General features: G+C 37.3%; 4 protein-coding genes and 1 long non-coding RNA gene across 17 annotated transcripts in view; 3 read left to right on the top strand and 2 right to left on the bottom strand.

The window, feature by feature from the left end:
- Positions 1-16,423, top strand: part of LOC129721186 (uncharacterized) — a 74,199-nt gene extending 57,776 nt beyond the window's left edge. For all 8 annotated transcript variants that reach the window (XM_055673461.1, XM_055673467.1, XM_055673469.1 and 5 more), the window contains 4 exons: positions 1,136-1,680; positions 1,854-1,977; positions 3,719-4,230; positions 13,963-16,423. In XM_055673461.1, the coding sequence (XP_055529436.1) occupies positions 1,136-1,680; positions 1,854-1,977; positions 3,719-4,225 (1,176 nt within the window). In that variant the 3' untranslated portion in view covers positions 4,226-4,230; positions 13,963-16,423. The remainder of the gene's footprint in view (positions 1-1,135; positions 1,681-1,853; positions 1,978-3,718; positions 4,231-13,962) is intronic.
- Positions 16,424-29,967: 13,544 nt separating this feature from the next.
- LOC129721194 (uncharacterized) lies at positions 29,968-31,448 on the bottom strand. Its single transcript, XR_008727367.1, has 2 exons — positions 30,683-31,448; positions 29,968-30,550 (listed from the first exon to the last, which is right to left on the bottom strand). It is a non-coding gene; the product is annotated as an uncharacterized LOC129721194 (long non-coding RNA).
- On the top strand, positions 30,737-37,063 carry LOC129721187 (L-2-hydroxyglutarate dehydrogenase, mitochondrial). The gene is made up of 3 exons (XM_055673470.1): positions 30,737-31,112; positions 31,181-31,490; positions 36,101-37,063. Exons 1-3 carry the CDS (start codon positions 31,000-31,002, stop codon positions 37,025-37,027), a joined length of 1,350 nt encoding a protein of 449 aa, XP_055529445.1. The 5' UTR covers positions 30,737-30,999; the 3' UTR covers positions 37,028-37,063.
- A 6,881-nt stretch (positions 37,064-43,944) lies between these two features.
- LOC129721189 (uncharacterized) lies at positions 43,945-71,177 on the bottom strand. The gene is made up of 6 exons (XM_055673472.1): positions 70,746-71,177; positions 64,324-64,674; positions 64,152-64,237; positions 47,598-47,913; positions 47,242-47,531; positions 43,945-47,187 (listed from the first exon to the last, which is right to left on the bottom strand). The coding sequence occupies exons 2-6, from the start codon at positions 64,565-64,567 to the stop codon at positions 47,095-47,097; spliced, it is 1,029 nt and encodes a 342-aa protein (XP_055529447.1). The 5' UTR covers positions 64,568-64,674; positions 70,746-71,177; the 3' UTR covers positions 43,945-47,094.
- Positions 65,882-69,633, top strand: LOC129721183 (uncharacterized). Of its 6 annotated transcripts, none has more exons than XR_008727363.1 (6): positions 65,882-66,469; positions 66,526-66,900; positions 67,484-68,305; positions 68,427-68,829; positions 68,892-69,188; positions 69,493-69,633. XR_008727363.1 is itself a non-coding variant. In XM_055673457.1 (5 exons), exons 1-5 carry the CDS (start codon positions 66,164-66,166, stop codon positions 68,999-69,001), a joined length of 2,016 nt encoding a protein of 671 aa, XP_055529432.1. In that variant the 5' UTR covers positions 65,882-66,163; the 3' UTR covers positions 69,002-69,633. The 6 variants fall into 6 exon arrangements, 1 of the variants encoding a protein (XP_055529432.1); XR_008727362.1 differs by having other exon boundaries at positions 69,459-69,633; XR_008727365.1 differs by having other exon boundaries at positions 66,339-66,469; positions 66,531-66,900; positions 69,459-69,633.
- Positions 71,178-72,089: the final 912 nt, after the last annotated feature.

Here is a 72,089-nt window from a genome sequence, read left to right as displayed (position 1 = left end):
AGATCATCAGCCATAGATACATAGATGACATCTTCATTGTGACGGAGCTTCTGTGCAAAATATCAGTGAAATCAACAATGGTTTTTGCTCGACCATCGTTTCCCTAGGATTTAGGTGCTGGGGGCCTCTTTTCTTAAAAAATTGAGAGGTAAAAAAATTTTGAATTGTGAAATGACTTAAAGCTTCCCGGGTGACGAGAACAAAAGGTCTTCACTCTGTCTTCCCGTCTATCATGTTTCGCCTAAGATTAAAAATAAACAAAAAAAACTATTTGAACTATTTAGACATATTATCATAGCTTTAGTTCAAAGCATTGAGTTCAATGTTACGACGTAAATTATTACAATAAGTAAGGAATAAAATTAAATATGTGTACTGTTGCTATTTTATCATTGGTAGGCGATGATGACCAAGTAACTACTCACTCTATGTGCCGTTTGTGATCATTTTGCTCTCGCTCATTTGGTAGTTACAAAAAGAGCTGTCTAAATTTATCCATGCTTGAAATGAAATTATACAGAGGTTGGTGATATATGACTTATAGCGGAAAATAAGAGATAATATTAATGCGCTAAAATTGGAACAGTTGAGTTTCCGAGCATCACTGCAATGCACCATTACTTTCGACTCAGTTCAGCTCGGTTGACAGAATGAAAATCTGAACACAAATGTTGCACCTCAATCTCTTCATGCTTATGCTGGATAACACTTTTGCATCGCTGTGGACTGGGTTTGATAACGCCTATGGGAACAACCCACAATGAATGCCGACTGAAAATAGACCAATCCATTCTTCTATAGATAGGACAGCTTCTCATTGCGCCGGTTAGTCTTGTGTGATTTGGATGCTGGCATGTTCTCACCGCCCACTGATGGTGTTTTTTACCTCACTGTCTAAGGTAGATCCATTGGGATGTTATGAAAATGGCAAATTGTAATTAGCATTTTAATTAGTTGTAAACGAAATAATAAATGAACAGTTTAAATAATAATTCGTTTGCACTCGTCTGAGGTAAGACCCTTACCTCACAAAATATTATATCTCTGTTCTAATATCAAAGACATTCATTTTTCACCTAATTTCAAAAATTATATTATTTTATGTTTTTCAATGTTTAAAATTCCCTTTTTACAGGATTTCGATACGATAGAGTTATTCGGTTCGCCAGCAGGCAGAGCATTGACAGTGAATAATAAAACATCTGCCGAAACGCATCCATGCAGCAAACCTAACAGTAGCGCCAACAACAGCATTACTATTGCTACTAAATGTATTAGTTGTATGTGCACAACCAACCAAAATCATCCCCTTCACCAACATCGGTTATTCCATCCATTATATAACTGCAGTTTCAGCGAAACTTGTAATATCACCAATTCAAATGGTTTGGGCTGTGTGAATGCATGCAACGGCAATTTTGTCGAATATAGTGATCTAATAAGGCACCGTTCACCAGTCTCACATCCGCATCCCCAGAGACTTCTTCCTGAACATAGTGTAACAAACTACAACAAAGGCAATCGGACCAATTCAAAGATTGCCAAAATATGGAAGCTGTTCGACGAAGACCGAATACACAAAGGAACATCAAAGGAAGAAAATCAAGGCAAAACCAGAAATTGCACCAGCAACGGTAACAATGGCTTAAGTGGGAATAATGCTTTCAGCCGATGTCAAAAGTACGTTAGATTTCTCGGAAAAGTATTTTATTTACTTATTTATTTCGTCAAGCGAAAGGAGACTACTATTTGAAATTTTGATAAATTTAAAAAATTAATTTTCAATCATGATTCATGAAGCTTACTTATACTCAACTACCTACTAATGTATTAATTATTTATCATCCAAACAGCAAAAGCAGTACCAATTCAGTACCACAAGAAGAGAAAAGCACAAAAGATTTGTACAGTGAAGCTGCACAACTGCTTGGGATGAATTGCACCCTCAGTGATAGCTGTCGTTGCATCGACTGCCAGGTGAGTGAAGAGGGTGGTGACATCAGAAATTACTTCAAAATATGTTTACAACATACTCGCTCAAAAGCTTGTCATAAACATTCATTGCAAACGTACTGTTTAGGCATCCTCAGGTTTGACACTGCTTGCACATGATTAAGATATTGATTTTCACTGTGTTATAAACGTACTTTAAAACGGGATAACATTTATCAGCAGTATAAATGCAATAAATATATAAAATGTTTGTATTCTCTTATCAACATAAATTCTAGAATTTGTCTCCAGAATAAACTGTTAATTTACAAATAAATATTTAGACCAGCAATGTTATATGCAGTCCTCATCTGGACAAGTTGTTGTACACAGAGAAAAAGATGCTTCAATGGATTCAGAATAAACTTCTGAAAATGATATTGAAGCGCCCTCGCTGGTTTAGTACGAAAGAACTACACAGGCTTACTAATGTGGAAACATTAGAAAATATGTCAAACAATATAACCAATAAGTTCCGACAAAAATCGTTGCAATCCTCAATTACAACGATTAGCTCACTTTAAGATTAGGTTAAGATTTAATTCTAAATTCATTTTTTTCTTGACAAGAAGGATTACAATTTGCCTACAATTATATTCACTTAAAAGCGCAAGCAATTACTGTCTTTTAATGAAATAAAATTTAAAAAAATATTTCACCGTTTGTGGCAGAACACACAGTATAAATTCTGAATAAATATTCGTAAATTATTAATACATCACAAAACATCCCCCCTATTTAAAAAACAATAAAAAAAAAATTATCAGCATTATAATATTATTTAGTTGAGGCTCTTTTCACGAATAGTTCAAAATAAAATGTTTTGTCTCGATCGCATAGTTTTTTATTCCAAAAGTTTACGTATTGGTACAATATTCAGTATTTTGTTTTGTGGATGAATTATAATTGATATGAATATTGGACGTTCCCAGCTCAAAGCTTTGGTAAAATCGGGGTTTTCTGATCTGATATTTAGAGTGTGGTTCCTCAGGTTTCCTTTTTCTTCTCTTGAGAAGGGCTTTAAATCCTCGTGAAGTTATCTTTTCCAAAGAAACACACTTTTAAGTAAATCTTGAGCAATAGAACAATAGTTTAGTATTTTAGTATATTTGCCAGAAGAGTTTAAATAATACTGTGAATTGATTTAACATATTTCCGTTCAAGTTTCAAAAAAAAAAACGCTGTTTTCCATAAATGTGGTGAAAATTTCTACGCTGTTATGAGAAGCAGATTAGTGGAAATAACTTAAAACCAGTGGTTTTGATTTACGATTCAATATAAAAAGAACATACTCTCAAATGAGATCATACGCAGAAATTTACTCTCGAATCAGCGATTAACCAAAATAAAAATATGATTGTAAACATACGAAATGACACATAAGTTTCTTCATCTTTGAGTTTTCAATTCTAGAGAAACATTTCAAAAGGTCTTATCTACTTTTATCGATTTTTCTGATCGACTTCTTGCTTTGTAATTGGTTCAGATTCAGCAACCTTACTGAGCGTAGTTGTCATACAAACGGCTGAATTGAATTTCCCGCTATCAAATTGTGCAAAGAACATATTATGATACGTGTTTAATGAGCCGTAGCGGTTGAAAGAAAATGGTTATAAAAAAAATCTATCAAAGCAGATTGGACCTTTCGAGATATTTCTCTAGAATTGTAAAACGATTCACAATTTTTCTTTTCAGTAAAATTTCTGTTTCGTTTCTCGTTTTACAGAGCCAATATTTTGAATGCGACGACTTCGATTCCTACTCAGAATATTCAGACAAATCGTGTGACATGGAAGAAAGTTTGATCACGAATCAGTCATGCTACGCTGCTAATCCTGATAACTACCCCGTTGGTAAAAGCCCCCAAGAAAACGTCACGTCTGTTACCTGTCAGCCGGAACAGTATGTCAGTACAAACTCTAATCAAAAGTCTGTTTTGGGCGATAGCAATCACGCCAAACAACTTTCCCGACGTCCTGACTCAGCAAATGTCAACTTTACATGCAACACAACACAGGACAGCAATGGAAACGAGCCATATTATTCTCTCAACGATTCGACCAACGACCGAGAGCTTCTCGATGATAAGGATTTTTCTGTAATCCAAGAAAAAAATTGCAAATGCAGCAAAGAAAACGCCTCTGATATGGATGGACGTTTAGATCTGAATTATACAGACGGAATTCCAAGCGACTTCGAACAAATAAAAGAAAAACGTAATATAAAAACATGAAACGGGTGAGTAGTTGAAAAGGGATGGATAGTCGTATTTTTTTCGAGATAAGTTTTTTTGTTCAATTCGGGGCCTTGAACAATCCTGAATCCTTTTATTTGAATTTTATATGAAGATTTGTGCTGGAAAACCCACTTTTTTGCATCTGCCTTTGCTTTGCACTTGTTCAGAATAGCTTTAACCATTCGTTTTATGACTTCAAAATGTAAATTTTTGAATGCCCAACAACTTTGACAAAGACACCAAGATGTTAGGATGTTCTTGTATAATCTTTAGCTGTTCCAAGGTGGATTATGACCCCATTTCACAGTGGTAACTTCTAATGGAAATCTGCCTGTTGCTGGAATCAATCATTTATAAATTCCATCGACGAAATAAAATAAAATAAAATAAAATAGTAACGCTCGGGAGTTGGTCATGAATTAAATATTTTATTCTAAAGTTTTGTCACGAAAAGTATTCATGAATATAGATGAAAATACGACTCGCGTCAGCAGTTTAGAAAAATAAGAAACGTTTCTGGTTTCTCATATAAATATCATCAAGTTGAAAATACGTAAAGAAGAATACTTCTAACAAATCACTTTTGACATTTGCCAAAAGTTTGTATTAGGCTGTAAACCCCAGCTTTTCGGCGCTATTGAAATATTCCTCCATTTGAAGAAAATATTCACCGCATGAATGTGTGTATGAATCTTCTCTTAAAGAACACCAAAAATATCATTTGTGCGGACCACATCCATGTCACGATCGTCATTCCCATACATTTTGCTTGAAGTCAATCTTCTCTGACTCTCTGGCTCGATTATACGTCAAAAGGCTGTCAGTGTTTAGAAACAACCGAATAAGCTCCGTCCATGCGAGATCAGCTGTTGCTACAAGTGGTGTGTAGAAATGCAAAAAGCGAACAACATTTGTTTTGTTTTGTATAACCAAAAATTCAATATTTATACTTATATATATTCATTCTCTCATTCGTTGTTTTGCTTTCGTCTTGATTAGACGCAAATTGTTTATCTCCGTTTGATTCGCAAAATAACAATACACGAGTTATCGTACGGGTGTTTTTTTTTTCGATTAGTTCTTGTGTGCGATAACAATAGCCTGCAATATATCGGCAGAAACATCTTCTGCACACTGGTAGGGGCAGGCTACCCCGCCAGTGATCTGATACGCAGCTGATATATCAGCAGGAATAATTCTCCCGCACCGCTGTTACCCCGCTAGCAGCACGGACCATCATACGATCGAGCGAGTGGAAGTCAACTACAAGTGGCATCTACAAGGTCGAGTGTAAGATACGGCCACTGTGTCACAACACGAAGCTGGATCGTCATTGTTTGTTCTGCGGAGACACTCGATTAATCCAACTATCAGCCGTGAGGTCGTGACTTAGACGTTCGGTGAAGTATTCACTTTAGAATTTTTATCATTATTTTTAATATTATTATTATTATTATTGTTATTATTATAATTATTATTACTATTATTGTTATTATTATTATTATTGTTATAATAATTATTATTATTATTACTATTATTACTATTGTTACTAGTATTAGTATTACTGTCTTTTTTTTATTTTGTAGTTTGAAAAATTGTTTTTAAAATTTAATATCAACTACTTGATCCCCCACCCCCCACATTCGAATATTTGTCGTTTGTGTGCGGAAGAGCGTAACGCTCCCGCAAAATGGACGACATGCAGGTGCAACTATTGCTGGATGTGGAAACAAATGGGGAAGAGATTGAGATCTCCCCCATCAATTCCCCTCTACCTTCCCCGCTACCTAGCCCCGTACCAAGGGTACCGGCAACACGGGTGAAAGCTTACCCAGATGCTTCGAAAGGTCCGTTCGTAGTTTACTTTAGGCCCATAAAGAAGCCTCTTAACATTATACAAATAGGCAAGGACCTGGCAAAACAGTTTTCGGCCGTAACCGAGATTACGAAAGTGAGGCCGAACAAACTGCGAGTTGTCGTGAGTAGCTTGAAGCAAGCAAACGAAATTGCTCTGCACTATACTTTTATATTATTTTCTGATAATCATTGGCCACTATTCGGCTTATTCTACGAGCTTTTTACAAGGGAGTACCGCGTGTACATCCCTGTCAAGGACGTGGAGATCGACGGTGTGGTTACCGAAGGAAGCCTCACGGTCGATGACATTTTGCGTCACGGGATTGGCTGCTTCAAGAACCCCCTGATTCAAGATGTAAAGATACTGGATGTCAAGCAATTACATTCAGTATCCATCGAAGAAGGGAAGAAGAAATTCCTCCCTTCGGATTCCTTCCGTGTAACATTCGCCGGATCCGCACTGCCGAACTACATCTCTTTGGACAGGGTTCGTCTGCCTGTACGCCTGTTTGTACCGCGGGTCATGCATTGCCAAAACTGCAAGCATTTAGGTCATACAGCCACCTACTGCTGCAACAAGGCACGCTGCAGCAAGCGCGGAGGCAATCATGCTGAGGCCGCTTGCAGTGAGGATACTGAAAAGTGTCTTTACTGCGAGGGAACTCGGCATGACCTTTCGGCGTGTCCCGCGTACAAACAGCGCGAGGAAAAAATTAAGCGTTCCCTTAAGGAACGATCAAAGCGCTCTTTTGCAGAAATGCTTAAGAGGGCTGAGCCACCCTCGACAGGAAACATCTTTTCCTTTTTGCCAACCGTTGAGGGTACATCTGACGATCCCGTTGAAGGGTGTTCTTATGCCTTGCCAGAGGGATCTAGGAAGAGGAGAATGCTCAACTCTCCTAATCTTTATCGCAAAGGTCGTAAGATAACCCCTAGCGGAATGACCAATAAGACAACACAGAAAGGAAGCGGTGAAGAAAAACCGAAGCAAGTACCCCTCGGTTTTAATTTCAAATCAAACCAGGAGTACCCACCGCTTCCTGGGGCACCAAAAACCCCTCGTGAACCCATTTCTCGATCAGAAGACATAAAAGAAACAGGGTTCATAAAATTCTCTGATGATGTGAACTGGATATTTAAAACATTCAACATTTCAGATCCCCTTCAAAACATTCTTCTTGCCCTTCTCCCTACAGTGAAAACCTATTTGAAGCAACTCACAGCAACTTGGCCCCTCATTTCAGCTATCGTATCTTTCGATGAGTAATACGTCGAAAGAGGTTAGGAATTTTGTCACTGTGTTACAGTGGAACTGCAGAAGTATCATCCCCAAATTCGATTTATTTTCACATTTGATAAACACATACAATTGTGATGCGTTCGCGCTCTGTGAAACTTTTCTCAATTCAAATGACCAACTTAATTTCCACGATTTCAACATCATTCGTCGAGATCGAGACTCACACGATGGAGGGGTACTTTTAGGGATCAAAAAGTGCTATTTTTTTTCAGAATCGACCTCCCCTCGATCTCGAATATTGAAGTTGTTGCCATTCAAACGAATATGAATGGAAAAGACCTTTGCCTTGTTTCGTTATATATTCCCCCATCCGCGCGGATTGAACAGAAGCAACTCCTTGATATATCAGAATTGCTTCCCGCACCTTTTTTGATTTTGGGAGATTTTAACTCTCACTGTTCGCTATGGGGGTCGCTGTACGACGACAACCGATCTTCTTTAATCTGTAACTTGATCGACGACTTCAATATGACAGTTTTGAATACTGGGGAAGCGACACGCGTACCTAATCCTCCAGCACGTGAAAGCGTGCTTGACCTATCACTCTGCTCGACATCACTAGCGTTAGATTGCCAGTGGAAAGTAATCAACGATCCCCACGGTAGTGATCATCTTCCAATCGTTATATCAATTGCTAATGGTTCAACTCCCCCGAACCCAATCAATATTTCCTACGACCTTACACGTAATATTGATTGGAAGTGTTATGAGTCTATTATAGCGCAATCTATCGAGACTCACGAGGAACTTCCTCCGGAGGAAGAATACGCGTTCTTAGCTGGCTTGATAATAGACGCCGCGACTCAAGCTCAGACGAAACCGATACCCGGGGTAACGATTAGACAGCGCCCTCCCAACAAATGGTGGGACAAAGAGTGCTCTGAGCTGTACGTGCGAAGGTCCGCGGCGTATAAGGACTACCGGGAGTACGGCACTATCAACCTGCTTCGAAAGTACGAGGCACTGGGCAGGCAGATGAAGAGCTTAGTAAAGGCGAAAAAACGCGGGTACTGGCGGCGGTTCGTAAACGCGTTGTCGAGGGAAACAGCGATGAGCACTCTTTGGGATACCGCCAGGCGCATGCGGAACCGTGACGTTTCGAATGAAGGCGAGGAGTATTCAGATCGCTGGATACTCGATTTTGCCAAAAAGGTCTGTCCGGACTCTGTACCGGAACAGAAAACCTTTCGCGACGCGTTATTAGTAACTACGGAAGAGCCTCCATTTTCGATGTTGGAATTTTCATTGGCTCTCCTGTCGTGCAACAATAAGGCTCCAGGGTTAGATAGAATAAAATTCAACCTGTTGAAGAATCTACCCGACTCTGCAAAAAGACGCTTGTTGAATTTGTTCAACAAGTTTCTTGAGCATGACTGGAGGGAGGTAAAAGTCATTGCTATTCGGAAACCCGGGAAACCTGCCTCTGATCACAATTCATATAGGCCGATTGCGATGCTCTCTTGCCTCCGGAAATTAATGGAGAAAATGATCCTCTTACGGTTAGACAAATGGGCCGAAACAAACGGGTTACTTTCAGATACTCAATTTGGCTTTCGCCGGGGCAAAGGGACGAACGATTGCCTAGCGTTGCTTTCTACTGAAATTCAACTAGCCTTTGCTCGAAAAGAGCAAATGGCTTCTGCGTTCATGGATATTAAGGGGGCTTTTGACTCTGTCTCTGTAGAAGTTTTAAGCGCGAAACTTCATTCGCAGGGACTTTCACCAAATTTGAATAACTTTTTGCTCAATTTGTTGTCAGAAAAGCATATGTATTTCTCACATGGCGATTCGACAACTCCCCGAATTAGTTACATGGGTCTTCCCCAGGGTTCATGTTTAAGTCCTCTCTTATATAATTTTTACGTCAATGACATCGATGAATGTCTTGCAAATTCATGCACGCTAAGGCAACTTGCAGACGAGAGCGTTGTATCCCTTACTGGTAGCAAGGCTAGCGATCTGCAAGGACCATTGCAAGATACCTTAGACAATTTGTCTGAATGGGCTCTTAAGCTGGGTATCGAATTCTCTCCGGAGAAAACTGAGCTGGTCGTTTTTTCTAGGAAGCATAATCCAGCTCAGCTGCAGCTCCTACTAACGGGTAAAACGATCTCTCAGGTTTTAGTCGCTAAATATCTCGGGGTCTGGTTCGACTCTAAATGCACCTGGGCTTGTCATATTTGGTATCTGGCACAAAAATGCCAACAGAGGATTAATTTTCTTCGTACGATTACCGGAACCTGGTGGGGAGCCCACCCAGGAGACCTTCTAAGGCTTTGCCAAACAACGATATTGTCTGTAATTGAGTACGGGTGTTTCTGCTTCTGCTCCGCAGCAAACACACATTTGATCAAACTGGAACGAATACAGTATCGTTGTTTGCGTATTGCCTTAGGTTGCATGCAGTCGACCCATACGATGAGTCTTGAAGTGCTAGCGGGTATTCTTCCGTTGAAACATCGTTTTTGGAATCTCTCTTACCGGTTGCTAATTCGATGCACAGTTATGAACCCATTAACACAGAACCCACAGTTATGGCTCAAGTTATTAATCCTTCTTCATACAATTCCTCCAATGTCGCACTTTTAGATACTTCTTATAATGCTATATTCTTCGACACCACCATGAAACAAGACATTTCTGGTATCCCGGATCAATTGCGACACCAAGAGATCCCTAAAATTTTTTCCAATAAGTTTAAACACGTTAGTTATGATAAAAGGTTTTACACTGACGGATCTAATCTAGATGAGTCCACTGGCTTCGGTGTTTTCCACGAAAATTTTACCGCCTCCTACAAACTCGATGCTCCTGCTTCCGTGTACGTCGCAGAGCTTGCTGCCATCCAGTACTCTCTTGGGATCATCGAAACCCTGCCCATAGCCACTACTTCATCTTCACAGACAGTCTCAGTGCCATTGAGGCTCTGCGATCGATGAAGACTGTGAAGCACACCCCGTATTTCCTGGGGAAAATACGGCGGTTTTTAAGTGCTTTAACAGATAAAAATTACCGGGTTACCTTAGCGTGGGTCCCTTCTCATTGTTCCATTCCGGGCAATGAAAAGGCTGACGCTTTAGCTAAGGTGGGTGCTATTGATGGCGATATTTATGTAAGACCAATTGCTTATGATGTATTTTGCGTCAGAGAACACTCAACAGTTGGCAATCATCATGGAACTCAGATGAACTGGGACGGTGGCTACATTCCATTTTTCCTAAGGTATCGACGAAAGCATGGTTCAAGAGATTGGATGTAGGTCGGGACTTCATTCGCGTGATGTCCAGACTTATGTCCAATCACTATACGTTAAACACGCATCTCTTTCGTATAGGGCTTGTAGACAGTAATCACTGCGTTTGTGGCGATGGCGGCTACCATGACATCGAGCATGTTGTTTGGTCGTGTACCGAATACTGTGGTGTTAGGTCTGAGTTTATAGATTCCCTTCGGGCCCGAGGAAAACAACCGAACGTACCCGTTAGAGACATTCTGGGAAGCGGTGATCTCCAGTACATGACACAGCTATACGGGTTTATAAAAAATGCTGGCATTAAAATTTGATTTCTTTTATCTATTCGCTAGAATACAATTTCTGTCACAAACTGAAAGAGAATGATACACCCGGCTGGAGACACTAAAACGAAGACTCGGCATCTCTATGTTTACGCAGACACCTCAAACCAAAACTGCTCAAATAGAACATCACTGGTTAGCCACGTACAAATGAATACATTCTGTAATATGAAATAGTTAAAAACAAAATTGTAACACCCCTCCTCTCACCTTGAATCCCCACTAGCTCGTAGTCGGCCGCGAGAATAAAAAAAAGGCCTCCCTCTTTTCCCTGCTAATTTAGAATTTAAAAAAAAATTTACTTGGCTCAGTTAAACATAAATTGTATCGTGCCTTGTCAAATAAACTATTTAAAAACAAAAATATATTCATAGAAATTTTTCGCTCGAAAAATCCGTGCAACAGCCTAGGCGGCACAATAAACGGAGCTTAAAATCATATTTTCTATATCCTATCACAATAGATCAAATGTCTCTGGTTGCAGTGATGAGTCCAAACAGAGGAAAAAAGGTCTCATTTTGAACAGTAGCGCCATCATCATCGGCTCATAAATTCATAAATGCTACGTAAGATATTAGTAAGAAAGACCCTAGGATACATCTACTTGATGTCGCAGTTCGATTAAATTACGTATTGAATCTTCAATACCTGAAAAAAACTGAAGCTCTTGTAGTTTAGCGATATTTCCATCTATATTTTATTTTTTAAACTTTGTGATTTTGGGTAAACTAACACAAAAATATTCGATTGGTACTGCTATCGGAACATGACCTTCTGTTTGTTTATTCCGCGGGTAACTGTTAGTGTATAAGACAATTGCAGAGCTAGCGCTACGATCAACGTTGACAACCCTCCAGTTTTTCCAGGACATCTTCAGTTTTTGGGCGTGCCAACGAAATAGCTAAACGTTGAATATCTCCAGTTAAAAAAATGTTCCAGTTTTATCCAGCTTTCTATTTATCACCTTATTCATTGAATTCATTCCCCTTAAATGTTTTGTCTTTTAATTATTTCGTGCATGCATGCTTTTCAGTTTTCTGGTTTAAATCAAATTATAAAAAGGTAAAAAAGTACCTATAAAAAGTGATCAAAATATGACCACGTGGTTTAAGAACGGCCCCAGTAGACTATAATCTCCATCAGTAAAAAATCAAAATAGCAATGCATTGTCTCTTTTACCCTTTTGTTTACATGGAATAATACGGGGCAATTTATGTATATAACTGTTATTTACGCAACATTTTTGAACCGAAAATCAAACAAATTTCTGCAGAAGCTTCATATTTTTATATCCATTTTTTTCCAGTTTTTTATTTTGAATTCTTCCAGTTTTTCTAGAAAAAAGGTTGACATCGCTGGCTACGGTCTTACTGACACTAACAGTCCCCTCGAGCTGGAATTCTTATTTTTATTTCTTTTTGGTTTGGCGTAATTGTTATTCATAGCATATAAAACCCCAGATAGCCCCCCGAAAGGAGCTTTATCATATACATTTTCATTACACCTACAACGGAAGTATTCTTGCATTTGAAGAATTGCTTTTTTTCTCTGATTTCCTTATGTATTATCATAGACTAAAGAAACATAGATATGCAAGTTGCATATAAACTCAAGGCAACACTATGAACTTGCCATCTATAGGCCGTTGGGTGAACTAAAGCATATCCACAAAGAAAAATATCATGATACTTTTTATCATTTCAGTGGTGAGCTTGACCAGATTCGCACACCCAGAAAAATATCATGTTACTTTCAATCAAATTTATACGGCGGTTTTTAATCGACTATCCTATATGGTCTAGATGATTTGCAATTTCAATTTATTACAACAATGCTAAAAAGCAAATCTCGCGTAATTTAACAAATTACCGTGACTCACAAAATGTAAATTACCGTTCAAATTATAGTAGTCCCATGTTTTACACAAATTTTATGCACGCTGGGACAACTATGCTTTGAACGACAGTGAACATCTCATAGATACTCTCATCAAACTGGCGAAGGTGACGAAAAGAAAAAAAAAACTTCACATTCACTTAAACTATTTTAACATTGTTTATGTTGTACTTGACGTTCGCGAATTTTGACGACTTGTTGTTAGTGAATTTTGAGGAAATTAAGAGAGGTATAAAACAACGATTTTCAGTCTGACACAAAATCTTGATCATAACTTTACTTTTGCTAAAAACTCATTCAATTTCAAACAGAATTAAGGCCTGAACACAATAGATACGTTGCGGCTGCGTTTGCGGTAATTTGACAGTTAGCCCATATATTTTCTGTCAAATTAACGTCAACGCAACGCAAACGTATCTATTGTGTTTGGGCCTTTAGAATATTCAACGCAGTAATGTAGAACCTTAGTTGAAAATAGCGTTTAGCAGTATTCACCAAAATAAATATTGTTTCGTTTTTAAATAGAACTTAACAAGATAAGTGAAAATTTCCAAACTTGATTTTCTCAGTTCTTTGCAAATGTTGAAATTGGAGAAATTGATAATGTATGGGATCACAAACAATAATGTGCAAAGGAAGCTACAAACCGAATAGGAGAACATTCTACAGCATTCTTTGACGGTTGAGGCAAAATTATTGACCCAACCAGTGCCGCAAAGGGATTGGAGCTGTATGGTGGTTTTCAATCGACTATAAAAATTAGTACAAACAACAAATGCATGAGTTACGCTGATGACTAGAGCAATAAACCTGACTTCATACATTTTGCCAGCAACACCTTTATAACGGTAAGTGCTGCCATCTGATGACCTCAATGCGCCTAAAACTGTGATTATTAGCAAAATTGATTTATCGTGCTCAATTCTCCAGGTGGAAACGAAAACAAGATGGCAATACCGTATAAGGATTATTAAATTGAATTATTGATATTGATGACAGGACCATACAATTTAGTCTGTGATACAATGATATTAAAAAAAAACATATCTATTATTGGCCATAGACAGTACAATATAAATCACTTTCGTTTACATTTTCATTCCAGCCAATCGTCTGACTCTATCTACAGCGGCACTGATAATTATGGTGTTGTGATAACAAGTTATAACAGTATCGAAAAAAATATTAGCATGTTAGGTACCTTTCACACTAAATCCGACGCGTTGAATAAAGACTGCTAGTATTCCTTTCGCCGTTTACATTTATCTTATTCTAACCACATGGTTGAACAAATCTATAGGATCAAAACGCGAACCAAAAACGCCATACGCAATATTGTTTCCGAGTGTGAATTGTAAAAAAATATTTGTCACCAAGCGTACGTGACGAGCGTGAAAGTCACGCTCTACAATTCGATCCATTAGTTTTAAGTACATAGCAATCGTATAGTATATTTGCTCTATTATAGCGACGAATCTGTGAACCACGTTCTGCCAATAATTTTCTTCCACGCTTTGTTCCACCGAACCTGCAAAAGAAGATGATATCTGACGTTGGATAACGATAGATGCACAAATCTATTGCTAAACAAACACTGTATTGCCTCATCGATAGGTGACATTACTAATAAGAAAACATGTTTTCAGCAGCCTTTCTACCAACTAAGCAAGGCTACAAAGTTACTCAGATTAAAATGATTTTTTTCCAAACTTGAAAGATCAATATTTTGATGTAAAAATGACGCATGACCTCATTGAAAATGCATGTTTTTGTTTATGATTTATTGAAGAGTGGTCATTACGGTGTTATCTCATCGATAAACAACAAATACCAGATTTTTTTTAAAGAGAAGCCAACGATCATATGCGGAGAAGGATACCCTAAAGTGTCAAAAAATCGAACCACGAGATGCGATGATTTACAGTTGTTCCGACTTTTTGCCACTTTGTGATATTTTTTGCTGATTACGTTCAGCAACTTCTTTCAATTCTTGGTCACGGATAAAAGAATACTCAAAACCTAGTTTAAAATATTTAAACGGCGTTTTGTTTTAATTTTCCTTAGCGCTTGACACTAATATATTTGCACGTAAATAGGTCTATAGAAAAAGGCAATTTTATGAACATAATATTTATAGCCTATTTCTGCTCGAATTCGAACCAATCCCTGCGTTACGCAATTTTGCATAGTAACCTCGCTGAACACCCTCCACTTCCGTTGAGCACGTTACGTAATATACGGATGCTTTCTTAACTACAAAAGTTGAATTTTCGTTATTATGTATCATAGTATTGAACGCCGTACACAAATTACGATATGCTAAAAATCAAAATTTCAGACCACCTCCCCTCTATGTAACAATAATTAATATTCGATTTGACTCCCCATCCCTGAAATTACGTAACGCTCAACAAACTGCCCTTCTCCAAATTTTCAATTTTGAGCAAGCACCACAGTTACGTGACTGTCTCAACTAAGTAACCCCCTCCCCCTGTTTAACAATAAGTAACGCACACTCAAGTCCCCTGTTACGTTAATTGTGTACGCGCCTTGCTGGGAATTTTTTTTCCTAAAGGTTGCTCTCTGGAATACTAATGCTTATATTGATTTAATGTACACAGTGTGAATGTCGTTAAAAAAGAGGTAATCAAGCTACTGTTAAAAAAAAATACATTACTGGTTTTCACATCGAGCTCGTATACAATTACCCAGCCGTAAACTGTGTATCTTCCATTACTTGTCAATGGAGGTGTGTATTTTTACGACTGAGTCTTTAGTTATTATTTCTTTTCTTCATAACCATTCCATGTTGGGCAGATTGAGGTAGTTTTTTTACGGTTTGTGGATTAAGGATTAACTAGCACAAATAGTAAAGATATATTTGTTTGTTGACCAACTCGATAGCTAAAAAAATTGAGGTAGAATTGTGATTCAATCAAACCCACATTTTTGTTTGTGGATTTTCGCACACGAATGTAATGTATACCACCAACAAAATACACAGCTGTGGTAATTATTTATTTTTTTTTCACGTAGATATTTATTAAAAGAACTTAAGCATGAATAATACTGCTAGATAGTAACATTTAGATTGTTAAATTTGTTTCATTTAGAATGTTAAATAACAAATTATTAGTCTCAAGATTATTTAACAATTATATGCTTAAAGGAAGATACAAGTTTATGATTTCAATAAAATTCTAAAGAATTGTCAACGACAGCTGTTCTCTAGTATTCCTGGTTACAAGTTCAAACAAGACTAAACATGATTATATAACTCTACATTGTTTGAATGGTGAAACCCTGTTAACTTTTGAAAAGAATTATGGATCAAATAATTGATAGGTACCCAAAATGTAACTATTAAAACGAAAACACTGTGTGCCCTCATCTTACCAGAACAATATATATAAAAAAAAACAATTCAAAGCAGTTCCACTAATATTGTGAATTTGAAAACAGAGCATTAACCTTGAAAACTAGTGTCAGGTGCAAACGAATAAAAATGTATATAGAAAACGTTATTATTATCGCTGGAATAAAAATATAAGATTGATCTCTCCAACAGAAAACGATCAAATAATCCGAAATCCATTCGTTTTGTTTTGTTCTTGCACCATAAGTATAGATATTTTCAGCTAACATTGGTATCCGTCCTTGAATAATAGGGGTCTTCACATCGAGCTCGTATACGAATACCCAGCCGTAAACTGTGTTTCTTCCATTACTCGTCAATGGAGGTGAGTATTTTCACGGCTGGGTATTTGTTTACGAGCTCGACATGAATACCCATAATATGTAAACAGTTAGCGGTACTCTCACAGTGAACTGGTTCGTAAGGCGTCGTACACAAATCACGTAACGCTAAAATCTCGATTTCAGACCCCCTGTCCCCAATGTAACAATGAGTAAAATTATTAAAATTACCTAACGTTGAATAACCTGACCCCCCCTCGAATTTTCAATTTTGACCAAACATCACAGTTACGTAACTGTCTCAACTAACACACTTTCCCCCTCCCCCCTTCTTGCGTAACGTTTTTTGTGTACGACGCCTATAGGTTGAATTTTCATCGATATGTTGAAGAGTATGAGATTTAGATTAATAAGTAAATAAATATTTTTTAATAGTCTCTGTACAGTTCTTGGAACAGATATTCCATTGAGCGATCAGATTTCTTGAACTAAATGAACAGACTTTAAAGTGGCAACCCTGTGAAATAGCATGAAGTATGAAATGTTCCAGGTATCCAGCCGAACGAATTAGAGATGTCCAGCTCGTGCATCTTCCTCCACCGCGCACATCCACCGCGTGTGAAGCCTACCACGGAGTCGATGGCCTCTTCTTCTCTACTGAAGATAGTTTTGGTGGCTCTCTCGTCAGGCATTCTGGCAACATTCCACGCCCACTGAAGCCTGCCCCGCTGTATTACCTTCACTATATCAGCATGTTTGTTAAATACTACAAGGTATATTGCATAATAAAAATGCATTTGGAAATACATTTGAGGCCTACCGTGACTGCGGGTGATTACACGTAGCACATTTTTCCACGCAATCATCTCAAAAAACTGGTTTTTCAACAGTAAATTTACTAAAACATACCTAATTTCTGTACTATCATAGCAGGCTATGCTATGCACATAGTAAAGCACAAAAAATTAGTTGCGTTTTGGTGAAATTTACTATTGAAAAATAGTTTTCTGGGACGAGTGCGCGGAAAAATGTGCTGCGCGGAATTACCCGCAGTCGCGGTATTTCTTGTATTTTTGTTCAACATTGCATTTTTTACGTAAGATATTAAACCTCTTAATGACAATACTACGTACCTGTTAAGTTATTTTCCTATATGCTAAGGTCTTAATATATTAGCAGCGAACGTAAAATTACTTGATTGAAAATAGTTTGAAGGATTTTTATAAAACTTTTCAAGGCTGGTCAAAATGCCTCATGCCAAGATAAACAAAACGCTAGCAGTGCAACCAATATCACTCCAAGGTCAAGATATGATGATTATAATTCTTGGTGCTTTAGAGTCACCATGAGCGGGAAAGGTTTTTTTTTTTTTTAATAGGGGGGGGGGTGGTTTGTAATGATTTATTTATGTACTAAAATATCTATTCAGAATTAATATTGTATGTTCTGTCACAAATGGTGTCATTTCAACACTATTATATATATATATATATATATATATATATATATATATATATATATATATATATATATATATATATATATATATATATATATATATATATATATATATATATATATATATATATATATATATATATATATATATATATATATATATATATATATATATATATATATATATATATATATATATATATTTGGCAGAGCTGTATGCCACCACGGGTCGGTATTTGGCGATTACCGTAGGCCACGGAACACGGAAGTGCTAACTGCAAGAACGCAGTCCCGGACCATCAGCGAGAGCTAGCCTAGGTTGTGGTGAGACTCAGGCATTGGGCCGCCGAATTCTCACAAAAGCCACATTATCCGGAAGCAGCTCTGACGGAGCGAATAGTGCCGCTCCCACCACCCAAATGCACTAATTCGCCCATTGGGATTGATGCCAGTAAGTTCCCAATTACAGTAACTGGTCGCAACGCCATATGATAAGAGTCGGATTTCGTTTTCCTACCACGATTCTGGGCTGGCACCTGCGCCGAGCTCCCTTAGTAAGGTCGTGTGACAACGGCTTGAAACGGCGAGACAACAACCGGTGCAGGGGTCTCCGTCCCGTAAAACCTGGCAAGCCCTCCAGTACGTTCCAAATTCATTGCCCGGTGGGAACCGGGCAGGAGTGGGATCAGATGTCCTTTCCTGACTTGCGCCGGTCGGGGGTGTCATAGTTGCTCATAAGGCGCTATGGCAGCCGCCCCTAGCCATGGCCTCACTGCTTCGGCATAGACTACCATGGGACCAGATAGGCGACCACTCCAGTATGGATAAGGATAGCGGCTGGAAGGGGGACCCACTTAACAAAAATGAACAGTAATAATGAAGATCAACAATTGGGCGCAGATGGGTTGAAAAAAACCCGTTTGCACGAGGAGGCATCCAGAGGTCTCCGCCGAGAAAGGCGGAGATGGATGCAGTAAAGGACGCCTGCGAAGACGGCAACCCAAGTAACAAAATTGGTTTTATCAAAGTTTTATAGCGCTGTTTTGGCTGTATAAAGCGCTATAAACCTTTGATAAAACCAATATTGTTACTAGGGAAAGGCAGTACGCCTACCGGATCGACGCAAGACATCGCAGTGGCTGGTCCACTGTTGATAAAGGCGGTCGGAAGACAGCGAGACACGCTACCGAAGGTAGTAGCGCTGTCGGAGCAGCTCGATGCCATAATCGAGTTTGCGAAAAGTCGCACCAACACGACGAAGTACCTGAAGCAGGCTCTCTACATGCTTCGGTCCTCCGTCGATGCTGCGAAGAAGGAGCACGCCGAGCTCAAGGCAAGAGCGGTGGCGGCAGAGAAGAATGCAACGGAGGTGACCGGAAGGGCGACGAAGTCGGTCCAAACGGACACCTGCATGTTTGCAGCGGTTTGCGCCTCCGGGTCAGCCGCAAAAAGAGCAAGGCAGTCTCCGGGGGAAGCCCCCGAGAACAGCAAGAAACGGTTGGTTGTGCTAAGCCCGCGAGATAGCACACCAACGGCCTCCAAGTCCGCCGAAAAGTCTGCCGAAGTGGCAGCTACGGGAAACCCTTGGGTTACCGTGGGAGGAAGGAAGCGCCAAAAAGACAGCAAGCGCAACGACGAGAAGGCGACAAATCGTCCAAAAATGGGAAAGAAGGCGCGAAGCAGGGGCGACGCCCTCATACTCAAGACGGAGGGGTCCAAGTACTCCGAAGTCTTGAAGAAAATGAGAGGCGAAACCCAGCTCAAGGATCTGGGAGCGGATGTGCGGACCATCCGTCGTTCTCGCACCGGCGAGATGATCCTTGAGCTCCGTAAGGATGCTAAAAACAAGGGCGCTGCCTGCAAGACGGTAGCCGAGCAGGTCCTCGGGAAAGATGTGCAAATTCGGGCACTCACCTCAGAGGTGACTCTCCAGCTCAAAAACCTGGATGAAATCACCGAGAGGTGCGATATTGCACAGGCCCTCAAGGAGAAGTGCGGAGTGGAAGTAGCCACTGAGGTAGTTCGCCTCCGAAAGGGTCCAGCGGGGACCCAGGTGGCCACTTTCCGGCTTGCATCGGCCGATGCAACTCTGGCCCTGAAGACAGCCAAACTTAAGGTTGGCTGGTCAGTATGTCCCCTGAGCATACTCCAGCAGCCGGACGTTTGCTTCAGGTGTTTCGAGGGAGGACACAAGTCCTGGACCTGCAAGGGGCCCGATAGGAGCTAGTTATGTAGGCGTTGTGGTGGTGCTGGCCATAAAGCTAAAGACTGCGGGGAGCCTCCCAAGTGCTTGGTATGTACTGGAAAACGGGACGCCAAGCACTTTATGGGAGGCCCACGGTGCCCAGCCGGTAAGGCGGCCACGAAACCACGGGCGTGAGGGTGACACAATTGAACCTGAACCATTGCTATGCGGCACAGCAGCTGCTATACCAAGCAGCGTCTGAGTCGCGGTCGGACATCGCAATCGTATCAAACCCCTACTGCATTCCTCCCGGAAACGGTAATTGGGTTGCAGATAAGTCCAGTACGGCGGACATATGCACGACCAGCAAGTTCCCGGTTCAGGAGGTTGTGTCAACCTCAAATGAAGGATACGCGGTTGCCAAGGTGGACGGAGTGTTCTACTGCAGTTGTTATGCTCCGCCGCGTTGGTCTATCGAAAGGTTCACCCAGATGGTCGATCTGTTATCTATGGAGCTGACGGGACTAACACCCTTAGTAGTGGCGGGCGACTTCAACGCTTGGGCTGTTGAGTGGGGAAGCCGCCGCACGAACCGGAGGGGTCAGATCTTGTTGGAAGCTTTGGCAAAGCTCAACCTAGATCTGGCCAACGTTGGAACCAAGTGTACATTCAGCAGAAATGGTGCGGAGTCGATCATCGACGTGACGTTCTCCAGCCCAGGACTGATCGTGAACTGGAGGGTAGACGATGGCTACACCTATAGTGACCACCAGTCGGTCTGCTATAGCGTAGTCCAGAACGTGAGGCGGCAGGCGACGGGAAGAGCCAATACTCCGACCGTCCGCGGGTGGAAGACATCGCATTTCGATGCCGAGGTATTTGCAGAAGCAATGAGAAGAGAGCGCGAGGGGGGCAGTTGGCTCCGCCCGAGTGCTGACCAATTAGTTGCCACATTATCGCGGGCGTGCGACGCCACCATGCCTAGGACCCACCAACCTAGGAATGGTAAGTCACCGGTATACTGGTGGACCGACGCGATAGCGGACCTCCGTAGCGCGTGCCTCCGTGCAAGACGGATGTTGCAACGTGCACGTACCGATGCACAGAGGGTAGAGCGCCGTGTAGTATTCGGATCTGCAAGATCGGCGCTTAAAAGTGCGATAAAGGCGAGCAAAAGGGCCTGCTTCGATAGGCTATGCGCGAGTGCCAATACGAATCCGTGGGGCAACGCCTACAGAGTCGTAATGGCGAAGACCAAAGGCGTGTTGGCGCCTGCAGAGCGATCACCAGCGATGCTGGAGCGTATCATCGAGGGACTCTTTCCACGACACGAGCCAAATCCTTGGCCTCCGGTTGCTGAGTCTCACGTCCGACGTTCCAGTATCTCAGACACAGACCAGGGATGGTCGGCCAACCTGCCGGGCATCCAATCCGTGAGAGACGGCAGTCGTGCAGAGGTTGTGGAGGAGGTAAGGGTTACGAATGAGGAACTCATCGTGATCGCCAACTTCCTAAAGGTGAGCAAGGCACCGGGACCGGATGAAATCCCGAACTTGGCCATCAGGACGGCCATGAAAGTGGCCCCCGATCTATTTCGAGCAGTCATGCAGAAGTGCCTGGATGACTGCCTCTTTCCGGACAGGTGGAAGCGACAGAGATTGGTGCTGTTGCCGAAGGCTGGGAAACCGCCAGGGGACCCATCGGCATACAGACCTATCTGTCTGCTGGACACTACGGGCAAGGTGCTTGAGAGGATTATCCTCAACAGACTGGTGAAGTACACAGAGGGTGTAAACGGTCTGGCAAGTAACCAGTTCGGCTTCCGGAAAGGTAGATCCACGCTGGATGCTATTCTCTCTGTCACCAAGACGGCAGAGGTAGCACTCCAGCGTAAGAGTTGGGGCATTCGCTATTGCGCAATCGTCACGCTTGACGTGAAGAATGCATTCAATAGCGCCAGTTGGGACTCCATAGCGCTCGCGCTTAGGAGCATCCACGTACCGGTGTCGTTGTACAAGATTTTGGAAAATTATTTCCAGAATCGGGTACTAGTTTACAACACGGAGGAGGGTCAGAAGTGCGTCCCAATCACCGCAGGGGTACCGCAAGGTTCCATCCTGGGCCCGGTGTTGTGGAATGTCATGTATGACGGGGTGTTGAAACTAAAGTTCCCTGTAGGGGTTGTGATCGTCGGTTTCGCAGACGACATCACGCTAGAGGTCTACGGCGAGTCGATCGAAGAGGTCGAGTTGACGGCCGCGCACTGCATACGCAAGGTCGAAGACTGGATGCACTCTAGGAAACTGGAGTTAGCGCACCATAAAACGGAGGTTACGGTTGTGAACAACCGTAAATCAGAGCAACAGGCGGTGGTCAGAGTCGGTGACTGCACCATTACCTCAAGGCGTTCCTTGAAGCTCTTGGGGGTTATGGTTGACGATAAGCTCACATTTAAGAGTCACGTCGACTATGCCTGTAAGAGGGCTTTAACGGCCGCTCCAGGACTATCTCGAATGATGTCCAATAGCTCAGCGGTATATGGCAGCAAGCGTAAACTTCTTGCCAGCGTGGTTTCGTCCATACTTAGGTATGGTGGGCCAGCGTGGTCCAAAGCGTTAGGTACCAGCAGTCATCGTCGAAAACTGGAAAGTACCTACAGGCTCATGTGCCTGAGGGTTGTGAGCGCGTACCGTACAGTGTCATACGACGCAATCTGCGTTCTGTCCGGCATGATGCCTATCAGCATAGCCATTAAGGAGGACGTAGAATGCTTCGATCAACGTGACACAAGGGGTATACGAGGCACCAGAAGGTCATTCTCGATGAACAGATGGCAGCAGGAATGGTCCAATTCCGCAAAGGGTAGATGGACGCATCGACTTATTCCGGACGTATCCGGATGGGTCGGGAGGCGCCATGGAGAAGTTAACTTCCACTTGACACAGATTCTGTCAGGTCATGGTTGCTTCAGGCAGTATCTACACAGATTCGGGCATGCGGGGTCCCCCATGTGTCCCGAGTGCGCGGATGCGGAAGAAACTGCTGAGCATGTCTTCTTCGTGTGCCCTCGTTTTGTGCATGCGCGGAGCGACATGATGGTAGTGAGCGGGCCAGACACCACTCCGGACAACCTAGTTCGGAGGATGTGTAAAGACCCAAACATTTGGAGGGCGGTTTGTACAGCCGCCTCTCAAATAGTTTTAGAATTGCAAAACAGGCGACAGGTTGACCACCGACACGCCAGTGTTAGCTAACGGCCAGTCTCCAGGTTAGTTAGCTAAGTTAGCAAAGAGATCTATAGAACCAAGAGGGTGCACAGAGCACAAAAGCCGCTCTCCGAAGCAATACCTAGAGGTGGTCCCGGGGAGTATTATGGGCTGGAGACTGGAGGGGTTTTAGTGGGTCCGGTCACTGATTCAAACCAACCCCACACTCCCTGAGGTTGGTCACCTCAGGGGTTTGGATGCAAATTTCCCCTCCACCTGAAACAAAAAAAAATATATATATATATATATATATATATATATATATATATATATATATATATATATATATATATATATATATATATATATATATATATATATATATATATATATATATATATATATATATATATATATATATATATATATATATATATATATATATATATATTTGTACGCTTTTTTCTATATTATTTAATGTTATTAGCTTTCGCAGTTAAGTTATTGTAATTGTAGGAAAATTATTAAACCTACTTGTCAAGAGAAAAAAAAGGAATAAAACGAAACTTAAAATAAACTTAAAACTATCTTACTGACTATAGAGTGAGCTGATCGTTGCAATTGAGGATTGCAAAGATTTTTGTCGGAATTTGTTGATAATTTGGCTTGACATATTTTCTAATGTTTCTACATTAGTGAGCCTATGTAGCTCATTCGTGCTAAACCAGGGAGGACGCTTTAAAATCATTTTCAAAAGTTTATTCTGAATCCTTTGAAGTGTCTTCTTCCTGGTTGCACAACAGCTTGTCCAGATGGGAACTGCATATAACATTGCTGGCCTAAAAATTTGTTTGTAAATTAACAGTTTATTCTTGAGACAAAGTCTAGAATTCCTGTTGATAAGAGGATATAAACATTTGATATACTTATTGCACTTTTAATGGATATTTTCAATGTGCTCCTTGAAAGTAAGATTCTTATCATAAATTAGCCCTAAGTATTTAACTTGATCAGACCAATTTAAGACCACACCGTTCATTTAATAACGTGGTTATTGGTGGGTTTGAGAAATGAAACTCTTGGCTTATGAGGAAAAATAATTAACTGTGTTTTAGAAGCATTAGGGGAAATCTTCCATTTTTGTAAGTATGAAGAAAATATATCTAAACTTTTTTGTAGCCGATTGCATATTACACGAAGGCTTTTTTCTTTTGCGGAAATGCTTGTATCGTCACAAAACAGAGATTTTTTACAACCTGGTGGTAAATCAGGAAGATCAGAAGTAAAAATGTTATATAAGATTGGGCCCAAGAGACTCCCCTGAGGCACACCTGCTCTAACAGGCAATCTATTAGATTTACCATTTAGATAGTTAACCTGAAGAGTGCGGTCAGTTAAATAACTTTGTATCATTTTTGTGAGGTAAAGCGGAAAACTGAAATTTGCCATTTTAGCTATTAAACCTTTATGCCAAACACTGTCGAATGCCTTTTCTACGTCTAGAAGAGCAGCTCCAGTCGAATAGCCTTCAGATTTATTAGTTCGAATCATATTTGTTACTCTAAGTAACTGATGAGTAGTGGAATGCCCATGGCGAAAACCAAACTGTTCATTTGCAAAAATTGAGTTCTCATTAATATGTGTTATCATTCTATTAAGAATTATTCTTTTAAAAAGTTTGCTAATAGAGGAAAGTAAACTAATTGGTCGATAACTTGATGCCTCAGCTGGATTCTTTTCGGGTTTTAAAATTGGAGTGACTTTGGCATTTTTCCATTTCGTAGGAAAATGTGCTAGTGCAAAGCATCTGTTAAAAATTTCTACCAAGAAATTTAAAGAGTTTTCGGAAAGTCTTTTGATGAGGATATAGAAAATCCCATCATCTCCTGGTGCTTTCATGTTTTTGATTTTTTTGAGAATAGTTCGCACCTCATTCAAGTTTGTTCCCAATACCTCTTCGGAAAGAAATTCTTGGGTGTTGATCTGATCATACTTTTGGTTTACTTCATTTTCAATAGGACTTACTACGTTCAAATTGGAGTTATGAACACTCTCAAACTGCTGAGCAAGTTTTTGAGATTTTTGTTCATTCGTTAGAAAAATGCAATCACCATCTTTAAGGACTGGAATGGGCTTCGAAGGTTGCTCAAGAACCTTCCAGAAAGGTTTTGAATAAGGTTTTAGTTGTTCAACTTCTCTCATGAAATTCTCATTTCGCAAGAGAGTGAATCTATGTATAATTTCCTTTTTGTAATTCTTGAAAAATAATTTTCAAAGCAGGATCACGAGATCTTTGGTATTGACGTCTCCGTATGTTCTTCAAACGTATAAGAAGTTGAAGTTCACTGTCAATAATTGGTGCATTAAATTTTACTCGAGCCTTAGGAACTGATAAATTCCGGGCATTGAGAATTAAGCTACTAAAATTATCTAATGCTCTGTCAATGTCAGCACTATTTTGTAAAATAATATCATTATTCAAATTTTCTTCGATCGTAGAACGATATCTATCCCAATTAGTCTTGTGATAATTTAACACAGATCTAGTGGGATTTAAAATAGTTTCATGAGAAATAGAAAATGTTATGGGAAGATGATCAGAATCAAAGTCAGCATGAGTTAATAAATCACTGCATGAATGACTTTGATTTGTTAGTACCAAATCAATTGTAGATGGATTCCTAATAGAAGAATAACATGTAGGACCATTTGGAAATAAAACTGAATAAAATCCAGCCGAGCAATGATTAAACAATATTTTTCCATTGGAATGGCTTTGAGCATTATTCCAAGATCGATGTTTCGCATTAAAATCACCGATGATTAAAAATTTAGATTTATTTCTTGTGAGTTTTTGCAAATCTCCCTTGAAATAATTTTTTCGCTCACCAGTGCATTGAAAAGGCAAATACACTGCGGCTATAAATAAAATGCCAATACTTGTTTCAATTTCAATTCCCAAACTCTCGATAACTTTGGTTTCAAGATGGGGTAAAACACGATGTTTTATTCGACGGTGGATAACTATTGCAACTCCACCACCGGCAACATCAATTCTATCAAACTTATGAACTATATAATTTGGGTTCTTTTTTAGTTTAATATTTGGTTTTAAAAGCGTTTCAGTCACAACTGCAATATGCACATCGTGGGCTGTTAAAAAATTGAAAAGTTCATCCTCTTTCGCTTTTAAAGAGCGAGCATTCCAATTTAGAAAATTTACAGCATTATTTAAAATCATTGGTGAATTTCAATTTCATAACAATATTAGTTGTAAATTTTATACCTTCTTGAACAGCCTCGTACATCGAGTTACAGTTCAACAAAACGGACATTAGCTGCAGCATGGATTGTTGTAGGTATTCAATCTTTTCTGGAGTTGGACTACCTAAATCAATACTGGCTGACTTTTCAGCACCAAACACGAATGGTTTGTTACTGTTTGAATTCGAAATACTACCTGTAAGGACACTGGCATATGAACAGCCTGGTGTTGCCTGAACAGGATTTTTTGCCTGAAATTTGTTAGCTGAATTTAAATGATTACCTACAGACACACCTGCTAATGAAAGTGCTGGTGATGCCTGAACAGTATTGAATGTCTTTTGTATACCCACATTGACACAGGTTGCTTAGAATTCCTACGTTGTCTGGAAGCAATAATTTTTGACCTTACAGGACAATAAAAGAAATTAGATTTCCCCCACAATTTACACATTTAAAACTATTAGTGGTCTCTTTCACGGGGCAGATATCTTTCGTGTGACTAGTGTCACCACAAATCATACATTTTACTGCCATATGGCAGTTTCGAGTTCCATGACCATAGGCTTGACAATTTCGACATTGCGTAAGATTATGAATTCCTCCATGTCTCGAAATTTTCCCACTTTATTCGCACGTTGAATAAAACACGTGCTTTTCCCAAACATTTTAAATTATGTACTTTGGTACGATCAAAATGAACTAAGTAATTTTCCTGGTGTATTCCAGTTTGAAAAATTTTGGCATTTGCCTTTCGTTTCATCAAAATTACTTGGTTGGGGGCAAAACCAAGTGATTCTGACAAACATTCTTTAATTTCCTCAATAGTTTGGTCATTTGAAAGACCTTTCAAAACAGCCTTAAACGGTCTCTCGTTTTTGGCATCAAAAGAATAAAATTTATACATCTTTTCAGTCAAACACTGTAAAAGATGTTTATGGCCATCAAAAGATTCGGCCAAAACACGAATTTCGCCTTGGCGGCCAATTTGAAAATTAACTTTCACATCCGACAGAAATGATGAAAGTTCTGATCGAAATGCTTTTAAATTTGCTACAAATACCACAATAGGTGGAACTTTAATCTTCTTCATAACGGCTTTATGCTCAGTATGAGAAGTTTGAACTTCTTGATCCCCAACGGAAGAAAGAATATCATACCTGTTAGTCGAAATTTCAGTGTCACTTGGAGGAGATGCCTCACGTTTCCTTGAAGCCGCATCAATGCGGGCTTTTTAATTTTTTCCAGGCATAACTGGAAAACTTCACTACACTTTCACTTCACTATAGAATTTAATTAGGAATATCTCAAACCAAATTTACTCACTAATCACTCGTTAACGTTAAAAACAAATCTATTATTTTGCGTTTCAACAGGTAGTCTTTTAAAAAGGTTGCCTGTTGAAAGCGAAAAACAAAATTTCAAAATCTCTCGGTAGTCTAAGACTTAGCCTCGAGCTGTTGGTAAAATGCAACCGTACTGTAGGACAGTTCAAGTCGATCTGATTATCACTCCAATTTCCGCTATTGTATATCGTTCCAACGCTTTCTATTTCTTTTAGATTCTATGACCAGTTTACGTTGAAACTATGCGAAAGCACTTTAAATATTCAAGCAAATAAAACAACTCGTTTTAAAAGGTTGAGTTTTTCTAAGTATTCTATCGTCAATTTATGACCAATAACCGCGATATTTTTTTTTTGACTAAAAAAACTAAAACAGTAGTTTTAAATTAACGCAACAATTTGCGTAAAAAACGCGTTTATTCGGAAATTCGCGTAAAAGAAACTTTGTTAATTCGACAATCTAGGTAAAAACATCTGACTGTCTGCATTAGGGATGTTACGGATATCCGCATCCGCAAATGCGGAACTTCCGCATGAAAATTAACATCCTCATTCGTATCCGCATCCGCATCATACCATGCGGGTATTGAAACTAAATATCGTTTCATAAAATTTTACAAAAAAATTTTCCTTGGTGTATTTACTGCTCGCCAAAATAACTTTTGCACTGGGGAGGGATATGGTCATGTGAAATAAGCAAAATAAAACACATCTCTACGGATATCCGCATCCGCATCCGCGAATGCGGAACATCCGCATAAAAGTTGACATCCGCATCGACATCTGCATCCGTAATCACATATCCGCATCCGCATCCATATCCGCAGATGTCTGAAAAATCACATCCGTAACATCCCCGGTCTGCATAGAATTGACATACCATTTCGTATGAATCCAGTACAGCATTTATTCAAGATCTAGTACAATAAAATGTAGGAGTCGAAGATGCAAATTCTCTTGAATCGAATAAAATAACGCTCTGAATGGACAAAGTAAACAATCTCATGTGAGAGAACTCTGTGCATAGAGAAAGTAATGGGATCTGCATAGTTTCATAATCGTCATCACCAATTAATTAAACGAGTCAAATGAAAAAGTCACATCCCTGTCACTAACTTCATCCCCATACATTTTGGCTTGAAGCCGTTTTTCTCTGGCTCGATTTTACGTCAAAAGGCTGTCAGTGCTTGCGAAACAGCCGATAAGGCACCGTCCATGCGAAATCAACTATTGCTGCAAGTGGTGGAAAGAAATGCAGAAAGCGAAAAACGATTGTTTTGTTTTGAACGTTTTATGGATTTTGTGCAGGACATAAATGGTCAACGGAGCTTATGACCATATTTCCAACAGTAGCGTCATCATCATCGGCGGCGGCATCAGGAAACTGTTACCATGACATCGGTCTGGAAAAAGTCAGACAATAATCTGCCGGTACCCGCATAACTGTCCCATTTTTAATTTTTCTCCGGAAAATATGATAACAATTAAGTCGATTCCCGATGATTACTCAAAAGTGACCGAAACCAGTATGGGACAGTTATGCGGGTACCGGCAGTATAGAAGTATGTCATTTAATTAACTAGACTAATGTTGTTTTTCTGTAGTACACGTTGCCAATGATACTGCCGGTTTCTGATTGAATTTATAAGTGATGGGACAAAATATGCGGGTATTTCTGAAATGTACTCGCATATTTTGTCCCATTTTGTCTTTATTTTTCAAGTTATATAACGTGAAACCAATACCAGCTATGGTTTTTTGTTTTCAACGATAAACTTATGGTGCCATGAAACTGTTATGGTCATTGGTTCTGCATGTAATTGCTTAATATAGCTGGAAATCCGAAAATTCACGGATAATAAAAAATCGCCGTTTTCTCAACATGTTGTTTTTCATTATGGGACAGTTATCCGGGTACCGGCAGTAATGTACTTTGAGAAGAGATTCATCGATTCCTAACACATGAAACCCAGCTGCCAAATTCACTATTTATTTTACCGTAATGTCTTTTGAAAACTCTATCGCTACCTGTCTATTGCGTCTATCGCCACCAAATTTTATATTCTCATACCTAACTTTAAAAGCTTCACATTTTCTCAAATGTAAGAAGATGTACAAGACTTCATATGTATTTTGTGCTATCTAAGTTTAGGCGCATCAATCAATGGACTCAAGGTTCTCGAGCTTTTCTAAAGTCGTCAATTCCCAGTGATGCAGGTATAGAGACTGTACACAGTGTTCAGTCTATCTATGCGGGTGATGGTTTGGGGTTAATGGTGCGAGTTACGATACAGCTCAAAACTAATCCCGATGACCAATCAACCAGATTGAGCATTGATGCAGATTTTAGTTATACAGATAATCATTTTGACCTTTACGCTGTTGTTATGGTGGCATTTCCTTTTCTCACTTAATTTAAAATGATTTGCTTTTATTTTATTTGTGTTGAGTAGACTACATTTTTTTATTGTAAACTGGGTACCTATCTGTATTTGTCATCCGGCCAAGAAGGTGTGAGCGAACGATAGGAGAACTGAAACTAAGTAGTAAAAGAAGATTTGAGGAGATGGGATTATCATCGATTTCTAGTTTTCGTTTACAATTGAAACATTTAAACGAATATACTGAAATATTAATACAACTATGTCCAACATCATATGATGATACACACCTTCTTGCACTGTTTCTTCAGTTTGATGAATTTCAGATGGAACGATGTATGTATAAGCTGATGCTCTTTCGAAATATGAAGGTCACGCAATAAAAGTGCTAATGAAAAAAAGCGTAAAAACCAAAGATAGAACTGCTGGTGGGTTATCGATCGCAACCGCTTGTTGCCGTAGTTAATATTAGTACGGATCCAACAATTCAGCAGCCAGCTGATACATGACAGCGCGTCTGTAGTTCAGTACTGCAGCTGTGGTAAAATAGAAACAACAATCCAGGCGTTCAGTCTGTCACAGTCAGGGAACCTAATCATACATTAGTATGTTGCCTAAAATACTAAATCGTTCCATATATCAGCTATATTCGCCGGCAAACAGTAAAATATTTAGTGCAGTGGCTCCTGCTTTTAAATTCTATTCACAAAATGCTAAACGGTAACCTCTTACCAGCAGAATAGGATTATCATCATATGTGTAATCACAAACCTCAATTTTTATCTTAGGAAATATGATATTGTGGTTCTTGGAGGTGGAATTGTTGGAACGGCTTCCGCAAGAGAAATTTTATTGCGACATCCTCGATTGAAAGTTGCTGTAGTGGAGAAGGAACCAAAACTAGCATTTCATCAAAGTGGTCATAATAGCGGAGTCGTTCATGCTGGAATATATTACAAGCCTGGCTCTTTGAAAGCGAAACTCTGTGTGCAAGGTCTTGATTTAAGCTATAAATATTTCGACGAAAAAAATATACCGTACAAGAAAGTGGGTAAATTGATTGTCGCAACGAATGACATTGAGGTGACGCGTCTGAATGTAAGTATTAGTGATGGGAAACTTATCGATACTTATCGATAATATCGATAAACGCCGGTCATCGATATTATCGTTAATTTTTTGACGTTAACGATAATTATCGATATTATAAGGGTGAGCACAAGTCAGTGCGGCTGGTTACTGGAGGAGACCCAAAAGAAGGAGACCTCTCCTACCATACCCCAGGAGTTCCTTTGCCGCTAGGTATTTGTTGGGTGCTGCTATTCGACAAGATTTAGCATTGTTGCGGGTGGTGTAAAGGTTCGTCCCGGGTGTCACTGAGTTTTTGAGAAATAATGGTAACTAAAAAGGTATTTATAGTTTTTAGTTTCCTAAGAACAGATGAATCAGACAACTTAGTACTGGAGAACTTTAAAAAAATATCCAAACTTTTTGCACCATCTCATAAAAAACAATGTGCGAAATTGTAATGTAATAAAATGCATTTTCTATGGCTTGCCAACTCTTATAATATCATGGACATGCATAGCGGCAGTCTATTGGTGATTCTCTGGTAATTGTTTAGTTTAACTTAGAACTGTTTAAGTTTAAAGTATCTGTTACCCAACAAACAATTTTTAGTTCCACTAAAAAACCAAATCAACGAAATTGTTGCGCCAAAAAAGTATCCTGATTTATACAGGGGGTAGACAAAATAATTGAGATAAATAAAATTCTCTCGAATTCTAAATGGCCAGAACTTTACGAAAAATGGATCAATTTCGAAACCGGTTTCATTTCACTGGAAAACAGTTTTATATTAGTATTACTTGGGAACTTGGTGTGACCAACCTGCACCGAAAATGTTTCGGACTCAAGAGTGTGTGTCAAGGTGTAAATTTTTGCAACGCATAGAACGTTTTAGGCAACTAAATTGTCTATCTAAAATACTTCATTTGAAAAAATCTGAGATCACCGATCTTTTTTAAAATCATTTTTTGTTTTTAAAATTATATTTTTTTCAGAGTAGGATCTTTAACTCATTTTTTATATTTTTGAAGGAAAGTTCAGATAATTTTTACTAAGATATATTGTTTCATAAGAAAAAAGTTCAAATACAGTTAGGTTTTCTTACGCGGGGGATACATGCCTCGTGAAAAAACCATGTTAATTCAGAAATCCGCTTGAAAAACCGCTTTAATTCAAAAATTCGCGTAAAATACCACGTTAATTTGAAAATCTGCATAAAAAACCTTTTAGAGTAAATCCGCGTGAAAATAAGCTGACCTTTTTAAATGTTAATCCAGATAAATTTTCATACGCAAGTTTGCAAAGTTGCTTGGTTTAATAAGACCTACACACCCACAATGTTCGATTGAATTCTGCTAGAGTGCTGCAAGCTCAAAGAAAATTAGTACCCAACAGGGAAAAAACCGCCAAAATCAACACCCATACTTAATAAATTCATACCTCTATGATTCCTTGGCGAATTTTCAATCTTTGGCTACAAATGAATCCAAAATAAATTCTGATTTATTGACAACATATAAACTTAAGTGAAACAGAATGTCAGAAAAAGTTCTACGCGTTGCAAAAATGTACACTTTGGCACACACTCTGGAAATCCGAAACATTTCCAGTGACCCTTGGTCACGTCCAGTTCTCAAGTAATACTAGGAAACTAGGACAGTTTTCCAGTAAAATGAAACCTGTTTTGTTAGAATTGATTCATTTTTCGTGAAGTTTTGGCCATTAAAAATTGACAGAATTTTGCCTGCTTCAATTATTTCCCTTATTCCACAACCTTCAAAACGAACTTCGGCTTGAAACTACTCCGTAGAAAGGGTATGCCGGTTCTGGCATCTACAACATCTTGACACTATTGGCCAACGATCAGAGCATCGAAAGAAAGCCCGGTTCCGGACGGCAAACGACCCTGAGCGACAAGCAGCTTCAAAGGATGCTGAAGAGGAAGACCGAGAGGAAAAGTCGCTGCGTGCACTTGGCCGAGAGGTTGGTGCATGCTCTATAACAGTGTGGGCTCTTCGTGTTTTACCTCCCCCACGAAGGAAGTGAGCACCGAGGTAAAGTTTATTTCATAGACCAAGTTCCCCAAGAAGGTGCGGCTTTGGCTGACAATCAGTGAGAAAGGTATTTCAAAGTTGCTCTTCTTTCGCTCCGGGCTGGCCGTGAACGGGGAAATTTATAGTACGAAGTGCCTGACAGAAGTTGCGTCGTTCATCAAGAAATACCATAAGCGCGAAGACACGGTGTTCTGGCCAGATTCGACGTCGACCAACTACTCGAAGCGATCGTTGGAGGAGATGGAGCGGCTGAATATCGATGTGGTACTGAAGTCGGCGAATCCGCCCAATGTCCCCCATCTCCCTTGTAGGAGCCTATGACCACTGCTACCATTAACTAGATATATTGTCCCCCATCTGCTTCCCATCGAGAATTTCTGGACAAACTTGAAGCGCAAGATCTATTCCAACAATTTTGTCGCGAAAACGGAGGAGGAATTAATAAAAAAAAAAACGAAGAAAGAGCTTAAAAACACGGCTACACGCATGTTTTCGTCCGCCATGGCGAATGTTCCGGTTAACTGCCGGAAGGCTGCACGCAAGGACGTAATATTTTTTTGTGAGGAAGCTAACATGATAACCTTCCACGGGAAATTTATCCAACTCAATTATCTGTCTTAGTTTTTTTTTCATCACCATCTGAAATAGTTTTTTTTCATCACCATCTGAAAAAAAAAATTACCGCAAACGTTAGCTGTCAATATATCGATACTTATCGATAATATCGATAAAAGCCCCGGAATTATCGATTGTTATCGATGTCGGTTTTGGGCGATATTTCCCATCACTAGTAAGTATATTAGTATCTTTTATATTATGCGGCATTCATAAATTACGTTATGCTGCTAGGGAAAGTGTTACATAAGGGGAAAGTAAGATCGACATTACAAAACGAAAAAAAAAATCTTACCTTTCTCTCTGGGAAGGCCAAAATTTTACTTCAAAGACGAAGTTATGAATAAAAAAAAAGCAGAGCAGAGGTACGTACCAATCGACTAATTTTTAAAAACCTAACTGTCTCTTGATCAATTTCAATAAACTTGATCTTATATGAGATTTGAAAACTGCAGGCTAATGTGAATGTGTTACCACGGAACGAACTGTAAAAATGCGTTGAAGAACTCAAAAGAACACGATTGCTTGACGTGAACAGGAGGATCCGTAAAATGTTTTTGTGATCTTTTAAATATCGTGTTTTAAACAAGATGAATGATATTTTGATTAAAGAAATTAACGTAATAATAAAAGTTACAGAATGTTCCGAATTTTATCAATCTAGAAAGGGGGCAGGTTTACAACGTTACGTAATGTTTGTATTACGTTTTGGTTCATAGGGAGAAGTTGGGGTTGAAAAATTGAATTTTTACCAATACGTAGTCGATGGATGTCACCTTAGATCACTTCTAGAGCAAATTTTTTGAAAAGTGAGTATTATCTCACGTATAACTGCATCATAGCTAAAACACAGTTGACTGTATAGAAAAACAGTCCAAGAACGAGTTGTATGGAACTAAAAATGCTTTGCAAAATTTTGCTGGTGGCAACATTTATTCGAGTGAGATCTTGAATGACTGAAGCCTCCTAAGCTCTATGCGAAACCTGATATATATTGAGCATCTAACCAAATACGCATACACGCGGTGATGCAACATCCATTAATTCACATTAGTATACATATATTGAGCCGGTGCTGAAGAACCACTAATAATTTAAGACTAGGGTGTATTTCTGCGAGTAGTTTAAATTAAAGTTTGACCCTTTGAATTTAATTCAATCTCGAAAACAGTTTTTTAGTCTATTTTTTTTACATTTCTGGATTATTATCGTTATTACCAGTATCGTGGGAAATAATCTTTGAATAACGTTCCTTCTCGTAGCTGTCGAGCCACAATATTTTCGTATCGTATAAATGTCAAGTGCGTACCGAGTTATTCAAATATCTAATCACACCACTTTGCTTAGTCCAAATGCGTACAAAATTAAAGGGGTCAAGTACCATCAAATGTATTTTCCGAAGCCGAGCAAGTCTGGGCACACAGTCACACGTGATTTCGTCTTCAGAATCAGATAAAATAATTAGATAAATTAGATTTAAATTTAAATTTAACAGTATATTTTTCGAAAATAACGATTTATTATGCGTCCGGTCCCTTCGATCAGCTCCCCTTCCAAGTTTAGTTAGTTTGTTTATGAATTTCGAACACACTGCACGGGCTTGAGATGTTAACGATTTAGATCCGAATTTCAGCACTGTTTATAAACGGATTCAAATACTGATGTCTCGTCATCGATAAAAAAATATCATTCTAAGTTAATAACCTGAAAAATATCTGTTGGTTTTCTCGAAAGGTTTAACATAAAAAATCATACATTGGGGTCGCTTTTTACGCGGGTTGTTTTTATGCGTTTTTTCAAACGGGATATTTTCACAATAACGCGGATTATTTTTACTCGATTCGGAAGATTATTTGTACGCGGTATCATATAAGTTTAGTATAAGTATATTTAATCTAATCTTTTAAATGCGGTACAACCAACCGCGTGAAAAGCGACCTCAGTGTATCTTATTTATTTTTCAATTTACAGGACTTATATGAACGATCCCTTGCAAACAATGTTCCCGATGTACAACTTGTTGATGCAAAACGCATAAAAGAGATAGAACCGTACTGCAAAGGAATCAAAGCAATATGGTCCCCTCATACAGGAATCGTAGACTGGGCCTTAGTGACTCAGTATTATGCTAAAGATTTCAAAGATGCTGGCGGAGAAGTTTATCTTAATTTTGAAGTAACGCAATTTGAAGAAACGAAGGACCCCAACTATCCGACGTTACTGAGAAGTAAAAATAACGATACGGTCCAGTCTAAATATGTTTTGACGTGTGGCGGTTTGCAATCAGACAAAATAGCCGAACTTACAGGATGTGCGCCGTTACCGAGAGTGGTACCTTTCCGTGGCGAATACTTGTTGTTGAATCAGGATAAATGCCACATGGTCAAAGGAAACATTTATCCAGTGCCCGATCCAAGATTTCCTTTCCTTGGAGTTCACTTCACACCTAGAATGGACGGCAAAGTTTGGCTCGGACCCAACGCCGTTCTAGCATTTAAACGGGAAGGATACAGTTGGTCTGATTTTAATTTGCTAGAGTTTTTGGATGCATTGAAGTTCCCTGGTTTAATCAAGATGGGATGGAAGTTCATGGGAGCTGGTATTCAAGAGATTGCCAAGTCTGCATTTATCCCCCTTCAGGTAAAAGAATTACAAAAATTTATCCCGGATATTCAAGAGTACGATGTTCAACGAGGGCCTGCAGGTGTTCGAGCGCAGGCGCTTGACAATGATGGTAACCTAGTTGACGATTTTGTTTTTGATCATGGTAAAGGTGAGAGTGCGCTATCCAAAAACATTCTACATTGTAGAAATGCACCTTCACCTGGAGCAACCAGTTCCTTAGCAATCGCCAAAATGATTGCAGACAAAATTGAACAGGAGTTCAACATTAAGTGAATATTTTACATCAAATAAAAAACGTTACAATTGTTATTTGTTCTATGATTATATGTTTTACGCCGAAAATTAAACATCAATATCCAAAAATATTTAGTGCTTTCGATGCATAGATAAATTGATCTGGTTGTGTTCAACTATTTCATGAATAACCAAACAATAACTAGAGTTGATCAAGCTTGCGCATGAGGTGTTACATTGAATGCACACTCTTCTAGGCCGCGCTACAATGAGATAAGAGCGAATGCAAATCGACAGCTTAAATTACTTTTCAAGATAGCATCGAAGCTTCGTGATTTACTGTACCTACAATGGCTGTAGAAGGACCGCGTCACCCTAATAGAATAATTCATTATTGTGCTTAAGAAACAACATTTATTTAACCAATGGTGTCGAGTGAGACTTTTGCACCCGGTACGAAAGTGTTTAATTGCAGCCCATTCTCTCTCCTTTCGAGATTTTCTTTATGTTGAAATTATATAAAATTTCCTATATCTCTATTCTCTTATACCTACAAGTGAATACAGGCAAAGCACCCAACATGATGAATCGAATACAAGAAAAATGAAAATTTTCGAATGCCAGTTATTGGTCGTCGAAACACAAGACTCGATAAGATAATCTGTCAACGATTAGTGAACAAATTCTCTCCCTGTTTATTATCAGATAGTCAGCCTATACACCTGAGACACGCCGAGACACTCACCGTTAGGGCAACTGTCAACATCAAAACGGGCGAGCTGTATAATTTTGCATTGCCGTTATCCGTTTTGATGTTGACAGTTGCCTTAACGGTGAGTGTCTTGTCATTTCTCTAATATACAGGTTCCCTATTATCAGACTGTGCGAGAGCTAAGAGAAGAGTGGCCAAGATGGTACCCCAGTTTGCTCCAGGTTTTTTGCTCCAAACGTGATTGGCTGATTTTGACAGCGCGCGTGTGTGAGAATATTCAAAAGGGGTTTAGCTTGCCGTGTTGCTAAACAGCTGGTGTTTGACCCAATCATTGAGTAAGTGAAAGTGAAATATTGTGGACCTAATTTTGTTTTGGTTACGGCAAACAAAAGCACGGTAATTCCGGTCTGGGCATTGAATTTTATCGATTTCCAAAGCATGCAGAAGCTTATCGACAGTGGCTAAAAATATGCGTGGAATCTGAAAAAGATATTCCAAATTTGAAAATCTCACGCAATAGTCGAATATGCAGTGTGGGTATTTCTTTTCATTATTATGTTGATTTAGTAAGTTGTTCGTTGTAACGTCAAATCAAGCTTTTCCTCACAAACAATCAACTTACCCTTGATTTTGCAACAAAAATTGAGTGTTTTGCCAAGTATTTTTCATTGTGTTCTTTTATTTTGTTTCTATTAGAGTCCAAAAAAGTGAGAAAAACAAGAAAAAAAAGTTTGATGGTAGAAGTATGATGATACAAATGTAGACGAAATTTGGTTTTTTCATATGTTGTTTGTAACATAATTTTCATTGTTGTTTTTTTGTTAAATAAAAATATCAAATAAAAAATTTTTTCCTGTTACACTGGATTTGGAGGGGGGAGGCGTGGTCAATCATCATAGAAACATTTCTTGTACTCTAGAACCATCACTTTTCAATTTCAGTTCCATTCGTTTAATTAGTATTTGAGTTATGCAAATTTGTATTTTATTTGTATGGCAATCCCCCTTTGAGAGAAAGAGACGTGTCGTTTGCCCTCAAAACCCCTTACATGACCAATTTGGTTCTATTCGCTTTATTAGTTCTCGAATTATGCAGAAATTTATGTTTCATTTGTATGGGGACCTTCCCTTCCAAAAAGAGGAGGTGAGATAATTCATAAAAATGGTCCCCGGCCCAAAAAACCTCTAAGAATATGAATGTACGAGACATTTTTCCACATTTGCAAATGGCTTGTCACACCATAGCCCTGTATTTTTTTTCTTTCGGTCGAAAAGGTGATACTTTGACAACTTTGAGGTACGACTTTCCAAAGTGCAATTGAGCAGAAATTTTGCATAGAGAATTTTCTCGAGAGAACGAAACTTTTAAGCCCTTCAACTAAACAGCATTCGAAGGTCAAATCTTTCCCATACATTCCATTGGCACCCAGATAATATTAGAGAAAAACTAAGATCAAAAGCTCTGCTGCCGCGAGATAACATTGTGACGTAAATTCAAGTGACCAATTATTCAGTACGGCCCAAGAATGAATTTCATGTCACTATTGTATTGAAATGGGTGCCTACGTCATTTTGTTTTTTTTTTTTTTATTTTAAGCAACGTATGAATTAGTAACAACGAAAAGGAAGATACCAAAAGATAGGTCTTCAAATAATGAACAACTTTGTCATCTCACGGCAGTCTGGGGGAAGACACTGGTATCAGCAGATGATCAAAAACCTAAAAAAAATCACACTGAAACTTTTTCATACGCATCTTTTCATGGCTGGTTTTTTATTAGATCTCTATGCAGTTCTAGTCTTCCACGACCAAAAAATTTGGGTAACAGAACTAAAAGTATGAAAATTCTCTGAGCTTTCCAATTATGAACAAAATAACATATGCTTTTTTTTGTGTGTAAATAACCAATTGAACCAGGTTGGCAAATGGTTGGACATGTGTAACTTGAGACCCTAATGTGCTCATTTACCTCTGTCCAGCAACTACTATCCCAATCTTCATGAGGTGCCGACCGGTATACGAGTAACCGTAGCGGAGATCGGGTAACCAACCCTCGATGGATACTTTGGTCGAGTGTCGACTGGGAAGGGGGTCATACGCGGCTGTGTCCCCATATTAGGGGCGGCGTACAACATCGTCTGACACCTAAGTTACACCTAAGATGGCAGCCCCTTCAGCAGGATGTAGGAGGTATCGCGACCCTGGTAAGGTAGCATACCGTAACTTTTCTTCAACCACGAACAACGAAATTAGAAATACGGAACGGATCAATCGGCAAAGACCTAAATTACGAACAAGGAAAAAGATTAAGGTGAACGATTGGAAATTGGGTACTTGGAACGTCCGATCTCTCAATGAACCGGCGCACAGTGGGGCCATTTTGAAAAAAGACGGTCAAATGTCTTTTTGCACTTTCCCTTACATTTAAGAGGTTGGTGTCTTCGGAAGAGTTCTTCATAAATCCTTGAATTTTTATCTAAACTGTCTAATACATCTTAAGTTGACTAGAAGTCGTTATAATATCATTTAAGTGGAAAACTAGTTTTTGGGCAGTATTTAGGAGAACAAAGTAGTTAAAAGCGATATTTTAAAACTATGAAAAGACGAAGTTCCCGAAGAGTCCCGATTCTGAAAAATATGTGTACTTGTACCTCAAAACATGCCCAAACCAATGACGCTGAGTAATACTTAACAAACATTCACAATTTTAAATTATTTGATTCCGAAAATTGACATAATTTTACCTTCAAATCGCTCTATCTCGGAGCTGGTTCAACATATTTATTTTCTTTTTTTTTTAGAAATTTGTATTTTATTATTATCTTAAACTTTCTAGAACATCTCAAGTTCATCAGAAGTAGTTGAGATATAATTCAAGTGAAAAAACTAGTTTTAAGGTAGTCTTTCAAGAAAGACAGTTATATCTCTTCAAATATAAGAACTAGGAATTTTGTGTCTTCGGCAGAGTTTCATGAAATTGATAGTTCTACAACTTTACCGAAAACAGAAATTGAATATTTCGTAAAATAAAGAAGTTAGTTTTTCTAAGTGTAATACAAGCTTAATAAGCAATTAAATGAAAACGTCAGATAATTCTTATCAGTATTCTGAACAACTCTTCCGAAGTTATTAAACCCCTAAAATGAAAGGGAAAGTGAGAAAAGACTTTTGATCGTCTTTTTTCAAAACGGCCCCACTGTGTTGCGCGGGCTGGCTTGCTAGCTCGAGAACAACAGCGGCAGGGAGTCGAAATCGCAGTGATTCACGAGGTTTGGTGGCTCAATTCCGGAGAAAGGGAATTCCATGCAACAGCACACTTCCTTCAAGTACCACATCTACTGCAGTGGCGACAAAGCAGCGGAACGGAGCATCGGTTTCGTAGTTCTATGAAATCAGAAAACAAGAGTCATTCGGTGGAGGCCCGTAGATGAGCGAGGATTAATGGCAAACGCACAGGTTGGGAGGGAGGAATTCTTCCGTTTGGTCATTGGAAGGCATAGCCTCCACTCGTCAACCAATGAAAATGGCCCGAGGCTAACAAATTTGCCGCGGCCAGAAGAATAGCCATATGTAGCTAATAATTTCCACGTTTAAATATTCGGAAACACACGTGGAGGCATCCAAATGGAGAAGCCTGCTCTCAGATCGATCACGTACTGTTGGACGGTCGGCACTTTTCGGATGTTACTAAAGTTATGTCTTTTCGGGGACCAAACATTGACTCTGACCATTATCTCGTTGTTCGTAAGGTCCACGCACGGTTGTTGAACGTGCTGAAATCTTGCACAGAGAGGACGACGCGTTTCAACATTCAGCGGCTGAAAGCTGATGGCGTGACAGCAGAACACGTCAGAGAACTGGATCAACGGATCACAGAACAGCAGGAAGAAGGAGTGAAAGGGATGAATGGGCTGTGAAGCAGTATCCACGGTACCATCGAAAGGACTGCGAAAGAGGTGGTAGGTACGACGCGTGGAAACAGCGTAACGGCTGGTTCGATGCCGTGCCAGGAGCCGCATGCTCACTGCAGCTACGCGTCAGAACGAGGAGCAGTTGCTCGCCAGCACAGAGGACAGTTATGCTCAAAACGACTTGCGGAGCTTCTATAGAACAGTCAACAGAGCCAGAAGCAGGAATTTCCCTGTGCCGGTCATGTGTAATGACAAGGACGGCAACCTGCTTACTGATAAACCGACAATTGTTGCTAGGTGGAAGAAGCATTTTCAGGCGCTATTGAACGGGGAGAAGCCGGACGAGCAGAGCAGGATCAGGATGACGATTATGAGTGATGAACAAGCTGTGGAGTCACCAACACAGGAGGAGGCGAAAAAGGCGATTAGTGAGCTGATAAACGTCAAGGCCGCTGGGCTGGCAGATCATACTGAAACACGGTTTCCCGACGAAACTAATTAAGCTGAAACATATGACGCTGGAGGGATCGAAATCTTGCATGCGGATAGCTTGTGAGACATCAACCGCGTTCGTAACGTTGGATGGACTGAAGCTGGGGGACGCGCTCTCTAACTTACTATTCAACATCGCTTTTGAAGGTGCAGTAAGATGAGCAAACGTGCAAAGAAACGGTACGATCATCACGAAATCTCATATGCTTCTTGGCTTCGCGAATTTTGCGTCACGAGGTGACTGGAGAACGGCCGCCCCAGATAGAAGAAGCTGGACATCTCTAATTCGTTCGGCCCTAGACCGGTAACGGTCCGTCAGCCAATAAACTAAAGTAAGTACAGATGAGAGTTCGCTATGGCCCCGAGCCTTCACAAAGTTCACCTTTCATGACTCAAGACTAAACACAACATTGAAAACACAAAAAAAATCGTGATAATTAAAAAAACGGAACAGGCTAGGCAACATTACAGTCTTTCGATTTGTAGCAAGAAATTATTGGAAGCTTTTATAATGACGCTGTGTTACTTAGGTTCTTTTGAAAAATAAAATGATAGTTATCACTAAACGTAGAAATTCGAGATTTTTTGCCACAAAAGGATAAAAATCCGACAAGTGGTTAATGATTAAATCTCGAATCACCTCAACGGAAACAAATGGCAAATCTGCGATGTATACTTAAGAATACATTGCAGATTAACTTTTTGTTGCCGTTGTGCAGTCGTTCAAGCTCTTGCAAGCTCTGCTCAATTGCTTGACATTGCATGACATTACTTGAAATAAGGCGACATAGCCTATAAATTTAAACAACACTACTATAAAGAGTAAAGTTTATTTCAACGAATTTCATTCCCAGCTCATGTTGCTCACACCTGCAAGACAGAGAAAATCGATTTTACAAAATTGCGCCTGGGAGTTCCTATGTACAGATATTCACAGCGATCAATGAAAATTTTGCAATCACGCGTTTTGCAATCACGCCCTGAGGACAAGACAGAGAAAATCGATTTTACAAAATTGCGCCTGGGAGTTCCTATGTACACATATTCACAGCGATTAACGAAAATTTTGCAATCACGCGTTTTGCAATCACGCCCTGAGGTACAAATACTCTCTTCAAACAAATCTGGATGGCCATTCAGAAGTAAATTTCTTTTCTCAATTACATACATACCGGATATAAAGTTACACCAAATATAGAGATAAACCAAACCAAAATGTTTTGGTTTCGCGCCAGCCTCAACTACCGTTGAAATAAGACAAAACCAATATCATAGAATTTACGTTTAAAATGCTCAGAAACCCTTGCAAATGATTTTACATGATATTCGGATTTAAATATTTCAACTTCGCAGTAGGAAACAATCACTCTTGTTCACGCTCACGGAATAAATCGACACTGATATTTGAGAACCATGTCCGACACTCAAAAATTTCAGGATGCGCATTTTCAATACGAACTATTCAGCGGTTCATATATAATGAAGATTAATATAACTCCTCCTTGCTTTAACTACGCCACTGAGATATGAAAAATCAAAAAAAAAAACAATGAGCGTTTTGAGATAATTCTATTATTTTTTTTGTTGAAAATTTTTTTACAGTGTATATTTTTTGTCGGAGAGACAAAATTATTATCTACAACATTGCCGAAGACGTTACCCCGATCAAGCAAACCGTTCTGGCTCTAAAAATACTTGTACCCTTTTCAAGTAAACCCTTTTAACAATTTGGTCGAGCTAAATCAAAAATGATAATTGAAAAAATATATATAAGTTGGAACGTTTTTTAATGGAAATACTCATTTCTATTTAGGATTTTTTAGGAGATATTAAGTACCCAGTTTGAAAAACTCGTTTATTTTATATCAACACAATGATCCTCAAAATTATCCCACTTTTTCCTACTCCATTAATTAAATCGGCTCCGTTATGCTTCGCAATTTATCCTAAATAAATATTAGAGAATAGAAAAATATCTGAAGGTGATGGATTTGAAATCAAGGTAATTTTTTTTAAATAGTTTTCTGCCTTGTTCACACTAAAATGGATATCATGTGATACCGCGTATTTTGATATCAGATTCCAAATATCTAGTTTTCGCGGAAAAAAATAATAGATGCAAACTTTATAAATTAAGGGGGGGGGGGGTGGATAAAAGATAGTTTAGAAAATATTTTACATTTAAAATTCCACAGAAATCATAGAAATATATTACTTAAAATTATACTTTCACTTCACCTGGCTTCCATCGACAAAGGTGTCGAAGTCAATGCTGTTTATTATAAAACGGAAGTTTTCGAGAGGTTTCGAAAATTCTTCGGAGATGACCACTATTCGTTCCAGTAAGACGGTGCACCAGCGCATACTGCGAATTGGTTCAAGGCTGGTGCAGGAATAATTTGACAGATTTTCTGGATAATAATGAATGGAGCTTCACATCCTCAGATCTGAGCCCAATGGACTTTTTATCTGTTCCTACATGGTTTCGAAGCTTGTTGATTTGAGATCTTCAATTAGGAACTAGGGTTTGCATTTTTCGCGGGAATTGATTTCCTGGGAAACGGGAATGAAAAAAATTTTCTCAGCAAAAATGAGATTTCAAATATAGTTTATTAATAAAAGGTAACAAAAAATCGTATAAAATTTCATCATCAATTTGCATGATAAACGAATTATAAAAAACATATTCCAGTTTACATAAGAAATTACTTGAAGAGCATCAAGGTGCCAATTTAACAGCGAAACAAAAAAAAACCATGTTAGTTTTAGTATTAGATTTAGCTTCAGCTCGTAGTCGGCAGCGAGGGTAAAGAATTTGCCTTTAGCTTATAAGATATTTTAGACCATGAGGCATTAGATTTAATTGGCTCCGTAAAACATTAATTTGTATTGTGCCGTGTCAAATAAATGTTGTGTGAACAAAAAAAAAATACATTAGAAATTCACAATCGATTTTGGTTGCTAATATTTGCAGAAAAGGAAGTTTCATGGTTTCTATGTCGTCGAACAATCGCTTCAGATCCGCTGACAATTTTCCGTTAGGCCATAACAATGTAATTTCCTTCTGTAAAACTTAACTTAAGTCCGCTGAATCACCGTTGCCTTTTGACAAATTTCTGTGAATGAACGAGACTAACCGGAAGGAAATGATAGAATACTAATAATCGAAACTCGTTCAGTAGTGAACTAATTAGCAAAGAATGACATTAGGCAAAGCAAATATTTGCCTAATTTCTCGTTTACTGAATAAGAAAGCAGATATTTTGGAAAAGTAATTGAAGCGAATAATTTGATATAACACGGCAAGCAAAGGTTGACCGTCACTTCAAGTAAATATTTGCTTCGTGTAATGCCTACTTTAGTGCTGCTATACATTTTGACGACGTCAGTTTCGAGTTTTGATAGTGTATTTAGTTTTATTGGATTATAGTACAGTAAATCTTGCGAAATTTTTCGAGGAACTCGGTAATCCCGGGATCCCGGCAATCAATGTTTCTGTTCCCAGGATCTAGAAATCCCGGGAAAAGACATTTCCCGGGAAATTGTGCCCGGGATTGCAAATCCTACTTGGAATAATTTCAAGTGGTTATTCAAAAATTCTGGGATAAATACCCATGGAATCAGAGCGTGCCGCCTGTGAAATCTTAGAAAAGAGTTTAAAGTTGGTAAAGTTAACTAATGGAAGAGTTTTTCCAAAGCATCTGCTGTAAATGTCCACTATGAAAAGTAATTTCAATAAAAAATACTCAGAAATTAAATTTTTATTTTCTAAAATAAAACGCTGCCCCTGGTATAAGTGTTGACCCCCTAAAGCTAACGCCTATGGCGATATCACATGATATCCGCTGTACTGTGAACAGGTTAATACATCCAACCAATGACAATCTAGCAAGGAGCATTACACCGACCGGTGGTTAAACTAGCTTTTTTTAACTGAGCTAAATGTGAAAAAAATATAAATGTATGTTTCCGTTCCCGTGAAATTGATAGTTTTTGCGAGTGAAGATGCTTCAAGGCATTTAAAATCATCAAAACAGATCTCGTCAACAAAATGGTACTGCTTGTACCAAATGTTATATTCACGTGTGCAAATATTTGATTGTGCATTTGGTTATGTATAGATTTGTGTCGTATAGATTCAGATACACATATTGCACATTTACTTCATGTATACAGTTATTTTTTTGCAAATACAGTTGTAAATATATGCTTTTTGTTCAGTACAAATTCTGATTACTTCTTCTGTTGGCTTTACTGTTTCCAATATTGTAACTACTAAAATGTTTCGATGGGTAATTGGAATACGCAATTGTCAAAGAAAACTTCTTGTACGGGATTTTCTAAAACTAATCTGCAGATAAAGCTTATGGATATTTTGTGTTTGAACAAAGTTGTTTACCTATGGGATGGAAAAAATCAATGACCTTTTTATGGCAACAGGTATTCTAGGTATATTCGTAGCATGTTTGGTTAATTTATTAAAACATAATTTTAATAACGTTTTACACTAATGTAATTATATTACCGGTTATCTTCTGAAGGCCATATATATGCGAACTTTAGTTCCGTATCCTGGCGCGGAATTTTCCAACAGAGTTACGGCTCTTTTATTTGCATTTATAGTACATCAATCTAGTTTCTATTTGTTGCTTGCAATAGTACATCAAATAAAGTGAATATTCATAGCTATTCGTAATTCAACAGTATGTTAACCAACAGTTGCTCATAATGTGACTTTACTGTAGCTATAAAAGTCATCACTGAAATCTTTATTTTTTTGTTACCCTACTGCAAGTCTGGTGTACTATCGATAAGATAAAAAGATATTCAAAAAGGCTTCAATTTTGATCAAAGGTTCAAATACTTCCTATTCTTTGACCATTACATTTGTGCAATTCATCTGTCTCTAATACTTGTTATATAGTAGTTTTTGACTAGTAGCAAGTAGGGCCTCAGGAATTGAGTTATGTTTAGTACCGATTTTTAATTGTTTAAAGTATAGTGCAAGCCGTACCGTGCATCACCTCACTGATGAACATTGGTGTACCAGCTCCCAAACCTCCGTCAGTTTTTTCGTTTTCGTTCTAGCAAAGGAGAACAATGAGATGTTTAAATAAATTACAACGATAACAACTAACCTGATCATATTCACAGTCAAAATATCGGCTTTGACAATCCAAGCATCGACATTGGTCTGACATTTTGCAAGTGATACCGCATTCCTTAGCTACTGCTTTATACAGTTGCTTACTAGATTTATACAGTATTTCCGGACCCCTGATTTCATGTTGCACCATCATCGATGCGGTGGACGACCCTTCAAATGCGTGTGAGTTATATGAGTGACACTCATCCGCGAATGAGTTATTATCTAGATTTTCTGTTGAAAGGCAGGTTTCTTCAATGTGCATGTCTTCCATTTCTTCGGCTTCAATTAGAATAGAAATAATGAAATATTCTACATTCGATATTCACTTACTATTTTTTGACTCACCAAGCTGCTCCATCTGTTGCTGATTAACCATGGTATATAGAGGATCACACGAACCGGTGCAACCTAGTAAATTCTCTTGTGATGGTGATGTAGTTGAACTGCAGGAGTAGAGCGATGAATCGACACTTTCCTGTTTCCTTGTTGCACTTGGCGTTTCTTGTTGTTGGGATTGTTGTTCAGGAAGATTTTGCTGCTGTTCTAACCCAGAAGCATTTACGTTTAATTGTTGGTTACTCCCAAACATCTCGTAATTTGATAGCGAGAGATTCACACTCGATGTTTTGTTGTTCTCCTTATCCAAAGCTGCGAGACGATTCTAGATTCAAACAGTTTCGATTAGTGTTTCAGCTAACTTGTATCTTACTGCACCATACCTTATAATACACAAGAAACATGCCAAAAGGTCGTATGTACAAATGTAAACAAAACGAGTGAGGGATGATGTTTGCTTGAGAATCATAGGGGAAATAGGTATCTCTTACCCGTTCTGTTTACGTTTGCTCGACACTTATATCCACTACCCGCCATGAGATTGGAATAGCTACTGAGCATTGTAACACTCTGTTTAAATATTTCAACACCCCGAAAAGTTTAGCAAAACAGGCATATTTATGTAACTCTATCTCAGAATTCCGACAACCTGGACTGATGTGGTTTTTAGCAAAATTTCAAGGGCAAACAGTATTGTGCATGTAGTTTTTAGTATTTTTAACTGATTTTATCTCGTAAATCCGACCACTCAGAAAGCGGCCGTTTTCGACAAAGATGTTTATCAGATTAAGGGCTTCTGGTTGGCCAAAAGTTTAGTACGAAATTTTGCCATAACGCTAATTAAAGCTGGTTCCTGGAACACAACCAAAAATAACTAGATATCATTCAAGAAGGGTATTTCCGGATCCGATTGATATCCAGAGTCCGGAAATCAATTCAAAACGTCATTTTGAAATTGAGGTTGGAGACTTCTAATTTAATCAGGATTATACACAGAGGGCAAAATCTAAGACGAGCAATAACAAGACAAACAACTCCCTGAATGTTACTGTCAACAAGGTCGAAGCGCCCTCAATGCGTCCGAAAAATATCAACTATGTCTGTGTGCGTGTTATCGGTTTGACAAGACATTCCCGTAGTTGTTATTGTCAAGCATGTGTTTGACAGTTCATGCACATTGCACAAAATCATTCACCACTGACAATATCGTTTCTCCGGAGAGAATTCGATACCCAGCTTAAGAGCCCATTCAGACAAATTGTCTAAGGTATCTTGCAATGGTCCTTGCAGATCGCTAGCCTTGCCACCAGTAATGGATACAACGCTATCGTCTGCAAGATGCCTTAGCGTGCATGAATTTGCAAGACATTCATCGATGTCATTGACGTAAAAATTATATAAGAGAGGACTTAAACATGAGCCCTGGGGGAGGCCCATGTAACTAATTCGGGAAGTTGTCGAATCGCCATGTGAGAAATACATATGCTTTTCTGACAACAAATTGAGCAAAAAGTTATTCAAATTTGGTGAAAGTCCCTGCGAATGAAGTTTCGCGCTTAAAACTTCTACAGAGACAGAGTCAAAAGCCCCCTTAATATCCATGAACGCAGAAGCCATTTGCTCTTTTCGAGCAAAGGCTAGTTGAATTTCAGTAGAAAGCAACACTAGGCAATCGTTCGTCCCTTTGCCCCGGCGAAAGCCAAATTGAGTATCTGAAAGTAACCCGTTTGTTTCGACCCATTTGTCTAACCGTAAGAGGATCATTTTCTCCATTAATTTCCGGAGGCAAGAGAGCATCGCAATCGGCCTATATGAATTGTGATCAGAGGCAGGTTTCCCGGGTTTCCGAATAGCAATGACTTTTACCTCCCTCCAGTCATGCGGAACAATATTTAGCTCAAGAAACTTGTTGAACAAATTCAACAAGCGTCTTTTTGCAGAGTCGGGTAGGTTCTTCAACAGGTTGAATTTTATTCTATCTAACCCTGGAGCCTTATTGTTGCACGACAGGAGAGCCATTGAAAATTCCAACATCGAAAATGGAGGCTCTTCCGTAGTTACTAATAACGCGTCGCGAAAGGTTTTCTGTTCCGGTACAGAGTCTGGACAGACCTTTTTGGCAAAATCGAGTATCCAGCAATCTGAATACTCCTCGCTTTCATTCGAAACGTCACGGTTCCGCATGCGCCTGGCGGTATCCCAAAGAGTGCTCATCGCTGTTTCCCTGGACAACGCGTTTACGAACCGCCGCCAGTACCCGCGTTTTTTCGCCTTTACTAAGCTCTTCATCTGCCTGCCCAGTGCCTCGTACTTTCGAAGCAGGTTGACAGTGCCGTACTCCCGGTAGTCCTTATACGCCGCGAACCTTCGCGCGTACAGCTCAGAGCACTCTTTGTCCCACCATTTGTTGGGAGGGCGCTGTCTAATCGTTACCCCGGGTATCGGTTTCGTCTGAGCTTGAGTCGCGGCGTCGATTATCAAGCCAGCTAAGAACGCGTATTCTTCCTCCGGAGGAAGTTCCTCGTGAGTCTCGATAGATTGCGCTCTAATAGACTCATAACACTTCCAATCAATATTACGTGTAAGGTCGTAGGAAATATTGATTGGGTTCGGGGGAGTTGAACCATTAGCAATTGATATAACGATTGGAATATGATCACTACCGTGGGGATCGTTGATTACTTTCCACCGGCAATCTAACGCTAGTGATGTCGAGCAAAGGGATAGGTCAAGCACGCTTTCACGTGCTGGAGGATTAGGTACACGTGTCGCTTCCCCAGTATTCAAAACTGTCATATTGAAGTCGTCGATCAAGTTACAGATTAAAGAAGATCGGTTGTCGTCGTACAGCGACCCCCATAGCGAACAGTGAGAATTAAAATCTCCCAATATCAAAAAAGGCGCAGGAAGCAACTCTGCTATATCAGTGAGATGCTTCTGTTCAATCCGCGCGGATGGAGGCATATATAACGAAACAAGGCATAGGTCTTTTCCATTCATATTCGTTTGAATGGCAACGACTTCAATATTCGAGATCGAGGGGAGATCGATTCGGAAGAAGGAATAGCACTTTTTAGTCCCTAAAAGTACCCCTCCACCGTGTGAGTCTCGATCTCGATGAATAATGTTAAAATCGTGGAAATTGAGTTGATCGTTTGAATTGAGAAAGGTTTCACAGAGCGCAAATGCGTCACAATTGTATGTATTTATTAAATGAGAAAATAGATCGAATTTGGGGATGATACTTCTGCAATTCCACTGTAATACAGTGATAAAATTCCTAACCTCTTTCGCCGTATTAGTCATCGAAAGATATGATAGCTGAAATGAGGGGCCAAGTTGCTGCTAGTTGCATCAAAAAGGTTTCACTGTAGGAAGAAGGGCAAGAAGAATATTTTGTAGGGGATCTGGTATGTTGAATGTTTTAAATATCCAGTCCACAATATCAGAAAATTTTATGAACCCTGTTTCTTTTTTATCTTCTGATCGAGAAATGGGTGCACGACGGGTTTTTGGTGCCCCAGGAAGCGGTGGGTACTCCTGGTTTGATTTAAAATTAAAACCGGGAGGTACTTGCTTCGGTTTTTCTTCACCGCTTCCTTTTTGTGTTGGCTTATTGGTCATTCCGCTAGGGGTTATCTTGCGACCTTTGCGAGAAAGATTAGGAGAGTTGATCATTCTCCTCTTCCTAGATCCTTCTGGCATGGCATAAGAACACCCTTCGACGGGATCGTCAGATGTACCCTCATCGGTTGGCAAAAAGGAAAAGATGTTTCCTGTCGAGGGTGGCTCAGCACTCTTCAGCATTTCTGCGAAAGAGCGCTTTGATCGTTCCTTGAGGGAACGCTTTATTTTTTCCTCGCGCTGTTTGTACGCGGGATACGCTGAAAGGTCATGCCGAGTTCCCTGTCAGTAAAGACACTTTTCAGTATCCTCACTGCAAGCGGTCTCAGCATGATTGCCTCCGCACTTGCTGCAGCGTGCCTTGTTGCAGCAGTAGGTGGCTGTATGACCTAACTGCTTGCAGTTTTGGCAATGCATGACCCGCGGTACGAACAGGCATACAGGCAGACGAACCCTGTCCAAAGAGATGTAGTTCGGCAGTGCGGATCCGGTGAATGTTACACGGAAGGAATCCGAAGGGAAGAATTTCTTCTTCCCTTCTTCGATGGATACTGAATGCAATTGCTTGACATCCAGTATCTTTACATCTTGAATCAGGGGGTTCTTGAAGCAGCCAACCCCGTGACGCAAAATGTCATCGACCGTGAGGCTTCCTTCGGTAACCACACCGTCGATCTCCACGTCCTTGGCAGGGATGTACACGCGGTACTCTCTCGTGAAGAGCTCGTAGCTAGCAATTGCGTTTGCTTGCTTCAAGCTACTCACAACAACTCGCAGTTTGTTCGGTCTAACCTTTGTAATTTCGATTACGTCCGAAAACTGTTTTGCCAGGTCCTTGCCGATTTAAATTATATTTAGAGGCTTCTTTATGGGCTACGGTAAACTACGAACGGACCTTTCGAAGCATCTGGGTAAGCTTTCACCCGTGTTGCCGGTACCCTTGGTACGGGGCTAGGTAGCGGGGAAGGTAGAGGGGAATTGATGGGGGAGATCTCAATCTCTTCCCCAGTTGTTTCCACATCCAGGAATAGTTGCACCTGCATGTCGTCCATTTTGCGGGAGCGTTACGCTCTACCGCACACAAACGATAAATATTCGAATGTGGGGGGGGGGGGGGGGGGTCAAGTAGTTGCTATTAAATTTTAAAAACAATTTTTCAAACTACAATGGATCAAAATAAAAAAAAGGCAGTAATACTAATACTAATAACAATAGTAATAATAATAATAATAATAATAATAATAATAATAATAATAATAATAATAATAATAATAATAATAATAATAATAAAAATAATAATAATAATAATAATAATAATAATAATAATAATAATAATAATAATAATAATAATAATAAAAATAATAAAAATAATAATAATAATAATAATAATAATAATAATAATAATAATAATAATAATAATAATAATAATAATAATAATAATAATAATAATAATAATAATAATAATAATAATAATAATAATAATAATAATAATAATAATAATAATAATAATAATAATAATAATAATAATAATAATAATAATAATAATAATAATAATAATAATAATAATAATAATAATAATAATAATAATAATAATAATAATAATAATAATAATAATAATAATAATAATAATAATAATAATAATAATAATAATAATAATAATAATAATAATAATAATAATAATAATAATAATAATAATAATAATAATAATAATAATAATAATAATAATAATAATAATAATAATAATAATAATAATAATAATAATAATAATAATAATAATAATAATAATAATAATAATAATAATAATAATAATAATAATAATAATAATAATAATAATAATAATAATAATAATAATAATAATAATAATAATAATAATAATAATAATAATAATAATAATAATAATAATAATAATAATAATAATAATAATAATAATAATAATAATAATAATAATAATAATAATAATAATAATAATAATAATAATAATAATAATAATAATAATAATAATAATAATAATAATAATAATAATAATAATAATAATAATAATAATAATAATAATAATAATAATAATAATAATAATAATAATAATAATAATAATAATAATAATAATAATAATAATAATAATAATAATAATAATAATAATAATAACAACAATAATAATAATAATGATAATAATAATAATAATAATAATAATAATAATAATAATAATAATATTAATAATAATAATAATAATAATAATAATAATAATAATAATAATAATAATAATAATAATAATAATAATAATAATAATAATAATAATAATAATAATAATAATAATAATAATAATAATAATAATAATAATGCTAATAATAATAATAATAATAATAATAATAATAATAATAATAATAATAATAATAATAATAATAATAATAATAATAATAATAATAATAATAATAATAATAATAATAATAATAATAATAATAATTATAATAATAATAATAATAATAATAATAATAATAATAATAATAATAATAATAATAATAATAATAATAATAATAATAATAATAATAATTAATGGGTTCAATGATGGCAATTTCGGTCACGGGTTTCTTTAAAACACGTTTTATTATGTCAAAGCCAACGTTTCAAGGATATATTTCCTCGTCCTCAGGGCAACTACGATTAACAGTTTACAATTTACATAAATTAGTCACACGAATTAAGTTATTACATAACAACTTACAAACAAAACAAACAAGTTCTCGTCAAAATATGGTGCATTGGTGTAAAATTGCTTTAGGTTAACTGCACTACACTATGGATATAAATTATACAGAATATTAATTGGTTTGTGACTTTTCAAAATTTAAAAAAAAAAAAAATAAAAAAACGCAAACGGATGAGCTACACTTACACAGTATCTTCCAACACACATCACACACGATTAAAGCCGTCGGGAAATGTTGCGTCAAAACGGGGAGGAATAATGTTGCAAGACAGAGATAGAGAGTGCTAGAGACTGTAGTAGTCTGCATCAACATGTGAGAGATCGCAGCGTGCCGGAGTAAGCGATGCTTAAGTTGTTCGTGTCCGTTCTATAATTTATTGCGGATCTGTCACATGCGATGTAACACATTTCTAACACCTGTAATGCTTGAATCCTGTCATCCGAAGTTAAAATTCTAGTGTTGGCTATATTGAAACTGTGATTCTCTTCTATCGCATGCTTCATCAACGCCGTCTTTTTAAACTCATCTTCCCTTCCCTCCCTCTCAGTGCTAGAATCTCTATACTGTTCGTAGCGTTTCATGAGAGAGCGGTGCGCGGCAAGACGGTTCTTCAGTTGCTGTGTAGTCATACCAATGTATGAGCTATCGCAGTCTGCACACGGGATACGGTATATAACGTTTCTTTTTGAAAGATGCGAAGAAGAGTCTTTGAGTTTCGTGAAAAGTAGTCTGTTGGTTTTGACGCATTTGAAACTCAGACTGATATTTTCATGGTTCTTTTTAATGCTGCGTGCAAGTGCGGGTGTGAGGCCGTCAACATGGTGCAAAGATCGATATACTTTTGGTTCCGAGTTTACTTCCTCAACAACGTTATTCGTGCTTTGGTTGATAAATCTGTTGATTAACCGATTTATCAGTGAGCTCGGATAGTTGTTGGTAAGCAAGTGCTCGCGTACTATCTGCTTATTTTCCGTGAGCGATTTGTTCGTCGATAATCGAAACACTCTCCCAATAAAACCGGTTGCCGTATTCAATTTCTGTGCCAGCGGGTGCATCGAGAGAAAATTAAGAATTCTCCCGGAAGCGACAGGTTTCTTATACCACTCGGTCACGATTTTTTGTTCGTTGGTTCTAATAAGAACCATATCTAAATACGGTAAACGGTTGTTATTTTCTACCTCATATGTGAATTGAATATGTGAGTCGAACCCATTGAGAGCGTTCCTCACATATTCAATCTTGTCAGCTGGGAGAGCGGTGAACAAATCGTCGACGTATTTTTTAATACATGGAATGTGTACATCGATCTTCGCAAGCACATTCGCAAGCACATCATCAAGTAATGTAGTCATTACAAGATCAGCTAAAGCAGGTGACAAAGGATTCCCCATGGCTGTCCCCTCCTTTTGCCGGTAATAGGCCCCACGGAAGGTGAAATAACTGGACGAGATGTTAAACTCAATGAGCTTGATAAAAACATTTTGATCTTTGATCGTCGTATTTTTCTCGATCAAGTTCCAATTATTTCTCACCGCTTGTACCACCAAGTCTCTCGGTATGCAAGTGAACAGGCTTACCACATCAAACGATACCAATACATAGTTGGGGGGAAGTGTGACGTTGTTAATAAACGTACAGAACTCATATGAGTTGCGTACGTTATATTTCTCGTGGTCTATCGAATGATGCAGAATGCTAGCAAAGTATTTTGAGAGATCATATGTTGGGCAGTTTATGCATGACAGTATGACCCTCAGTGGAATGCCGTCTCTATGAATCTTAGGTAGTCCATAAATTTTAGGGCAAGTCGCGTTGTATGTAGTTAGCCGATTCTTGGTGGGTTGATCAATCATTTTTTGGTCGAATAGTGATTTCACCAGCGTGTTATTTTTCGTTTGAATTTTGCTTGTCCAATCCGCGTCGATCCTTTCGTATGTGTCGATGTCGTCAATAAGGGCTCTCATTTTTGACTCATAATCTTCTCTCTTCATTATAACTGTTTTATTACCCTTATCGGCGGTTACAACACATAAGTCTGGATTTTCTCGGATGAACTTTTTGCTGACGTGAAATGCTTCGATCAAAAAACGATTGATAGTGTCTGGTGGTGATGTATGACCACCGTTCGTTAGCCTGTTCATATGATTTTGAATTATGTTGATGTACTGATTGCGACAAACCATTTGCAAACTCTCATCTCTTTCGGACTGTAGAATTGATTCCAAGTCCGCGATAATCTTGAAATATGGAATTTCTTGATTATTTTCCAACGGCAAGGCGAACTTGGGACCATAGCCCAAAAGAACCATCGTTTCTTGGGGAATAACAACATCTGTGATGTTTTTAACCCAAGAATCGTTCACTTTGAGTTTGTTTGCTTTTTCAATTTCAACTCTTTTGTAGAGACGTTGAAATTTGCGGCTCGTCGTAATCTGCAACGATCGACATTTTCTTTGAAAGAATGTTTCCTGGCGCTCGAAGAAATGTGTGTATGTGTTAGAGGGGGATACTTGCGTGGTTTTGCTCGTGAGGGTAGCTTTCGTTTTCTCTAGCGTTTTGATTTTGTGAAAACTATCGCTGATTTCGACGTTCAGGATCGTGCGTTTGAAACGGTCCATCGCCTTCTCCAGCTTCCCTCTGTATGGACTGGCATCCTCCAATAATCCGTTTATGCAGCGGAAGGTGTTTTGTATGTGTGTGGGGTGTAAGCCAAACTTTTTACATCGTCGGAGAAAATCTTTCCTTATGCATTGGGCGCTCAGCTTGTTAACCGTCTGGGCGTAGCTTTTGTACAGTTTTCGGTGTGATGGTGGTAAACTGTTGTAGAACGAAGTGGTAAGGTTTACGTTCGACGCCATTGCTGTTTTATGTTAAGCGGTGTTTGACCAATAAATAGTTAATGGGTTCAATGATGGCAATTTCGGTCACGGGTTTCTTTAAAACACGTTTTATTATGTCAAAGCCAACGTTTCAAGGATATATTTCCTCGTCCTCAGGGCAACTACGATTAACAGTTTACAATTTACATAAATTAGTCACACGAATTAAGTTATTATATAACAACTTACAAACAAAACAAACAAGTTCTCGTCAAAATATGGTGCATTGGTGTAAAATTGCTTTAGGTTAACTGCGTCAAAACCAACAGACTACTTTTCACGAAACTCAAAGACTCTTCTTCGCATCTTTCAAAAAGAAACGTTATATACCGTATCCCGTGTGCAGACTGCGATAGCTCATACATTGGTAAATTTATGGACTACCTAAGATTCATAAAGACGGCATTCCACTGAGGGTCAGACTGTCATGCATAAACTGCCCAACATATGATCTCTCAAAATACCTTGCTAGCATTCTGCATCATTCGATAGACCACGAGAAATATAACGTACGCAACTCATATGAGTTCTGTACGTTTATTAACAACGTCACACTTCCCCCCAACTATGTATTGGTATCGTTTGATGTGGTAAGCCTGTTCACTTGCATACCGAGAGACTTGGTGGTACAAGCGGTGAGAAATAATTGGAACTTGATCGAGAAAAATACGACGATCAAAGATCAAAATGTTTTTATCAAGCTCATTGAGTTTAACATCTCGTCCAGTTATTTCACCTTCCGTGGGGCCTATTACCGGCAAAAGGAGGGGACAGCCATGGGGAATCCTTTGTCACCTGCTTTAGCTGATCTTGTAATGACTACATTACTTGATGATGTGCTTGCGAAGATCGATGTACACATTCCATGAATTAAAAAATACGTCGACGATTTGTTCACCGCTCTCCCAGCTGACAAGATTGAATATGTGAGGAACGCTCTCAATGGGTTCGACTCACATATTCAATTCACATATGAGGTAGAAAATAACAACCGTTTACCGTATTTAGATATGGTTCTTATTAGAACCAACGAACAAAAAATCGTGACCGAGTGGTATAAGAAACCTGTCGCTTCCGGGAGAATTCTTAATTTTCTCTCGATGCACCCGCTGGCACAGAAATTGAATACGGCAACCGGTTTTATTGGGAGAGTGTTTCGATTATCGACGAACAAATCGCTCACGGAAAATAAGCAGATAGTACGCGAGCACTTGCTTACCAACAACTATCCGAGCTCACTGATAAATCGGTTAATCAACAGATTTATCAACCAAAGCACGAATAACGTTGTTGAGGAAGTAAACTCGGAACCAAAAGTATATCGATCTTTGCACCATGTTGACGGCCTCACACCCGCACTTGCACGCAGCATTAAAAAGAACCATGAAAATATCAGTCTGAGTTTCAAATGCGTCAAAACCAACAGACTACTTTTCACGAAACTCAAAGACTCTTCTTCGCATCTTTCAAAAAGAAACGTTATATACCGTATCCCGTGTGCAGACTGCGATAGCTCATACATTGGTATGACTACACAGCAACTGAAGAACCGTCTTGCCGCGCACCGCTCTCTCATGAAACGCTACGAACAGTATAGAGATTCTAGCACTGAGAGGGAGGGAAGGGAAGATGAGTTTAAAAAGACGGCGTTGATGAAGCATGCGATAGAAGAGAATCACAGTTTCAATATAGCCAACACTAGAATTTTAACTTCGGATGACAGGATTCAAGCATTACAGGTGTTAGAAATGTGTTACATCGCATGTGACAGATCCGCAATAAATTATAGAACGGACACGAACAACTTAAGCATCGCTTACTCCGGCACGCTGCGATCTCTCACATGTTGATGCAGACTACTACAGTCTCTAGCACTCTCTATCTCTGTCTTGCAACATTATTTCTCCCCGTTTTGACGCAACATTTCCCGACGGCTTTAATCGTGTGTGATGTGTGTTGGAAGATACTGTGTAAGTGTAGCTCATCCGTTTGCGTTTTTTTTTTTATTTTTTTTTTTTTAAATTTTGAAAAGTCACAAACCAATTAATATTCTGTATAATTTATATCCATAGTGTAGTGCAGTTAACCTAAAGCAATTTTACACCAATGCACCATATTTTGACGAGAACTTGTTTGTTTTGTTTGTAAGTTGTTATGTAATAACTTAATTCGTGTGACTAATTTATGTAAATTGTAAACTGTTAATCGTAGTTGCCCTGAGGACGAGGAAATATATCCTTGAAACGTTGGCTTTGACATAATAAAACGTGTTTTAAAGAAACCCGTGACCGAAATTGCCATCATTGAACCCATTAACTATTTATTGGTCAAACACCGCTTAACATAAATAATAATAATAATAATAATAATAATAATAATAATAATAATAATAATAATAATAATAATAATAATAATAATAATAATAATAATAATAATAATAATAATAATAATAATAATAATAATAATAATAATAATAATAATAATAATAATAATAATAATAATAATAATAATAATAATAATAATAATAATAATAATAATAATAATAATAATAATAATAATAATAATAATAATAATAATAATAATAATAATAATAATAATAATAATAATAATAATAATAATAATAATAATAATAATAATAATAATAATAATAATAATAATAATAATAATAATAATAATAATAATAATAATAATAATAATAATAATAATAATAATAATAATAATAATAATAATAATAATAATAATAATAATAATAATAATAATAATAATAATAATAATAATAATAATAATAATAATAATAATAATAATAATAATAATAATAATAATAATAATAATAATAATAATAATAATAATAATAATAATAATAATAATAATAATAATAATAATAATAATAATAATAATAATAATAATAATAATAATAATAATAATAATAATAATAATAATAATAATAATAATAATAATAATAATAATAATAATAATAATAATAATAATAATAATAATAATAATAATAATAATAATAATAATAATAATAATAATAATAATAATAATAATAATAATAATAATAATAATAATAATAATAATAATAATAATAATAATAATAATAATAATAATAATAATAATAATAATAATAATAATAATAATAATAATAATAATAATAATAATAATAATAATAATAATAATAATAATAATAATAATAATAATAATAATAATAATAATAATAATAATAATAATAATAATAATAATAATAATAATAATAATAATAATAATAATAATAATAATAATAATAATAATAATAATAATAATAATAATAATAATAATAATAATAATAATAATAATAATAATAATAATAATAATAATAATAATAATAATAATAATAATAATAATAATAATAATAATAATAATAATAATAATAATAATAATAATAATAATAATAATAATAATAATAATAATAATAATAATAATAATAATAATAATAATAATAATAATAATAATAATAATAATAATAATAATAATAATAATAATAATAATAATAATAATAATAATAATAATAATAATAATAATAATAATAATAATAATAATAATAATAATAATAATAATAATAATAATAATAATAATAATAATAATAATAATAATAATAATAATAATAATAATAATAATAATAATAATAATAATAATAATAATAATAATAATAATAATAATAATAATAATAATAATAATAATAATAATAATAATAATAATAATAATAATAATAATAATAATAATAATAATAATAATAATAATAATAATAATAATAATAATAATAATAATAATAATAATAATAAAAATAATAATAATAATAATAATAATAATAATAATAATAATAATAATAATAATAATAATAATAATAATAATAATAATAATAATAATAATAATAATAATAATAATAATAATAATAATAATAATAATAATAATAATAATAATAATAATAATAATAATAATAATAATAATAATAATAATAATAATAATAATAATAATAATAATAATAATAATAATAATAATAATAATAATAATAATAATAATAATAATAATAATAATAATAATAATAATAATAATAATAATAATAATAATAATAATAATAATAATAATAATAATAATAATAATAATAATAATAATAATAATAATAATAATAATAATAATAATAATAATAATAATAATAATAATAATAATAATAATAATAATAATAATAATAATAATAATAATAATAATAAAAATAATAATAATAATAATAATAATAATAAAAATAATAATAATAATAATAATAATAATAATAATAATAATAATAATAATAATTATAATAATAATAATAATAATAATAATAATAATAATAATAATAATAATAATAATAATAATAATAATAATAATAATAATAATAATAATAATAATAATAATAATAATAATAATAATAATAATAATAATAATAATAATAATAATAATAATAATAATAATAATAATAATAATAATAATAATAATAATAATAATAATAATAATAATAATAATAATAATAATAATAATAATAATAGTAATAATAATCATAATAATAATAATAATAATAATAATAATAATAATAATAACAATAATAATTATAATAATAATAATAATAATAATAATAATAATAATAATAATAATAATAATAATAATAGTAATAATAGTAATAATAATTATAATAATAACAATAATAATAATACTATTAATAATAATGATAAAAATTCTTAAGTGAATACTTCACCGAACGTCTAAGTCACGACCTCACGGCTGATAGTAGGATTAATCGAGCGTCTCCGCAGAACAAACAATGACGATCCAGCTTCGTGTTGTGACACAGTGGCCGTATCCTACACGCGACCTTGTAGATGCCACTTGTAGTTGACTTCCACTCGCTCGATCGTATGGTGGTCCGTGCTGCTAGCGGGGTAACAGCGGTGCGGGAGAATTATTCTTGCTGATATATCAGCTGCGTATCGGATCACTGGCGGGGTAGCCTGCACCTACCAGTGTGCAGAAGATGTTTCTGCCGATAAACTACCGGCTATTGTTATCGCGCAGCACAAGAACTAATCGACAAAAAAACACCCGTACGATAACTCGTGTATTGTTATTTTGCAAACTCAAACGGAGATGAACAATTTGCGTCTAATCGAGACGTAAGCAAAACAACGAGTGATGAGGCATGTTTTTTGATTCATTCGTCGTTTTATTCATCAATTCCCCCTCAGTTTTCGCGACAAAATTGTTGGAGTAGATCTTACGCTTCAGGCTTGGCCAGAAATCCTCGATGGGACGCAACTTGTGGACATTGGGCGGGTTCTCCAACTTAGGTTCAGCCGCTCCATCTCCTCCAACGATTGCTTTGAGTAGTGGGCCGACGCCAGATCCGGCCAAAACACCGCGTCTTCGGCAGGCACTTTGTACTATAAATTACCTCATCCACGGCCAGTCCTGAGCGAAAGAAGAGCAGCTTTGACATCCCTTTCTCGCTGATTGTCAGCCACAGCAGCACCTTCTTGAGGATTTTGGTGTGTGAAATAAAATTCATCTTTATGATTACTTCCTTCGTGGGAGAAGTAAAATACCAAATTCCTTGCCAATCGTTACCATCCTGGGTGATATAGGTCTCGTCGTCTATCACCACCGCCACGTCGTGATTTGCCTGGGAAATCGATTTTTCATTTTTCTTATTCAGGCGCTACCACTGCGTCATTGCCTGCAGCTTCGAGACTAGTGAATGGAACTGCTGCTTTCTGACATGTATGTCCATATTCGCCAGGCACCATTTCACTGGTTGGCTGGTTGCACTGACTTCTCGGCAAAGCGCACGCAGCGATATAGCCACTCTAGCATGGGTTTGTTCTCAGGCTCTTCACCACATACCCTTCCTTTAAGCTGAACTCTACAGTACCCCTGTTGACTCTCCATCTAACAAAAATAAGTCCTTATTATAATAAAACTGGTGTGAGTAACGTATGAAAATTCTCTCCAGGGAATCGTAACTAGGCGATATTGTTAGGATGGACAGAGGCTCGGTATAGTGGAGCAGTGGGCTTGAAACGGAAAGGTAAGACTTACACACAAGCACGGATGTGAATGATAAGCGTATCGCTCACTTCAGTAGTGGTACTGCCAATAATATGAAGTGCAGAATACAGAAAACACCTGGGCAATATTACAATAGATTTATTCAGTGGTCGCAGTGATGAGTCCACACAGAAAAAACTGTCAAAAAACTATGACATGGAAACTATAAACTATTCCATCCGCAACTTTTTGGGAAATACCGCGGGGAAGTTAAGGAATACAAATACACAATAATGTATACAAACTACAAATATTCGCGGTACGGCAGGTCCCAAAGAATATAACGTGCCCACACACCATCTGTTCATTGACTTCAAATCGGAGTACGACACAATCTATCGAGATCAGCTATGGCAATTTATGCACTATTACGATTTCCCGGATAAACTGAAACGGTTGGTCAAGTTGACGTTGGATCGAGGGTATAATTTGAGGTTCGGGGACACTCTCGAGTCCTTTTAAATCTCGGTGATAGTCTATCGTGCTTCGGAAGGTGTAATACGAAGGGCGTGTATCGACACGAGTGGCAAGATATTCAAGAGGTCCGATAAGCTGACATCGACATCGTAGCACGATCTTTTGAGAAGATGACGGAGACTTACATACATCAGACTGAAGGCTGCAGCCATGGGCCGAATTGAATGGAGACGACTTCTTCGTATAGCAAGGGACACCTCGGCCTGGAGCTGACTGATAAGGTAAAGTAAGTATACAAACTACAAATTTGCTTGTACACTAGCACTACGTAGCAATGGGATTCTGGATTAAATTGTCCACCATCCAGGAGCCCTTGACTTTCTGAACAATTTTGCTGAAAACTGCAACTTTCTAGGTCGTCGGAAACACGAAATACATATTCTAAGAAGGTGATGGTAATCTTTTTAAGGGGTGATGCAATATTCAAACTAGGTGTTGCAATAGTCAGTGAAGCGATTTAAGACTTATGGCGGGTAGTGTATTATATATACACAGACAAACAGATGTGCCTCTTCGAAAAAAAAAACTGTAAAATTTGCGTCCTTGTTTGAAACGTTACACTTAGGCGCCACCATGTGAGCTTACCACCTACGAACTAATTTCCGTAAAAAAGGTTTTGTCTTTGCTTATAGCGACACCAGCGGTATTACTGGCGGTTTTGTCTATGCTAATAAGTGTGCACGCTTGCTTATAGCGACGCATAATCGATGAAATCGTTACCGAGTGGCACGTCTGTTTGCCTGTAGGATATATAGCAAGGAAGTGATACTTACTTCTTCTAAAACATGTTCGTAAGACGGTGGTGGGCTGAGTGGTATCGTGTTATTTTCCGTATGTGTCAATGATGGATTCACGTACCCTAAAAATAAAAAAATCTCCAGTATACAATATGTTTATGGTTGTGACTTATTGCCAAGATACTTCATGATGCTTCGTCTAAGTTACCTATATGCTCGCGAGGTGAGTCCTGATCCCGAATTAGTGCCCGTTGGTCGTTGCACATCGAAACTAAACTATCATTCTGCTCTGAATCTAGGGTAGTGCTGCTACCAAAATTTGTGGTGCCCAAGGTATTACTATTCAGATAGTTTGGGACAATCTGATTCGCCTGATTATCTATAGTAACATCCTGCTCCTGGGATGTGCTACGAGACGAACCCATGCGGAATTTGAGTTTGAAAGGAGCCATTATATTTCGGGCAGATAAAAATTTGGTACGTTAACCAAATAATAGAATAATGGGGGTTTCGATTTAACAGTATTGTTAAGCCTAGTTTAGATTAAGTCTTTTAAGGACTGCAATTAGAAAAATAGGTGAAAAGAGAAACAATGTAAAGAAATCAGTTAGAAGAAATTGAATAATAGCAAGAAATTAGATTATACAATATTGAACTTAGGAAAAAGAATAAATAGACTGGAAAGTGACATAGTAGAAATTACGTACTCTTTTTTAACTCAAATATAACTCATGCAAAGCTCAGCTAAAAAATTCGTTCGTTTTATATTTTCTATTAGCAGTTTCAATATAAAGGAACCCATGAATCCTTCCATTGGACCATGACTCTAAGGTCAATCGTATCGGTAGAGTACACTCAAAAGTCCAAGCATCAATTCATTTTCATCAAATCGGCAGTGGAATGTGATACGAATACTGATTCTGGAACAGTACCATCGTCCTAGTAGTTTATCTGGTCAAAACACCATGCCGGAGACAAGCAGATTACGGGTTCAAGTCCCGTCTGGATGCGGTATACTTTCCAAGTATGTACCGTATTAGCTTATTTTTTGTTTCCCCAGCTGGACACTTAATAGTGATTTATAATTCATAATTGTGATTTTCCAGTTCACACAAATCTGTGTCACGAAGCAGATTTGACATTTTATCAAAATCTGTCACTAATGGCTAGCAATGGCAGTCAAACGGCATTGTAGTCTGTTAATTTGGAGTACGGTTGCGTGCGGTCTTCGTATCAATTTGCTATTTTGTGTACAGAAAAGTCAATTTGCAATGCCTTCACAGCGCGAAATCACCTTGGCTCCTGATATGTACGGTTGTGTAAGACCTTCGTACCAATTATGTTTTGAAGGCTGATTAAATTCTGCACATCACGGAAAAATCTTTGACCATACAAGCATAAAACTAAACTATAAACATGAAAGAGAGAATTTCAATGTAAACCTAACTCTATCCGACAAACAATATTGTTGGAAAACAGTTTAATCAGCACATATTTATTTTATTTTGAAACAAATGCTGAAAATTTTGCGTTTTATTTTACCCCGCACAATTTAAATATCATTAGGTATCGCAGGCATTGACCCTTCCAACTGGTCTTGAGGTACGATGCTGACCTAACAAGCCAGTCGTCGTAGGTTCGAGTCCGGGCTCGGGGGAGACTGTTAGTGTCAGTCCGTAGGATCGTAGCCCTAGCCCCGCAATTGTTCTGTACACTTAACAGTTGGCAGCGAAGTCTGTGGTAAAAAAACAGAAGGTCGAGTTTCGAATCGGAATGTAGCACGAAGGCTTTGTTTTTGCTTTGTTTATGGAGATTCGCAGGCCAAATTATTTTTCATTTCTTCAATTACGTGTATCAAACTACATATAAACATACGTTCAGAACATTTCATCAACAACTCAATTAAATTATTTTCAAGCCTATTAATTATGTAACGGGATCACGAAAGCACTGCCAGTAGAAACATATAAAAAACGGCAGAGCTCTTCAATCACTAAATTGCATGTTCTATTGTACAGCCGTGCAGCAGCAGAACCCAGTAAACCGGAATGCGATTGAAAAAGCTGACTTTAATTTTTATTTTCTCTTCGGTGGTATTAACAATTTGTTGGAATGAAAACGATCTCAGTGAAATTTCTATTGCATTCTTCAATGCAAGCAGAGTTAGATCTATTGCTGTAATTAATTGTTTTCACGCGAAACAGAACAACTATGTATTGAAGACTTTATTAGAAAATAAATTTTATGTGCAAACGCTATCGACTTTTGAAAAGTTTAACGTTTCGAGTAGGGGTAAGAGCGGAGTTGTGATTGACGCCAGATGCAAGAAAATGTTCTCGACATTGATCGCGCATGTTAGTATACTGATCATAAAAACAACGTATAAAATATAATTCATTGAATGTTATAGAGTAGTTTAAACGCTTTCATGCGTACAAATATTTACTGGTTATTTTTGGATGAAGTTCGAAACAACATCGAGTATCAGGAGGATTCCGAATGTACCATACCACCATCAATACATCAGAACTATGATAGAAGATTTAGATTTGTTGACGTGTTACCAACAAGTAATGTAGTTATTGGTGTGGCAGTTATGAAACGATGGAGATTATTCGCTGCTTATAAACCTTTTTGGAATGCAAATGTGGTTTACAAAGAAATCATCTTTAACAATCAAGATTTATTAGTTCCGCTAAACATGCAAAAAGCTCTACTGAATTTTGATAAACATGCGAAGAAAAGGAGAGATCTGCAGGGATTTGCAATGCCAGCAGGAACAGCGGTAATTACTGACCCTAATCATTATGAATCCATCCACACAAAATCCATTCGTCTACCGCATTTAATTTGATTGCAAGTGTACCTTAATTTTTTAAGCACTTAATTATGCTTCTGGGTGTATTTAGATGATGCTGAAAACAGATTGTTAGAAATACATAACAGCGCTGTGTATGGCCATACATACATAATACGTAAATATACGTTGGAACTGTTTAATGCTACAACCATAAATGCGAGGTATTTGTTTACAATTTTTATGTATGACAAACCTCGAAAGCAAAAGATGCATGTCTTCCTGTCTATTTCTACTAGAACATTGATAAACTTCAATTTTAGCAATTTTTAAACAATGTCCCATGTAGGTAGCCAATTTGCCTCCCGCTTGAATGGCCAATGCGTGTCTAACAAATCAGTCATCATATGCTCAAAATTGAGATGGAATAAGTGATTAGATTTAGTATGGTTCTAGCGCAAGACGACCTGTACACTAACAGTTATCTGAGTATGAAAACTGGGTAGCATAAACAGAAGTTCAAGTTCCGTGTGGCACAAAGAAGATATGTAGTTTTTTTATATATTTCCAGATAACAGCACCAGAATTCTATAAAGGAATGGAAGATCGAACTGATGCTATTCATGACCTGTTCGCAAAGGCCAACTACCCAATGATAAAAGCCTTGATGTATGATTTGAACTTTACTCTCGATCTCATACAAGTTGACAAGGTAGGTTGGAAAACTAACGGAACCTTTAGTGGAGTAATGGGGAAGTTTGAAAAGAGAGTAATCGAACTAGGTTGCCTGGGAGTACTGATGAGATCGGAAAGAATGGAAGTAGTTGATTACACTATTGTTACACTTATCATCAAATCAAGCATTATTTTCAAGCAACCACCGCTGTCTGTTGTATCAAACATATTCAAGTTACCCTTCAGTGTTGGAGTATGGTTATGTTGCCTCGGGTTTGTGGTCATATATTGGCTTACCCTGATAGCTTTCAGGGCCATAACTAAAACGGAGCCTTTCACCCCGTTGGAATCGTTAACATTCATCATCGGAACTATGTGTCAACAAGGTTATGACTTGCCTCCACATTTCAATGCGGCTAAATTACTTTTCTTTTTCGCCAAACTGGCAAGCTTTTTCATTTTTACCTCTTATTCGGCTAGTATCGTTGCACTCCTGCAAAGTCCAAGTCGTGCAATAAACTCGGTTGCAGATCTGGCCGTTTCTCCACTGAAGGCAGGAGCTATGGATACAGTTTACGGTTGGGTTTATTACAATGAAAGTAAAGATCCTGCTGTGCAAGCGCTTTTCCGGAAAAAGATAAGACCACAAGGAAAAAAGGCTTTTACCGAGGCTAACGTTGGGATGAGACGTGTCAAGGATGAGCTTTATGCTTTTCAGGTAAGTATATATTGAATATTTTTATCCGTATGTGCTCGACCGTAAAAGTACCCGTGTAGCTTATCATAATTCATCACATTTGTAAGTTTTATCAGAATACTAATGTCAATTTCCATTTAAGATTGAAGTAAATGCTGCATATCAATTGATAAAAGAAACCTTCACCGATCAAGATACATGCAAAATTCATGAACTGGAGACTATCAAGTTACCGCCATTTAGTATACCAGTGCTAAAGGGGAGTAAATATCGAGAGTTGTTCCGCCAGAGACTAATTCGCCAACGAGAGGTAGGCATCATCAAACGATTTAACTTGATTTGGATTGCTCAAAAACCTCGATGTGAAAACAGTTTCACCGCTTTTACATCAGTTGGCCTAACAGAACTTCGATACGCGTATATTTTCATGGTTATTGGTTGCGGAGCAGCGTTTGTTGTTTTAGTTGGGGAAGTTGTGTGGAATAGGTGTAAAAGCAAGTATAAAAACAATGACGTTACTATGCAAGAACACGATGTTAGAACAGGTATCAGAGAAGAAATAATGTATGTTTATTTGAACTGATAAAATTTATTGAGCTGTCAGCAGTCATGTGTAATCACAGATACCAACAGATGAATTATCAAGATGGCATGATTAACTACTTACATGCCAGAACATACTTCATAGCTACCTACTACACTGTAGAAAATATGTAGAGAGAAAATCCTGAGCAGAAACCTGATTAAAGTAGAATCACTGTACACTAAAGTCGTTTTTGCGTGAGGAATACGCAGCGCGTGAAAATGCTCCTTAATTATTAGCATAAATGACTAGAATCGAATCACTAACAATCTGCACTGATGTCAAGAATCCGGAGGATTTGGACCAATGGAATATAGAAAGGTACGGAGATGGTTTGAGTCTCGGGTTTAAAGGGCTTCTCTTTTGTTAACAGTGATGACGTAGAACTCCAAAAACAATGCCCAAAAATCAATGTTCGGTGCATTTTTTTCAAGAAATTTTACATGTTATGGCAGTTTACGGCTGAAAATGCCTACCTCCGCCGTTAAACAATTCCGAACACAATTCCAAATGGCATTTTCTTGTTTTTGGAGATCTACGTCACAACCCCAACACATGCTTCTGTTTACCTTTTTTTCGTTACTAATACAGACAAAATCTTCATATCCTTTGTATACCTCATTAGATCTGGACCCCTTGACTACCTATGCCTTGGGGTAATCGCTGCGGCTCAACTTCTGTTTCCCTTTGTATGATTTGTATGATAAAAAGTGATGTCGTGTACCTATTCATTTATATTAATAAAAAACAATAACAAACTCTGCGACTCTGTGCTGCTTTCAATGCTTTCGTCTGTTAATGATGTGTCTTAAACATTCTCTTTTAACTTTTACTTTGAAGGTGGCTTCGGTTGTGCATAAACTTATTGTATAAAACATGTGGTGGGGCTACATGTGATTTTTTTTTTCGAATAACTTTGATATCCGTCCTAAAGCAGAAGATTTCATTTTTTCTACAGTTTTTTACAGAGTACAATCTTCGGTTATCAATTCGATTTTTTCGATCGTTGAGTCGTCTGGCCAATGCCCAAGAATTAAAACCTGCTGAAAACTCTATATTCAATCATTGGTACATTTTATGACAACTTAATTTATACAACGTGAAACTATATTTGACAGTCTTTTTTCGAATTAAATTTCTATTTTTTTTTAACAACGGCTTTTACCCGTTTTTTAGTTCATTAAGCAGACAGTATGTGCAGTGTGTGTAGTTAGGGATGAGCAATAGAATAAGTCGGCAGTGGAATGAGATACGATATAGATTGTGGAACAGTACCATCGTTCCCCGTAGTTTAATTGGTCAAAACACCATGCCAGAGACAGGGAGATTGCGGTCCCGTTTCGATTCAAGTCCCGTTCCGTCCCCTTATATCGAAACGAAAGTAAACCGATTAAAGCGCTGGCATCATCTCCAGTTAAGCATTTTGCAAGAACCTTTCCTCAAAGAAACGGCCCAGATCATATAATAATAACATAACTGTAAATGTTTATTTGTACAAAAATACTTATCCGAAGCGGGTAAGTAGAAAAACAAGTCTTTGTTAATTTATTGAAACAGATTTCTACCAAACTCCAAGCAATATTTAAAGCTAGTCGTATTCATAAGCCCAAATTCTCTATATTTCAACTCGTTGACTAAACAAACATCTTCGAAATATGTGAATGATAAAAGCCAGTGAAAATTTGGACTAATCGCAAACCCACACACATGCAAAGAAGCTTGCAAGGTTAAAAGAAAAGCGACACAACAGTGAAAACCTTTTTCAACTGTGTGGAATTGGGCAATAAGCATTCTACTAAAATTCAGAAAAAAGATATACGACTTTGTTTAATCTGATTTGGCTATAAGTAAAAAAATACTTTTTTGTAGCTTACTTACCTCATTTAACAGTTACTAAATAATCTACTGGATTTTCTTTATAATTTGTTCAAGCTTCCTCACTTATTCCAAACACAGGCGATCAAGAGATTCAATATTTTCCTTAGCAGCTCGATATGTTTTATTCTATTATCGATTTGTTCAATATAACTAGCAAATAGAAAACATCCAAATAATGTCCAATACAATTATTTAGTTTTTTAACACACTAATTTTTCCTTCTCTGGAGAAAGTCGAAAAACATATATTTTCTTATACGCTCTCAATTAAATAAGTGCGAAGCTCCCTGCTCTGCAAAAGGATGTTTTTCACATTTGTATCCTTTTCACAGCAAGCGAAACATGCACTGACAGTTCGTAAAAGGTTGTCTAGTTAAGTTGAAAACAACGAAACATGTTTAAGAATCGACTTTAAGCTTTCAAATTAAGAAAGCTTTATTTTCATTTGAAAGAGTTTTTCCACCAGAGTGTTTAGGTTTTCTTTATAGCGCGCATGCTCTACGATTGGATAATTTTACCGCTGACAAAGCGAATGTAAAAGACCAAGCACAATGGATACGTTTGCGTTGCCTTTACGTTCATTTGACAGAAAATGTATGGGCTAACTGTCAAATTGCCGCAAACGCAGCCGCGACGTATCAATTGTGTTTAAACCTTAAGAGACGGCGGAAGAGCGCTTCCATACCAAATGATGCAAAAATTTAATCGACCATTCTCTATATCAACGAAATTCTGCACACCTATAAGCAAACTGAGTATTTTTCACAAGAGGAGGGAGAAAAAAACTAGAAAATAAACACTAAATTTTATATAAATAAAAAATCAAAGGTTTGAAGGAAAAATTTTCCATCAAGTTCTACTTCAAAAGTAACTATTAAATTCACTCGTCCGCTAGATAAAAAACTTCAGCTTTGCAAATTTTTATTTTTTTTATGAATCGATATTCGCCAAGGGCTTTATGATTGGAATTTGATTGTACTTTTGATAGTAAAAATTTCAAAAAGCCTTTAAGCTTTAACTTCCAACTAAAAATTTATTCATTTCTCCTTCCTACGATAAAAATTGGAATAATGTCCAATTTCAGAGAAAAGTAAATTTTTAGGAAAAAATGTTACTCTGCATAAATTTAAAAAAATAGTATACAAGGATGCTTAGTTTAGAAAAACCTACAAATTAACAAATTCAAATTCTGAGAGGTTGCGGCCAAAATCTGGTCGAGTAGGCGCGATATACGTCAACTGATCTTCTGGTTTACAGTCTGAATGGGTGATGGTGAATAAGGACAACATGCACCCTGATCAATCGAGTCGGTTGTAAGCTGCGAATGTGATTTGTGATCAGCAGA

This window comes from Wyeomyia smithii, chromosome 2, assembly GCF_029784165.1.
Source record: "Wyeomyia smithii strain HCP4-BCI-WySm-NY-G18 chromosome 2, ASM2978416v1, whole genome shotgun sequence".
Lineage (NCBI taxonomy): Eukaryota > Metazoa > Arthropoda > Insecta > Diptera > Culicidae > Wyeomyia > Wyeomyia smithii.
The sequence above is the reverse complement of the archived record's forward strand: the minus strand, read 5'-3'. Positions and strand labels throughout refer to the sequence as shown.

Bases quoted from the DNA above. Each gene is read 5' to 3' on its own strand.
- LOC129721187 (XM_055673470.1), top strand. From the start codon at position 31,000: ATGTTGCCTAAAATACTAAATCGTTCCATATATCAGCTATATTCGCCG. The intron at 31,113-31,180 runs GTAACCTCTTAC...TTTTTATCTTAG, and splicing joins TATTCACAAAATGCTAAACG to GAAATATGATATTGTGGTTC. The intron at 31,491-36,100 runs GTAAGTATTAGT...TTCAATTTACAG, and splicing joins TTGAGGTGACGCGTCTGAAT to GACTTATATGAACGATCCCT.
- LOC129721189 (XM_055673472.1), bottom strand. From the start codon at position 64,567: ATGGCTCCTTTCAAACTCAAATTCCGCATGGGTTCGTCTCGTAGCACA. The intron at 64,238-64,323 runs GTAACTTAGACG...TTTTATTTTTAG, and splicing joins CTCACCTCGCGAGCATATAG to GGTACGTGAATCCATCATTG. The intron at 47,532-47,597 runs GTGAGTCAAAAA...TTCTAATTGAAG, and splicing joins GCAACAGATGGAGCAGCTTG to CCGAAGAAATGGAAGACATG.
- LOC129721183 (XM_055673457.1), top strand. From the start codon at position 66,164: ATGCGATTGAAAAAGCTGACTTTAATTTTTATTTTCTCTTCGGTGGTA. The intron at 66,901-67,483 runs GTAATTACTGAC...ATATATTTCCAG, and splicing joins CAATGCCAGCAGGAACAGCG to ATAACAGCACCAGAATTCTA. The intron at 68,306-68,426 runs GTAAGTATATAT...TTTCCATTTAAG, and splicing joins ATGAGCTTTATGCTTTTCAG to ATTGAAGTAAATGCTGCATA.